This window comes from Papio anubis, chromosome 19 (genome assembly GCF_008728515.1).
Source record: "Papio anubis isolate 15944 chromosome 19, Panubis1.0, whole genome shotgun sequence".
NCBI lineage: Eukaryota > Metazoa > Chordata > Mammalia > Primates > Cercopithecidae > Papio > Papio anubis.
The window spans coordinates 58,797,074-58,869,162 of record NC_044994.1 but is presented as its reverse complement, the minus strand read 5'-3'; the positions used below and the strand labels follow the sequence as shown (position 1 = coordinate 58,869,162).

Below are 72,089 nucleotides of genomic sequence, written 5' to 3'. Positions count from 1 at the left end.
TCTAAAAAACTCAACTTCATTTGTACTCCTTTCAGTATCTTGGGGACAGCATAGAACACAGTAACCATGGTTGATAATATTACAAAATATCTATAAGAGTGATCTTGATCAGATTGTAGATCATAGGATGAGTCAGCTGAGCTACCTGCACTTATAATTCAAGGAGAAACCCCTGAAGGAATCACTCTGATAATGCTGAATGACATTGTGACCTTACAACATATAAAAAGAAAGGGGAAATTGGTGAATCTTAGGTATTTCTCTACGGGTATTAAATCCTTACCGAGCCCAGATTCTATGGGTATTCAATCCTCAAAGAACCCTGTTACTAATTATGGCCTATGACGATGCTGAGATATACCCCCAGGTTCACGTTTGGTGAAGTTTGGGCCCCAACTACTCAGGCAGCCCACAGCACTCAGTCTCATCCCCACTTGTCTCTGGCAAAACTCTGCTTCACCCAGGTTCATACACCTTATCTAGGCAACGTACATCCTGGGACCAACTTATATGAATGGAGGGTAGGAGGAAACTTAAGACTTGATACTCTTGACCCAACTCTGGACAACTCTGCAGAGCCATTTTAGCTACAGAGCACCCTGTGGAGGGTTCCATGGAGTCTGTAATTGGGCTGGGACCCCAGATCTGCGTCTCACTCTTCCTCTCCTGCTTCCTCCTCTTCCTATGGTAGGAATACCAAGGGTTCTCTAAACACATATTGCCTGTCCAACTCGTATTAGAGACTGCTTCCTGAAAACCCATTCTACTACGTGTTTTAAACCTTTGGATTTTCGCTATCCTGAGAATCATCTTTACTGTCATGATGTTACCAGTGGAGGGGCTTGACTATGAGTTGTCCAGGTTCTTGTCATTTTGAACAAAGAATTGGACAAAACTCACAAACACAGCAGCAAAAGAATGAAGCGACAAAAGCATAGATTTATTGAAACGAAAGTACACTCTACAGAGTGGGACCAGGTTCGCGCTAGCAGATCAAGAACACTGGTTACAGAATTTTCTTGTGTTTAAATACCCTCTAGAGGTTTCCCATTGGTTACTTGGCTACACCCTATGTAAATGAAGGAGTGTCCCCCAACTTCACTACCAGTCTGATTGGTTGAGGGAGGCAACCGGTCAGAGACTGAAGCAAAGCTACAAAGTTACACATGAAGACCTGGCCTACAACCAGTCTGATTGGTTGTTAGAGGAAACCAACCAGTCCATTGGTTGCAAAAGGGGACCAACTAGAGGCATTTTCCATTTTTCATCAGTAACACAGTGAAAAGGGAGTGTGGAGAGATAGGATTTTCCTTTTGATTCAGCTCTAGGAAATCAACTCAAATCGACGTTAAGTTCCCTCCCTCCAGACCCTATTCCCCTGCCTCAATAATGTGTATTAAAATTTATCTCACAAAAATATAAGAAGAAACTCATTATTGACAAGGCCAAGAAATACACATAGAGTCCCAAATTCGTGACCATTATGCCTCCTACTGCTAGCGAGAAGACAGTAGGAATCTCTTTGTTTATTGTCTGGTGTGTCCTTTATGTGACTTAAACTATATGTCTTTTATTTCCTTTGAGACCTAATCAAATGTTCAGGAAATGTTGTTAGTATGAACAAAGAAATCAATCCTGTTTCTGGGATCTTTATACTGACAATGTTATTTATCCAACAACGTGTACGATCAAAAATTATTTTAAGCTTTCCTGCTGGAGTTTAAATTTGTCATAATCATTGTGGAAATTATTTCATGGATTTTGCACTCCGAATCACGTAGTTGGTTCTAAAGCATACAATGAAGAATGCAGTCAGAATTCTAGACATTTAATAAGTATCCATGGATATGACAGGGCAAATATCAAAATTTTTTCAGCACAATGGATAGGGATGCGGGCATAATAATTTTCATTCACTTTCCTCAGATGTATGTCACCCTCCCCCTTGCCAAAAATGACATTTTGAAACATTTTTTCAAAGGCGTTTAAAATGTCTCTTTTTAACTCACAGTAGAAGGCATTGTATAACACATTTTTGTTTTGAAAATATATGTAGAGTTATGACTTTTATAGAACACAGATGTACATGTCTATTTCTATCATCTATTAGTCAGCTGCAATTACAGTTCTTTTTAAAACCATATAGTTTAAGGCACACTTCATTGCCTCAAATCTCTTTATGATAGAGGCAAGCATGGAATATCTAAGATGCAAAGTGATATTTAAAAAAACCCAGCTACATTAAACATTTCTGGTAACACAAAGTGAACACAAGACTTAACGTGTGCTGATAATATGTATATGTTATCTGCTGATAACATATATGTGTGTATATATATATACACATACATATGTATGTATAAAACACTTTAGTGTTAATATAGCAAAATATGAATGAAAAATTAAATCAAATGTTAATATATGAATAGCTTCTTTTGAAGCTAATTGATGATTGTGTTATATTTTTTCTTTTATCCGTAATCTTGATGAAAGTAGTTGTTAAGCATTTATTTCTGAAACATATTACAATTGAAATATGTGGCCTTTGTGTTACTTCTTTTATGAATATATTTGATTACAGAAATTATAAGCTTCTAGAATGCAGCAGTAGTTATTAGATAGGCTCACACCTTACACAAAATTGCAGATAGTTGAGTAAAATTATCCAACCAGGGCAATATTATGCTAATATTAATGATTATAATTGCATTTGTAATCATATGAATTTAGGTATCATTCTTTGTAAGGAAATATTTTCAGGAGGCAGTTGTAGTGCTCCACCTTAAAAATCAAACATAAATATGTACGGTTTTAACAACAAATGAAGTGGAATTTAACTTAGTTTACTCTAGAATTTAAGACAAATACTATTTTTCATTGGCAAAATGTAAATATCTAGAGGAAAAACTATAATGATAATAGAATCACAAAGGTCTTTCAACACCAAATGTGCTATTGAATCTAGTGGCAAAGGCAGAAGTCAAGATGAAAAGATTCAACATGATCATAATATTAATATATTGATAAATAAAGTCATGTTAGCTAAATCATTATTTAGGAAAAATAAACTCAGTTGATAAAGTGAAAAAATATAGATAATTAAAAACAAAAATATTTAACTGCTTTAATTTGTCTTTATAGAATAGCCTCTCAAAAAAAAAAGGATATTTGAAGTAGAATATAATAAAAATGCTTTGATTTTTTTAAAGTGTACAATTAATTATATTTCAGAAATAATCCACCACTTTCCTCATTTTTTTTTTACATAGAAGAAGATAACAACCAAGGCACTAAGAGTTTTCATTGGTTCCTGTTTTTGTGGATTTGTGAGTGTTTTTGAGGATTGGTTTCCTGGAATTGTGAGTGCAGGTGACCTGGACAACTGGCCAACTCACCAAAGGATACACAATCCAATCAAGACCATGTGTTATACTTAACATTTATGATCTCCATGAGTTCACTTGGAACAAGAACTTTCATTTGATCACTCTATAAATATAAAATTTTATTTTTCCTAGACCAATGAAACTCATGAAAATCATGAGCCAAATATTTAAATTTGAAAACAAAATAAGGCCAGGTGTGGTGGCTCACACATGTAATCCCAGTACTTTGAGAGGTCAAGGCAGAAGGATTGCTTTATTGTAGGAGTTCACGACCAGCCTGAGAAATATGGTGAGATGCTCTACAAATGATAATAATACAAATACTTAGGCATGGTATGGTGGCAAATATCTGAGTTTCCAGCTACTCTGAAGGTCAAGAGGGGAGGATCACTTGAGCCCAGGAGATCAAGGCTGCAATGAACCATGATCACATGACTGCAGTCCAGCCTGGATGACAGAGTGAGACCCTATCTCAAAGAATAATAAATAAATACACAAATACATACATAAAGAACAATTTAAAAAGGTCACGTATTATAGAAACTTAATTTGTTCTTCAGTTCCCAATTACAGTTAGTCACTTACAAATTTCACTTTGCCAATACTTTTTAAAAATCATCTTATCCTTTAATTGCCTGTAATATCAAGGCATTGGAGCAGGAGCTATTTCTGGTACTTCGGGTCATGTTCTGTGATGTATATTGCTTCAGCGGCTCTTCAGACACTGGCAGGTATTATTGCTGGATTTCTCTTAAGATTTTTAATTCCATCTGTTACCATTATACTTTTTTCTAAGACATGTCCTTATCACAACCATAGTATTCTTCAGTGGATTCTTCACAGAAGTAGAGTATGCTATTAGAAGACATTGAAAAATGCATGGTGCAATATATGACACGTTAGGGCTGTTGTAGCTTTCTCTGTCCTTAGGATACCAAGTGCATACTTAAATTATTGGTTCTTATGTCAATGTAGCATAAGAAACAAAGAGTCACTAACGATGTAAAATTGAACTCCAGTTATTCTAGCAACATGATGGTGAAAGGGAAGAAGAATGTCAAACTGTGTGCATCAGCTTTTAAGAAAGATTTCCCAAGGATGCCATAAAAGTCGTCCACTGTCAGCAATTCCATTGGCCAGAATTTAGATACATGGTGACACGTAACCCCAGACGGGACTTGACATGTAATCTTTATTTATTTTGATGACAATTTCTCTAGATGAAAGTTCTTACATTGTGCAAGAAAGAGAGAATGATATTGGAGAACAATAAGAAGTTTACCCCACCAGTTGCCCAAGTATGCATGCTTCTTTCTGCCTGAACACAGAGCACTCACCTCTGGAGGGTTGACACTAAAGTCCTACCTACTGCATCTTGCTTTATTTCACTCTATTGTTAAGCAATTAGAAATTTCATTCCCAGGGCATGAGTCAAGGAGCCATCCACCCAGTCTCCTAACTATGGAGAACTCATGCTAATTTCTTCAAGTTGAAGACAATCTCCTCTGACCATATATAAATAGAAGCACATTCTCCCAAAATTTTCTTCATCTTGGGCTATTGAGAATCACAACATAGCTATCGCTAAAGACATTTTCTTCCAAACACTGTACTCTTAATATAAGCAAAAGGCATAAAGTCATGTAACCAGTTTTAAGTAATCACCTTCTTTCAGGTTCTCTGGAGTGGTCTAACTCATTTCACACACAGGTGGCTATCTGATATCTATCATACCTTGGTGCCTTAGTTGTTACACCAATATGACATCCTACTATGTATATATTTGTTTACTATTTTAAGACTTAACAAACAAGTCTTTTTCTCATTACATTTTTTGTATCCTTTTTCCTTCCCATGATTCAAGCAGCTAAGCAGATTTTTCACCGTGAAAATGTTTTTAACAGCAGAAAACAAAGCAACTAGAATTCTGTTTTAAAAGCATCATCTTGGCAGTAGTAAGTTCTCTAGAAGAGACAGTAGTGCTCAACAAACATTCTAGCTGCTAACCACCTTTTTTTAGCACGTTTGCAGTTAAGCATGGCCAGATAGCTCATTTCATCCAATGCTCTCTTAGATGAAATGACATGTTATAAAGAAACCAAAACATAAAACACACACACACACACTGCATGACACTCACACACACACACACGCAAACACACACACACAGACACACTACATGACACTCTAGCTCTCTCTTGCTCTCTTGGAAACTGAGGATCTGTTTCCAAATGTTGTCATTTATGAGAATTGGGTTTATTTTTACTGACTCCTTGAGCGACTTTGTGGAAATTGTCCCCTACCTATGCTTGTGGATATTAAGACAAGAAAAGAAAATAATTTTTTAAGCTACTGGAATTTGGAGATTTCCTTACCTTACTGATTAACACTGTTTCTGAAAGATTTTTAGGACTGAGGGGAGAAATTTGGAAAAGACAGATTATGTAAAGATTTGGCTCCTGAGAAAAGGCCCTAAATAGTGCTGCCAACTATATAGGTCTATATACTTCAGACCAAGAATCCTTGTGATAGAAGCTCCAGAGAAATTTGAAGACTATATGCACAGAAGGGATCTATGCCCAGATTGAGATCAGGAAAAAGCTAAAACTCAAGTAATAATTTTACAATATTATTATGATTCCAGGTAAAATGTTGTCTTTTAATTTGGGTCTTCCTACAAGTAGACACCAGGATGGAATTAAACAAACAAGAGATTCACTGAGAAAAGTGCCTATAAAGAATAAAGGGGGAAAGTCAGAGGCAGGCAAGGAAAGCCTTTGGCAGCAAAGCAGTTCTGACTCTTGCAAAATGAGAGTGAGCAGGAAGAATGATTGGCTAGAAAAATCTCAGACTTAAGGACTGTTCCAAGAAAATTTCTGCTAAGCAGATGTAGAATATCTAAGACAAAATTTTCACTAGGAGAGTCCTGCCTCCAGTAGGAGTAGGCCAGTGCCAGTACCTGTGAAATGCTAAGTAGCTGGCTGGTGACTGGGGATGGGAGGTACCCCTAGTATGTATGTGCACCCTGGGACTCTCAGTTCTTTGTGCTTCCTGCAGACATTTCTCTTGAAGGACATCTGAGAGGCTCAGTTCTAGGAAGCCCACAGTCCATCCTTTGTGTCAATGCAGAGTCCATTCTCCATGTATGCTCAGAAAGCATAAACTGCAGGGCTCTTGTGGTGCCTGTTTTCTGAAGGGAATTTGTAAGAAGACTTAGTAAGATGATCTATCTATCTAAGCCTTCTTGCTATAATGTATGTCAAGACCAAAACTGGTACCTTTTTCTTTTTTTTTTTTTTTTTTTTTTTTTTTTGAGAGGGAGTCTTGCTCTGTTGCCCAGGCTGGAGTGCAGTGGCCGGATCTCAGCTCACTGCAACCTCCGCCTCCCGGGTTTTACGCCATTCTCCTACCTCAGCCTCCCCAGTGGCTGGGACCACAGGCGCCTGCCACCACGCCTGGCTAGTTTTTTGTATTTTTAGTAGAGACGAGGTTTCACCATGTTAGCCAGGATGGTCTCGATCTCCTGACCTCGTGATCCACCCGCCTCGGCCTCCCAAAGTGCTGGGATTACAGGCTTGAGCCACCGCGCCCGGCCTACTGGTACCTTTTTCTTCCTTTCACCACTACCCATGCTAAATTTCTCTCAGCTGTTAAAATAGCAAGGCTCGGTGGCTTAAATGTTGGTTTGACCAATCCCTGATTAATGAGGGATCCGGACTCTCGGGAATCATACTCTTCTACAGTCAGAGTTACTATGGCAGATCTAAGTGGATCTCTTGTGTTCACAGCCCATTGGGTAAGAGGATGATGCCTCCTTCAGCTGACCAGTGTCAATTTTACTAGAAGATGTTGACACCTCTTCTCACCTACTGGTCTGTAGACATAAGGAGTCTAAAGTTATCTGATGAAACTCAACCACATAGAGTGCAGAGCTGCAGAGATAGAAAGCCAAATGTCTCCTGATGAGTTGCTGGAAGTTGTAAGTAGCCCATTTTTGCTACCATGCATGTATTTTGAACCCATAAACACTTCCTATTGGAGATACAGTGCCATAATCTCTGATTTAATACTTATCCTGATTTCTAAAAAACGATACCCATGCAGCTTGAGAATTGCCCCCATGCTCACTCCTCATCTGTGCCTTTCATAGACTGCCCTAGCATTCTACAGTGTTAACTGCCTTTGAATGCTTTTGTATGTAAGGCAATGAATAGGTTTCATGGTCATGGTCCCACTCCTATACATCCTTTGCTGTAAAATGGGTCTTCTGAGTGGATGAAATGTAGATCAAACATCTCAGAAAACCTGATAATGTTGCTGGCTGGGGCTCTGTCTGCACTGATGTAAGACACTCATAGTCAGAATAAGTGTTTATATGTGAGAGTTACTGATGGATCTTCAGGATCCAAGAAGTTTATTGTAATTGACTTGCCACCAAATGGCTGATTGGATTAGTCTAGCTATATTTTTTGTTCAAGTATATCAAAATCGGAGGGAAATAAGTATAATAATTTTACAAACTCCAGAGAAACAAGAAAGATTAAAGGTGACCCAGAGGATAAGATTAAAATGATCATATCTCTGATATAATACCAACGTTCCCCAAAGTTCAGCGTTTTTAGTTTAATTCTTACATTTAAACATGTTGCTATGGAAGGTTTTGTGATTGCTCTTAGTTTTTCCATGGAATCATAATGGTGGAGATCGTTCTTACATTACCCTGTTGTTTGACGTTTCTCTATTTGTGAAGTGTTGCATATTAATTAACTTTTCCACTGTAATCTCATTTTGAAGCACAAGATCTTTATTGCTCTGGTTTCTTTCCCTACAACTTCATCCCAATTGTAGGTATAGCCCCCTCTTCTTCAGAGCACCAGTAATGCAAGGCTGTGATGTCTAACGGATTTTTCTGAAGATTTTAAATCAGCATTGCCGCTCTAGTGAAGCCTATTGTCTGATGCTTTTTAGAAACAATTTCACAAGTCTATTTCTTATTCCAGATATATATTTTTACAAAAAGACAAGAAAACTATTTTTCTTCCTAATTGTACAAAAAAATACAAAACTATATCCACTGCTCCCCTTTATGTAGAACAACTAACACCATTTTCCTTCAACTTTTCTGTCAAGTCTAACCCAGGACTTTGCATAGTTTCTGCTTCAAACCAAAATGGCCTCTCATGTTTTCCTCTAAAAATAGGCTTCTACCTCAAGTTTCCATGGTTAGAGTAATAAAGTGTTACCAGAAACACCAAAATGATCTTTTTCTCTTTAATTTTTTTATATGCATGTACCAATGATCAATCTTTCATTTTACCAAAATAGTTTGTTTAAATAGAGATGAGGATATAGAAAAGTTTTGCTCCTCATTTTTTTCATGATAAAATGTTACAGATTTTTACTAAAAGTTTATTTATTTTATTTACTTTATTTATTTGCTAAAACCATACAGGCTTTACTAAAAGTGTATTTATTTCTTGCAAATCTCTGGACTCTAATTTTCCCTTTGTCATTGAGTGATTAAAAGACAGATATAGTATAATTTGAGACATGTAAGAATTTCTGTGAACTATTCTCTGAATTTAAAACTTTCTATGCTTTAAATAGCTTTGACCTATATATAGTATTATATTTTTAGTTAATATACATTATATCTCATATATTATGTGTTATAAATATTTGACCCACATATAACGTAATATTTAGCTAATATATGCATTCTGTGTTATACATAGAAGTTTACTTCAGATCTAACTCATATTGCTCCTGAACAAGCAAAAGCCGTAATGCATATACCTAGTATATTATTCATATATTTTATTCTATCATTTATCACTAAACATATCTACATATTTCATATGTCATTTGTTGTAAAATATGTATATTAAGTAATATAAAACACTATATAATGACATAATATAATGTTTGTAAATATGCCAAGTGTATATTATGACTTTATTCTCTCATGAACATTGTGACTTAAATCTGAGGTAAATATCTTGCCTTCCTTAAAAGAATATAAAATAAATATGACTTTTCTCTCTGTGATTTTCAAGACTTGTGGAAACTGTTTAATGTAAATTTCCTCATCAGTCATAAAACATCTCTGAAACACTTGTCTCTGAAAAAAAATGTACAAATGAAGGAATTTGAAAAGATTCCAAGATTCTGATGCAAAATACTTTCAAATATTAAGCCATTATCAAGATAATATACAAGAAACTTAAAAGACTAGAAAAAAATGGTGTTTCCGACTTTGCTTAAGTCGGAGATTCCTGTGGGGCAGATGAAATGAGTGTTTAGATGAACAACCCTGTCTGGCACAGGGGTAGACATCTTCAATTGTAAGATCATCTACAAAGATGGATATGTTGGTGTGGAAAGCAATTGGTCCACCATGGATGAACTTTGGCAGAAAAATACAGCTTTTTGTGGATGTCCAGGTGCCATTTCCATAATCTGCAACCAACCCCTCCTTATAATTGGGCTATTTTGAGAGTCTGTCCATTACTTTTCTCACTCACATAATGCATTACCAAACATGTTACAATGAAAGAAACTTAAGAAAGAGAATAAAGAAGTTGAAAATATTGAGGAACAGGTGAATGTTTTTGAAGATGAATGAAAAAAAGAGACAAAAGAAAAATCTGTGTCAAACTTCTATCATAAGGAAATTGTATTTCTTCTATCTTATTACCCTTGTTATTATTTAAGAAATAATATAGACAATTTTAGTTTTTTTAAAATAAATTTTTGTTTGAAAAGTGCATGAAATTCTTCAGGATATAGAATACCTATGCTTTGTATTATACCTGTTAACACAGCTCACTAGTTCTAACCACATTCTAAGTCAGTTAAAACTAGGAGGAGTCAGCTGGGCGTGGTGGCTCATGCCTATAATCCCAGCACTTTGAGAGGCTGAGGCAGGCAGATCACGAGGTCAAGATATTGAGACCGTCCTGGCCAGCATGGTGAAACCTCGTCTCTACTAAAAATACAAAAATTAGCTGCACATGGTGGCATGCACCTGTAGTACCAGCTACTTGGGAAGCTGAGGCAGGAGAATCGCTTGAACCTGGGAGGCGGAGGTCAGAAGGCAGATCCCAGAAAGATGAAGATCAGGTTCCTACAAGCTCAACAGTCTGCATAAACTGACTGCAAATGGAGTTTAAATGGTCAGATGAATCATCCCATTTCCTTATTCACTGGAAGTAATTGAGTATAGAAACAACTAAAAACATAAGATATTATAGTTATTTATATTTCTCTCTCACCCAAATGTACTGTAAATAATCTAAAAACTTCAGTTTATGGGATTATTTAAATGGTTTAAAATTTTTTTCCATTTAAATATTGATATGAATGGTATCTAAATACCCTCTTATCTTTAAATATTTCTACATTTTTCGTAAAACTTTTGCAGTTAAGTCTGTAAACAAATAACTTAAATTTTGTATGAGTCCTCCTACTTCTGTGTTTTGCCCTTGCATAATAAAATAAGGTATCAACTTCCAAGGACTCTGATGTAGAATGAATAAGAGGTTGGGAGTAGTGCCTGACAAATAGTGAAGTGTCCATTAAATAGGCATTATGAACATTTGAGGGCATATTCATCTTGACACATCCTTCTCTTCACTGTTGCTGCAGCAGAAGCATAATGATAGAGAGCAATCAATCAAGTTACTTGCATGTCTGACATGATTGTTGGAAGTGTTACTATACAGCATTGAACAAAATGACACACAAGAAGCTGACATGTGAACACTTCCTTTCTGGTGCACCTTAGCGGATGCTCTCTCCGACTGGGCCAAAGGAGGCTGCAATAATCAGGTCGGCGTGGTCCATGCTGCCCTTAGGATAGAGATTATTTAATTTATGAATAATTAAATCATTTATTAATATTCACAAATATCTATAGAGTAATTACAATATACTACCAAGAGGGGTCCTCTGCCTCCTCACATATCTGTGAAGTGACTAACGAATGAATTAGGTGAGCATTGAGCTTTGAGATTAGATTGCATGTGGATAAATGCCAGGGAACAAATAAACCCCAGTAGAAATTCAGTTTAACTTGTGCCCTAAGAGAAGAGTGATGTTAAACAGGCCTGCAAAGACTTTACATACTGTAATGCTCGACATAATTTTCATTGACACAAAAATCAATCAAGAAGTATATTGACTGGTATTATTAATGCAGAAAAATAACAGACTCATATAATTTTTCTCCATTTGCTTTTTGTCTTAGGTATGTTTTGAGCATGTAGTAGGGCTAGCATCAGTGTGAAAGAAAAACAAAGTTTATAATTCTAACATTTGTTCAATGAATATTTGAAAATAAATTATATTTGAGAAAAAAATCTAGATTGAACAGATTTCCCGATAATTTGGGTGGGAAAACTTTGTACCCCTTTTATTCTGAGAGAGTTTACTTGACCTCTTAAATTTTTAAACCTTGGATGTGAAATTATGTCTGGCATCTGATTATAACAGACTCTTCTCAAGAGCATTGTAGATGTTAACATGTTCCAAAATTACAGTGTCTCAAGATCTATCAAATGGCAAGGTTTTCTATGCCCTGTTGTTATTTGATTTAAAGTCATTTTCCTTTGGACATATCCAGCTGAAACCAAGCACTCATTTAAAGATAATGTCTGCAACCACTGCTGCTAAAAGTAGGCCTTGAGTAATTCCTCCAGTTTCTTACAGGGAGAAAATTTGCTATATTCTTCTTGATGGAATGGTTCCATATATTTTTCAATCCAAAATAGCTCTCTGTGGTTTCAAGACAGTGGTCACACGCAGAGGTAAATGGTGGAATGTGTATATATCTAGGTAATTATTAAATGGGTTTTTGGGATTTCTTGGTTGAAAAGTATCTTGCTCATGCAGAGGGAGGATGTGGTAGGTCAAAATGAGCTCAGTGTGATAGGCCCATATTTTTGTTGATGTTCCTTTCCTTTTAATGGATTTTCTGCATTATCGAACCATGCCACTACCTTGCTGCAGCAAGGAGAAGGTCTGGAAGAGCTACTTCAAAGCCAGCCTCATCAAAATGGTGAGCAACTAGGACTTTTATTTGTTGTAGATATTCAATATAATGGGCACTTAGAATACGTTTCATAATTATTTGAATAACCATCACGATGTGTAAGGATAGAATCAGATTACTTCAGAGACTCTTTGCCATGAAAAGGAGTCTGATAGGTTCACCATGAGTGGATTTAACTGTGGAGTACTTAGGAGCTGTCCCTGAATCTGCCTTCACAACCTGTGTTGTGAGATAATTCAAGAGGCTTATGCAAGTGACAACGTAGCCATTTCCAAACGTAACACGGTATATAGGATCCTAGGTACAACCTTAATTGCATTATTTTCATTTGTAAGATTAGGTAATGAAGAAAAATGCAAGGGAGGATGACATTATACGCCTATATAAGTTTTTATATATAGAAAGTTCCTATATTAAAAACAATTATTTGTGCAATTAGATTTAGGGTGATAAACTCTTCTAGACGACATAGTGCTAATGATATTCTCTGATTATTTTCCACAAGAGACCACAGAAGCTAAGTTAAAAGGAAGTTATCTCTATTGCATAGCTGCCCTTTTAAAAAAAAATGTCAATAACTTATTTTAAATACCTTTCCTTTATAATTAATATTATAACTAAAACCTCATGGGTTTTAGAAGCAAAATTTAATTAACTTACTTTAAAGAAAATGAAAAATATTAAGAACAAATACCATTTGCTTCCATGCTATTTGCCTGTAGCTATCATACCCAGCAATAATGAGCTCTCTTTCAGTGCTCCTATCATCTCTCCTTTGACTTTGCCGAATATTTTCACCAAAACCACCAGGGTCCCTTGTCCTGGCACATGCTCCTCATTACCACATCTCCCACTTCTCATATCAAGTGCGTGGTCTTGGTATTACAGTTTTCTTCCTTGAAATTGCAAATAGCAGTTACTGTACTGCAGTATTTACAATGACAAAATCTTGGCATTCAAAAGAACTTTAAATTGCCTCTAATTCATGGCCAGCTAATTGTACAATCTCACCCTGGCCTCAATAATGTTAATGATCAGATCCACAAGTACCAGTTTCCACGTGCTGAGTTCTGTCATAGTTTGCCTAGCTATATGAGTATTTTCACTAATAGCAATTACAGTAATGGGAGAGTCATAGACTAGACATAATCCATCTGGAGATATTTAAACATTTTAATGGGCTAACTACTGAACAGTAATCAGAAGTATAGTGATAAAGTTGCAAAGTGAAACAATTCTCTTTCTTGCAAATTTTCTTAGATTTTCATGCAGAGATACAGAAAATTTAGAAATAGTCCCAAGGAGAAAACTTAAAGTGACTAAAATATTTGAAAAGAAAAAGAAAATCTGAACCCAGAATACATAGCTCAGCAATGGAATGGTTTTCCATGTAACCAGTTCTTTTACATTGCCATCAAGACTAAAAAAAGAAAATATTAACAAGTAACATTTAGCTTATTCTGACTTTAAGCTTCCTGACTCATGCTATAAAATTGTTGAATATTTTAACAAAGACAATTCTGTAGTCTACTTCTCTGAAACACACACACACACAAACACAAACAAAAATGCTCACTCTTACACACCTCCAAAGGTACCTATGACGGTGTCCATTTTATTTATTTTGATTTTTAACAATTTATTTTAGTAAATAGAGATGGAGTCTTGCTATGTTGCCAAGGTTGGTCCGGGACTCCTAGGCTCAAGCAATTCTCCTGCCTCAGCCTCCCAAAGTGCTAGGACTACGCGAGCCACCATGTCCAGCCAGAAGTGTCTAATTAAGTGATTTTAGTTTGCATTTTCCTTTTTAGCATCTTTTAAAAATAATATTGCATGTAAAAGTCAATACTCTAGGCAATTCTAGACTGATAGTGCTCTACTAACTTGATTTTTAAGGTGTATTTATCATACTAATTCCAAGCAGAATTGAAAATAATTGGTTCTGTTGAAAATTGCTTATTCTTTAAAAGAAAGTATAAGTTTTTAAAGCATCATATAACATTTCAGTGTAGTAGCAATTTATTAGTAAGAAGTTTTTTCAAATTTCTTATTTAAAAAGCAAACAAAATAATATAACAGCCTGATTTATAATCTGTATTGAAAAGTTCAGCAACCTTTTAATGTTCCCTGTGACTTTATTAATCTTCAATAAATTAAATTCTTCCACTTATCACATGGTTGAGTAAAATAGTGTTTGATTCTCAGACTAATTATAGAAGACACTGCATAACTATCAAAATGATGGACCCCCATGATCACTGTGAGCATTGTCATCACATTGGTCATTTATTGCCAGACCTCAGTGTACTGGGATATCTATCCTATTTTTGTGTTGACTGTTATTTTTGAGAAGTGCCATTTAAATGAATGGAAAACAAAAATAAATTTAGACAAAGCTCATAGCTTAAATCTGTTTTGTATAGCAATATTATGGCTTAAATAATATACTAACACTTTGACAGTTCAATAACATGCACACATTGCATCTAGACATTATAATCTGCTACAATTGCTACCAGTGGAGGAAAAAAAATTGCATCAGATGCCCCATGACACATCCCTCTTCTACTTCATCAACCAATTTTAGGAGATACACATTTTGGATCCTATTTCTTAAGGTAGAAAAAAAATCTTAATATGGGAAATGATAGAGCAGCAGAGATTTAAATTGGTTTGGACCTGTACTTAAGGCATTTAGGCTATCTTGGCAGCAGATGATGTAATCCTTTAACAAGGAGGATACACAGCTATTGACATGCTAATCAGGAGCTCCAGTGGTTTCAGAGATTGATACTGCTTTGCTAAAGCTATTGTTGATAATAAAATTACCAGAATTGTTGAGTTCTCTGTGCCTATGAAAGAAGGGTCAAAGTTTCAATAAAAGTAAGTGAGCTCATTTCATAAAGCTTTTGTTAATGTCATCCTGTTCCAAATAATAGGGCAGAAATAAATATTAGAGATAGAGCGTTGAGTATTCTGCACACCTGTTGCATTCATATTTCTAACATAAACTGTGTTTTTGTATAGTAAATTGGCCAAATTGTGGTCGCAAAAAGGGGATGCCTCTCCTTTCCAACTAAACGCTAAACATTACCTAAGGAAATCAATCAATTTCAATAAGAGGAATAAAGCTAAGCTAAACAAAATTTATCCAGTCTTATTTAAGATTTTAACATGAAATTGAGGCTTATGTCTGCAAAATCAGTTGGGGTTCACTTCTACCTTAGATCCTGCTACTTTGTTAGAAAAATGTTGGCATTTTTACTACTTCTATAGGTAAGAAAAAAGAATGGAAGGCGAAAAGAGAGAAAGACAGGAACTAAGGACAGGCAGGCTGCAGGAGACATAATTAAAATCACTCTCTAATAAACCATGTTTTTTAAGTGAAGATGTTATATGTAGATTATGAAATTTTAAAATGGAAAATAAATATTATTTTTCTATTCTCAAGTCTTCTCCATGGTGTGGTAGCAAGGAAGAGTGTAATTGTATTACTGCCAGCAAGCATATAAAATTACTAATTGGAGAAAGAAAAAATTAAATTTGGTAGGGAAATGTTTGTTTATTCTCCCATGCTTTGAGATAAATGATTTCTACCAAAGGTAGTCGATGTTCCTAAGTAAGAGGTAATTCTTAGGGATCAATATGGAAAAAAAATGCCGTGAAGAAATTTTGACTTTCTATCATTACCCTAAAAATGTTTATTTTTAAGTAAACTTTCCTCCTAGTTTTAAAAATTCTTATAATTTTAAATTTAATATGTGTGTAACATGTTGAAAACTACACATATGCACACATACACACACACAGACACACACACACAAACACACATATTATGGCCGAATAATGTAAAATGACCATATACTACTCATCAATCTACATTAAAATAAATAATGATCTAAAAATCAGACTACTTTTCAGAACTCTGCAAAGATCATGTAAAACAACATAAAAATAATACATTGGGGAAAAAAAACCACTAAAAATGACAAATACATTTTGCTTCCTTACCAAATAAGCAATCAAAATCCATGGGTTTACTTAGCAACTGTCCTGCTTACAAGGTTCTGCCTCTTGAATTTTGGAGTAAGTCTAATCCTCCCTGAAGTTTCCTTTACTGATCCAGCATTATCCCCAACTTATTTCTGCCTGGTGATAGTATTAATTTGTAGAAGTCCAGTTAATTCTATAAAAAACTACACAGTTATGTGCAATCAGAGAGCTCACATATTCTAGTCCAGGTTACTTTTCACTCTATGGCATAGGCACCTGGCTGTGCAGATCATCTTCACTGAAAGGAATATTAAACAAGGATCCAAGGTAAAAGCACATCCGGTTAAAGAGTTCACAGTATTCCTGGGCCACGGAGAAAAATGTGTTCCTCCTCGTTCCTTTCGTGTGACTTCTGGTGAATCAGCCTCCCTGAACTTTAATTTTTTTATCTGCTTTTTTTTTAAAGTTTGTTCCCTGTCCATTTAAAGTTATTTTGAGTATCAATTGAGATGTACATGAAATGCATAAGGTACAAAGTCTTACACAAATGTAAACTCTTCCTGGCACAATTGCTGTCATCATTACTGACCAACGTAAACTTGTTGCCCTAAGCCCTTAAATATTCATGGTTGAATATGACTAAATCACAATGAAAACAATGAATGATTCACAAGCCAAGCCCAAAAGACAAATTATAAAAACATAACTTATTTCTAGATGGATATTTCTAGACCTTTAAACATTCCTAATAATATGGCCCAAACTCCTATGGTTCTCTGAAATAAAAAATAATAATTTCATTATGTTCTGCATATTATAAAGTGTGATATAAACTTAAGAATTCCAACACTGTGAGGTCAGTTTACAAAACAAAATCTCAGAATCCACATGAGCTTATTTTAAGGAATATAAAAACCAACAAATACTAACGTGCACTGAACAAAGACTTTGGGCCAGGCAGTATTATAAGCATGCTCATTTAAGCCTCATAGTATGCCTATTAGATAGGTAATATTACCATAACTGTTTTGCAAATGAAGAAACTAAGGCATAAAAAGTTCAGATAACCTGGCTAAAGTCCCACAGTTGGCAAAAATGAAGTCAAGAGTCCATGGTGTTAAATTACTACACAGTGTTCTCTATCTAGTGAGATGCTGACCAAATATATCAAATGTTACTGAAAAGCAAGGCAAATGAGAAATTCAGAAATAGAGATTGCATTAAAAGGCTCTATATGATATAACTTATTTAGAATGGCTGAGTACTGAGCCCTACACATTTCAGGTGTTCAATAAATGTCAAATTACACTAAATCTACATGTAGTAGTGGGGCAAAATATGTAGCAAAAACGTAGTTTTCAAGGTTTCTGTATTGTATACTTTATATGTGTAAGTGTCTAAATGACAAAAGTTCCATTTAAATGACTATATTCAGTAGGCAGGGCCATATTATATGCCTGGTCTTTGACAAAACTGTTAAGTATAGAGAGAAAATTCCTACCTTGTCTACTCGATAAACTAATAAAATTTAAAGCTATTTTAATTTAAACACAGCCATATTTATGTTTTGATACCCAAGAGAAATATCTTTTTCATTTCTGGGGATTGGAGTATCTACTGAATTAATGATCCCTCCCTGTATAACAAGTTACTCCAAAATGTAACAGCTTAAAACAGCAAATGTACACACAATAACATGCATCTATTGGCTCCTACTGAAATGTTGAACTTACTTGTACTTGTCTTTTCGTAAATGTGTCTTTTTACAAACACATGTTCTCATTTTTTATTATGACTTTATGATTGAAAATGCTTGGTCACCAAGTGTGAATGTGATCAGGTTTAGAAGATATTGCCAAAGTTTTTCAAAATAGTCATACCAATTTAAGTTATTTTTATTTTAGACATTCTGGCAACTGTGCTGTGGTTTTGAGGTTTTCATTTTTGTTTCCTGTTAATGACCTTTAGCATCATTCATAGAATAGTAATTGGCCAATTGGCTATCCTCCTTTGTGAAGTGACTATTGGGTTCTTTTGCCCATTAGTCTTTTTGTACTGTCTCCTGGGGGACAAAGAGGGTGTTATTGGAGAACTTTATCTAATTTGTTTTATGGGTTTATAGGACATATTTATCTAATTTAGATATGCATACCAGCTTGTGGTTTGCATTTTCACTCCCTTGAGGATTTTGACAAAGAAGTTATTAATTATGATGGAATTCAATTTAACTTTATGATTATTAATTTTTGTCCTGTTGAAAATATCTGTCACTTAGAGTCATAAAGATACTTTCCTGTATTCTTTTTAGAAGTTTTTTGGTTTTTTTTTTTTCTTTTAGCTTTCATATTTCAACTACTTTTTTTCCCTGAGATAAGGGTTGAAACTTTGGGTAAAGATTTTCTTTTTTTATTTTGCATGGATATCCAATCAATTAAAAATATCAGTTGTTATAAATTATTTTTTATCCATTTTACTTTGGAGCCACTTTGCTATAAGTCATGTAGCGTGTTTGTATTTGCTTCTGGACTCCATTCTGTTTTACTAAATTATTAATTCCTACGTACCAATTCTACACAGTATTAGTTACTGTATTTTATAATATCCCTTGATATCTAAATTTTTAATTCTTCCAGCTTTTTTCTTCTTATAAATTGTCTTGGCTATTCTTGGCTCTTTACTTTTCCATATGAATGTAAAAATCAGCTTGTCACATTTCACAAATCTTATAATGGGATTGTTAATTGAGATTGCATCAGATCTATGCAATCTTGGTAAAGCTGACAGCTCGATAATATTGAGTCTCCAAATCTATTAATGTGATCTATCTTTCCATTTTATGAGATCTTTGTTAACTTTTCTCGATAATATTTTGCACTTATCGTGTAATTTTTGTATCTTTTGTTAAATTCATTCTATGTGTTTGACTTATTTTATGATTATGTAAATAATAACATCTATTTTTCTTCATTTTCTCTGTGCTTGCTATTGGCATATATAGAATTTGGCTTGAGCTGTATACTGAAAAACTTTGTTAGCTTTACTTCCTACTTTTAATTTTTTTCTGTAGATTGTTACGGATTTTCTGCATATAGTCATGTCACATGTGATTAATAACAGTTTCTTTTCTTTCTTTGCATATTAAAATAATTACTTTTAAATTTGTTTACCCTGTATTACACAGTAAAATATCTATTACAAGTGTAAATACATGTGGTGATGGAGAATTTTTTTTCCTTTTCCCAAACTTGGAAATATTCTAATATAGTATGATTAAGTATAATTGCTTACCATAGAGATTTTATGCATACCCTTTATCATATTAAGTCCTCTACTGCTAGATTTCTAACAATATTTTAATAATAATGCCTGCTTAATTTTATCAAATTATTTTTCTGTATCTATGCATGATGATATAATGGTTTCATAAAATCAAACGAATTTTTGCTGAAATAAAGTTCTCTTGGTCACAAAGTATTATGCTTATTTTAGTAACTTTCTAAAGCTGATGCAATTTAAACTTACCAAAAAATAGCAGAACAATGAAGGAAAATCACATTTACCCTCTATCCATATTCTGTGATTGTTTACATTTTACTCATTTTCATTATCCATCTATCTACAAGTCTATGTATTAAAAGATAAAAAGATATCTAAAATATCTTTCTATTCACTTATCTATCCTATCTATTGACCTGTCTACATATAATCCATCTCTGTGTCTCTCCATATATACACATATGTGTGTGTGTATATATATAATACACATAATTATTTTCTGAGGTATCCCAATATTTAGATATTTTCTAAATATCTACATAGACAACATAATTTTCTGAGGTATCCCAATATTTAGATATTTTCTTATATAACCACTATGTAATTATCCATATCAGAACATTTTTACATTAATAAAATACTATTATAGAATTTGTCACCCAAATATTTGGAAATAAACAAGAAGTTCCGCCATGGACAAGTTTCTTTTTATCCAGGCTATCACACAACAATGACTAAGACCACACTGTTCAATGCTGTTGTCCTGTAAATTAGACTTGTCATGTGTTCCCATAAATATATCCTCCTGGCCTGGCCCTCCAGCACTCCTGGCCACTCATCTGAAGAGGTATCAGAGCTCACAATTACTAGAATATGCAAAAGTCCTTCCTCTATAGTGGTACAAGATCTTTCCCCATGTTGTTGGTTGGCATGGTGTTCTATTCGACTAGTTAAGCACGTAACTTTTGCTATTAGTGTTATTGTCTTTACTAGCTAATCTGATATCCTGTCCAGTCTCCTGGAAGACAGCACCCGCTAGGACCTCTATATGATTAGCAAGCATAAGAGTAATGAGAAGCTTTCAAGAATGTTCTTTCATCCTGACTGCACACCAAGACCAGCTCCAAAACTCTCCACAGAATATTTGGTATAGATGGTTCAGCGTTGATTAAACCACTACTTATGTTTTTGCTATTAAATTTTGATAAGCTTTTGTGTAACTTAGAAAAAAATTAATACATGCAAAGTCATGTGTGTCCATGGGACTAAATTGGGAATTCCACCCTCAATTAGAGTTCCATCTGAATGTGCTATAAGACTTTTGGTAGATGTCTTTGGCATACCACTGAAAGCAAGTTATTGGAAATATCCAGCCATCAAGTCACATCAAAGTTGTCCTCCCTTGTGAGTTCCACTTCAGTTTACACTAAATGCATTCTATGCACATTCTCACATGGTGTGTAAAAAGTAGCAAATCAAGCTTTGGCATAATGTAGGAGGGCATCAGCAATATACATCCCATCACATTTGGTGTTTATGTTAGCAATAGATTTTGATTTTAGGCACCCAGAATGAGGAAGCTATGATATTCAGTATTCTCAGCCCTATATTCATTGGTCCTATGTATCTCAGGTCGTTTACAAAAATTTAAACATAATAATCAGTTTTAGCACTTAAACCATGAACCACAAGGTAACTGAAGGTAAATGTAGTGGTTTTAAAATTAGAGGGTGTTCTGTTCCTGCTCTTTCCATGGTATCCAGGTACGGATTTTAGGCCAAGCTTCTGGATTGTCTAAAGACTAATTCCCATTAGCTAGAGAAAACAAGTCCAGAGATTTCACTCAGCGATGCCATTTTGCTACCAACCCATCTGAGAGAGAGAGAGCTAAGAGTTTCCTCTCTAAGGCACTCTTCAAAGGCATGGTTGTCTTCCTTCCTGGGATTACTACCCATATATGAGGACCTATATCCATTTTTTACCTGATTTAACCCACAGACTTCCCCAATACTTAGAATTTTCTGACTCAGATGTATTATTCACACTTAGGGACAATGATCACAACATTTATGCTAAGACTTGCCCCACTCTCATCTTCAGGTCGATGTAATAAGATTTAAACATTAAAGGATCACAAACCTGTCCCTGTTTCTTGATAATAAGGCCACGATTATTGTTACTCCTAACATGGTTACACGGGATAAAATTAATATACACCCTATGGTACCATTAGGAGTGTGTGCTGGCAAATTTAATAATATGGCTGTTGTTTCCCATGCATTGATATTTTCTTCTTGGGCAATCATAGTTTAAATGAGCCTGAGACCATCATAAGAGGAACATATAAAATAAAAATTTGGGGATGTGTCCAAATTATTAAAATGTATATTTTCAACCTTTTCCCATTACCTCATTCTCATCTACTCTCAGAAAAATTGCCAGTGGAATTTCCATCTTTATTCTCTTCATAATCAATCTAGGGACATATTTGTGAAAGCCAGGCTTTCAGTTCTGACCCATCTCCTTTTAAGTATAATGAGTATTTAATTTGACCATTCTAAATTTCACTGAGAATACTGCTTTGATGGTAATAAGAAATGTCGTATTCCGACATAATATGCTTTCTTCCTGTTTTCATAAATTGATACCATTCAAAGTCAGCAATTTTACTAGAAGAAATGTATCAACATGGTTCAAATTTATAGAGAAATCACTTTTTCTATTTTTAAACTGTCTTTTCTATGTTTGTTTCTATTAGAGGATAAGTAATGCTTACAGTAGAGTAAGTCTCCATTGCAGTCAGCACCCTATTGCAGCCAGCCCCCTGGAGCTTCTGGTAGAGCTGCAACAAAATCCTCTTGTCAGATGTACATTGGTAAATGTCCCAGGAAATTTTATCTTCAGCGGTTTTCCAGTGGTTTCTTTGCCTGTTGACATTGAGAGAGGTTTTTGAAAATTACGTTAGTGGTTACAGTAGGTGCAAAGAGGGGTGTATGGTCTCTCAAACCACTGGTGCATGGCCTGAGCATTCCTGCTATGTATTTCACATGCATGTCTAGGGATATAACACTTCTACTTTAGAATTTCAGGTCCTCTTTGAATTAGAAACTTGGCTTTAATATGGTGATTAAGAAACATGGATCACTTTAATACTTCAAATTCCCATAGAAATTTTTATAATTCAATGTATCAGGTGGGCTTTTTTTTTTCTAATTGCCCTGTTATCTCATGCTTATTTACCTGGCATTGAGTAAGGACATTGGCTATGGTCTAAAGTTCTAAAAATATGTAGACACTACCCTAAAAATGTAGAGCACTAATTCCCCTTCTAGCACTCAACTCCCTCTGCTAACTGGGCCTCTCTTTCTTTCATCAGTTGCACCTTCTGCATGGCTTATTGCTGCTCATCTGCAAACAGCAAAGTGTTCCCGATCCTGAATTTCTTATCCAATAACCAGACATTGTTTTTAAAACACGAAGCAATGTGGGAAGAAAGATCTTTAAAAGGCTGCATAATTGTCCCTTTCAGCAGTGAAACAACTTTCTTACATAGGCATTACACTGCTCCTGAGCTTCCCTTGGGAATACGCTCTTGAAAATACTACCTCTGCTTAGTGAGTAAACTTTACAGGACTGACGTCTCTCTCTAATCAAATATCTCTTTGACATCACGCAGAGATGATCAGTGTTTCTGACCTCAGAATTTTCTTGACTCAAGAAATTAGCTACCATCCCCCGCAGGAGGAAGCTAGCAATTGTCTTTCACAGGAGCTATTCTGAAAAACTGCATTGAGCATATTTTGAGTGCAAACGGCAAGAACACTCTGCCCGTAGCCTTGACTGATTTCCGTGTGTGACACCAGTCTGTGTGTCTTGGGGTATTTTGTTTGTTTGTTTATTTGGTTTTTGTTTTTGTTTTTGGAATATTTTACTAGCATCATTTGAACAGTTGGCTTATAAGAATCTAGCAGAACTTCCTGAGCTACAGTCTTTTGTAAAATTTCAAATTCTGTTTCAGTTCAGCCTCCATTCACATGCAGGTATCTTTTCGGTCTTTTGGGTAGAGGGATCAACAGAATTCCTATGTAAAGAATGTGATTTTTTCAAACCTGTTAGTCTCTGAGATTCTTGTTTAGTGGCAGGGTCAGTGAGAGAGAACATATTGCTCAGAGTTTGAAGAATGTCCACAGTTGCTCCAGGAATTTCACAGACTGAGATAAAGCCTAGAATTCAAGCTGCATTTATTAGAAGGCTTCTATTTGTCATCCAGGTAACTATAGTCCTCAATGCCTTCTACACTTCTTTCGCTGAAGCATCAGTCACAGTATCATCTAACAAACTGATTGCCAAGCCCAAGTCCTACCTTGCTAAATTATGGCAATCAGTCAGCAAATTCAAATATCCTTGTGAGAGTATGGTAAACACAGTTAGAATCCAAGCCACCAACCTGCAAATTGTTCTTGCTGGACTTCAAAATTACCACTGAAAAGAAGACATTAAGGAAGACAGTAATGGTGCACCACTCCTCCTTGACTTCCTGTATAGCCTTTCACATATCAGATATGGGGAAGTAATTGGAGGAAATACCTTGTTTAATCCTTGATATTAATAATTTACTCTTAACATACATGAAAAGGTAGCTTTTGCCATCAACACTTCTACTTCATGTATTGTTACAATCAGAAAGATGATCTCACATTTGTCCTGCAGCAATTCAGTATTGTTTAAATAAACTTAAAAATTGATGGGTTTGGAGGGTTTGGGCAATTCAAATATTACTATTCATCATGGTTAATTGAAACTGGAAAATAATGGACTTAGTTGGCATTCCCTACAAAACAGATATATGAATTCCTATTCATACACAATGTCTCTCCCAGTTACGCATTCAGGTAAATGGAATGAGTCCACAGAATATTTTCTCTAATCACAGATTCTTATTTGTAACTTAGTCCTCATCTCAGTCCTTACCTTTCATCACAGCACCATCATAATCTCTATACATTTTGGGAATTTCACAGTGGCATTCCACAGTGCTTACTGAGCACAGGCATCTGGCAATCCTAAAAAAGTTTTGCATACGAACTCATCTACTTCACCCAGGTCATGGGTATGGCCCAACATCCCTCACGAGGAATCGAGTAAATACATCTCAAACCTTTCAATGATACTTACTAAGTAAGACTTTATGGCTCTCAATGAAGAGGTAATTCAATCGCCTTGTAAGATATTTTGTGCTCTGAATCATGATAACCATGATTGGATTTAAATATTTGCAATTTAAGCTAATTATAGCCAATGTTGTAAGGCACCTTAAGTAATTGGAGGAGGACTGATAATTTGTTCTGTTCTCCAGTTATTGACAGTGGGTTCTTAACTCCTTAGTGGAAATGCTGACAGTTTTTTAATGTCATTATTTTATTTTTCAACTGTTCTATTAAGATATAATATGCATGCTCTACAAGTTGCTCAGCTAAAGTGTATATGTTTTTAGTATACTCACCAAATTGTGCAGCCATCAGCATACTCTTAAGAACGTTTTAACACTCTAGAAACAAATCTCACCACTATTATTCCCTCCACCTTTCCACAACCCCTATGCTTACCTCACCCAAGCAACCACTAATTTACTTTCTGTCTCTATAGATTTGCTTATTCTAGACATTTCATATACACAGAACCATATGGTATGTAGTGATTGTGACTGGAACTTAGCATTGTGTTTCCAAGGGTAATCTATATTTTTGCATGTATCAGTATTCCATTCCTTTTTATATTATTCTGTTGTATGGATATAGTATATTTATTTATGCATTCACCAATTGATGGCATTTAGATTGTTTCCTTTTTTGGACACTATTAATAATGCTGTTATGAATATTTGTGTACAGATTTTGGTGTAAGCATACCTTTTCAGATCTCTTAGGTAAATGCTTAGAATTGCTGGGTCACATGAGCACTCTATGTTAACATTTTGAGGAACAATCAGACTGCCTTCCAAAGTGACTGCACATTCTAGATCCCTACCAGTAGTGCATGCTGTGTGAGAACTCCAGTTTCTCCACATCCTCATAAATGCCTGTTATCATTTCCATTATCCCTATTCTAGAGTGTGTGACATGGTATCTCATTATGGTTTTGATTTTCATTGGTTAATGGTATTGAGATTCCTTTTATGTGCTTCATTGTCATTTGTGTATCTTATCTGAAGAAATGTATATTTAGATCCATTTCTCACTTGACTGCAAATCACACTTTTTAATTGTGTTTGTGTTTTTATCTTTGAGTTGAGAGCATGATTTGCAAATATTTCCTGTTCTGTGGATTGCCTTTTAGTGTTCTCATGTTGTCTTTCAAATCATAGAAGTTTTCTTTTTTAAAAAAGTTCAATTTATCTAATCTTTTGTTGCATGTGCTTTTGGTATTATATCTAATAAATCTTTTGTCTAGCCCAAAGTTACAAATATTTATTTCAATGTTTTATTTTGAGAATTTTATACTTTTAGCAATTACATTTAAGTCTATACTAAATTTCTGATTGGTGTGAGATATGGTTTCCCTTTCATTCTATGTAGATATCCAGTTGTCCCAGAACCATTTGTTGAAAAGATGTTGTTCTTTACTCTATCAAATGATCGAGCATCCTTGTCCAAAAATCTGTTGACCAATATAGGGGTTTGTTTGGGGTCTCTTAATTCTATTCCATTGATCTTTATGTTTTTCCTTATGACAATACCACACAGTCTTGATTATTGTAACTTTGCTGTAAGTTTTGGAGTTTGGAAGTCCAGTCTTTCCATTTTAATCTTCTTTATAAAAATTGTTTCTATCTTTCTGTCTTCCTTGCAATTCCTCATGAAATTTAGAATTGGTTTGTCAATTTCAGTATAAAAGACAGCTTGTATTTTGTTAGGTATTGCAGCAAATCAGCAGATCAGTTTGAGGAGTATTTCCATCTTAACAACATGTCTTTGAGAGGACTTTCCATTTATTTAGGTCTTCTTTAATTCCTTTCAACTACGTTTTGTAGTTTTCATAATATAAGTTTTATGCTTATTTTGCTAAATTTGTTTGCTAAGTATTTTTGATGCTATTGTAAATACAGTGCTTTGAAAATTTCATTTTTAGATTGCTTAATGTTGATGGCAATACAATTGAATTTTGTGTATTGATCTTGGACACTGCCACCTTGCTTAATGTATTTACTGGATCTAATAGCTTTTTAGGAGATTCCTTAGGATTTTCTATAGAAATAGAGATGGTTTATTTCTTTTTCAGTTCAAATGACTTTTATTTTATTTTCTTCCTTAGTGTCCTTGATTATACTTCCAACACAATATTGAACAAATTTACGGTGACTAAACATCTTTATATTTTTCCTGCTATACAAGCATAGCTTAGAAGTTACTTATTATTAAGTATGATGTTAGCTGTGAGCTTGTCATAGATACCAGTTATTACTTTCAGCACATTGTATTATACCTAGTTTGTTGGGTGTTTTATCATGAAAGGGTGTTTAATTTTGCCAAATGCTTTTTGTGTCTACCAAGATGTTCATTCCAATCCTACGAAGCTATACAACTTCGAATTAGTGATAGTTAATTTTACTCCCTGACTTTTCTTATCTTACTTTTGTGTTTAGTTTCTTTTGTACGACATAAGTATTTCTTTAATGGGGTTGACTTTATTGCTCGCAATCAAATAGCCTTACATGGTACATTCAACAATTGAAGAGATACAAAATGTATTCTAAAATAAAAGTTTATATTGGTACTGTGATCCTAACCATTTTTACCTCATATTATATATGGTGTGTGTATGCATGTGTGTGTTTAAAATTGTTGTTATTTAACACATACCTAGTTGTACATGTTTATTTTTCAGTAACAGTCAGGTCAAATAAAGCAAATTAATAATATGGTATTACTTTGTTTTTTTGGTCTTGGTGATTTTCTTCAGAAATACTCTACCCTACCTTTAAGATTTTATCTTCCTGTAATTTCCCATTCTCTGATCATAATTTTTATGAATCTTAAAACCATTTAGAATTCTGTATTTTTATGTTTTTATAAAGGGCTCTTAGGACATGAAACACATGATACCACTTAGCACAAATTCACTACTCACATATGGCTTTAAAAATTATTTCAAAACCATTATTTTCTGCTAAATATTTTTCAATATATGAATTGTCCAAATGGCACAAGGAGCTGTAGGTACAGAGATTATTAAAACGGGATCGTTACTCTCAAAAGATCTCACAGTCAGCTTGAACCACTGCGAATTTCACCACCGTGATTAGTTGACCTGGATGGTAATATTTTCCTAGCACCTGTTTTAATTTGATAGCTGGCAGTGTGTTAAGTAGTTCCACAATCCAAGTTCACAGAACTAAATGCTGAGGGTCCAGTCATGACTTTGAAGGGCTTGATGAAATGTGCCATTTTAGCTATCCTTCCTAATCTCTTCAACAAAAAGAAGGCTGGGGAAGTGACTGTGGGTGCACAGCCTTGGAGAAACACAGAACTTGCAAGTAGATGCTATCAGTTTCCTCTTTTTTCTTCCAAGAAAAATGTGGGTGGTACTGTAAAAAGCTAATTCATTTAACTAAATTAAGTACTTATAAATACATTTTGAAAAATGTTAGTGAGCCACTGGACTGGTAGAGTGTCTGATGCTGCTGGAACACGAAGATGGAGCAAAGGAGACATGAAAGAGCTGAAGAAGGAAATAGCCCCATTTGATATGGCAAGGGTAACACAGTTTGTGTGCGTGTGTGTTAAGTAAATTCTGCTCAGCATGGTTGAGAATTAAGTTGTCTTGGATCAAATGAAAGCTACACATTGAGAAGGAGATTGCAAGATTAAAATCATGTAATATAGGAGAGTACATGGAGCTGACTCCTGTTAGTTAACTGGGGATATCTTTCTCCTCTCTCTTCTCCCAAACACAAACATAGCACAGTAAGCCCCCAAAAGGGAGAGTGCTTGTGAGACTGCAACTCCCTGTCCCAAACCCAATGGAGTACGAGGTCTATCCTGCACCAAGGAGATAAAGAGGAGTTTACACTGAACATGGAATTGAAGCATTTAGCTGACTATGCCGTGATAAATAAAATGATATCATTTAAAGAGCTGTAAGTAACAGCAAATTTGAGGAAGGAGGCTAGCCTGTCATTAATAATGCTGGCTATTCACTAAGACACTGTGGTGGTGAGTTATTCTACACACAAGATCAGTAGAAGTTAACGCATAAACGCTACTTTTTTCTTTTTATAACACAATGACTTCTTTTTATTTCTAAAAATAAAAATGAAGAGCATAATAATCTAATGTTTGGAGTAAAAAAAAAGTTTTATATATAAACAAGAGCATTTGTCAGTTATTGTATATAAGCTCTGTTCATGTATTGAAATAAGTGGATAAATACTTACATGTACCAAGCAAATAGATCTTGTTTTTAGGTGTTCAGGCTTCTGTATTTTTCAATTGTTTTGGTTCTGCTTGATTTCACGTGAACTTTAAAATGTGAAATCCATTCTAGAATTAGAAAATGTTAAAGAAGTGAAAAAAATACACGATTTCTTTCTCTCAGCAGACTCTTATTCACCCATTTCTGCCTGCGTGTCTCTTTTATTCTGTGACGCTGTTATGAAAGAGAAGGTGATGAGCTGATACTAGGAGGAAGCAGTGTGAAGCATTTGAATAATAAAAAGATTAAAATATAATCATAGGAATCTTGTCATTGGTGATCACGGAATAAAAGGTGTCTTTTTAATTTCCTGTCAAAACATACGTTTGGATGATATGTATTCTTTTCTATATATAAGATAACTGACTGGGCACAGTGGCTCGCTCCTGTAATCCCAGCACCTTGGGAGGCCAAGGTGGGCAGATCACTTGAGGTCAGGAGTTTCATACCAGTCTGGCCAAAATGGTGAAACCCTGTCTCTACTAAAAATACGAAAACTAGCTGGGCGTGGTGGTGGGCACCTGCAATCCCAGCTACTTGAGAGGCTGAGACAGGAGGATTCCTTGAACCCAGGGAGTAGAGGCTGCAGTGAGCCAAGATTGTGCCACTGCACTCCAGCTTGAGCAACAGAGACTGTCTCAAACAAACAAACAAACAAAAAAACAGTGAATTATCTTGTAAATCAACTTGAATTATTATAAATACATTTTATTTGATATATTTACTTAGCATATTTTTATATGTACATTATTTTATGATGACAAAGATTTCTGATATTAGGTCTAATTTTTATCTGAAAATAAGAGAAAATGACTTTATTATATTTGATATACATCTAAATAAAAAATTTTTATCTATGTAGGCATCACAATTTGGCATATCCTACTTCCAGCTACTTCCAATTTTCTGTAATTTTACGTTTCTACTTTTTCTTTTTATGATAGAGTCTCACTCTGTCACCCAGCATGGAGTGCAGTGGTGCAATCTCAGCTCACTGCAACCCACACCTCGTGGGTTCAAGCGATTCTCCTGTCTCAGCACCCGAGTAGCTGGAATTACAGGCGTGTACCACTATGCCCAGGTAAATTTTTTGTATTTTTAGTAGAGATAGGGTTTCACCATGTTGGTCAGGTTGGTCTTGCACTCCTAACCTCAAGTGATCCACCCACCTCAGCTTCCCAAAGTGCCAGGATTACAGATGTGAGCCACCGCACCCTGCCCCTACACAGGTAAATCTTGGTCTTTATCAGAAACATTCTCTAACCCTTTGGAAATCTTTATCGAATGTTTACTGGTTTTCATACATTTTCTTTTTTCTTAGCATGAATAACTTAAACTAATAGGGAAGAAAATAAAAGGAAAGAACAGCGAAGAGGACAGACAGAGACTGGACGTATTGTTCTAAAGTGAGCATACTTAGATAACTTAACTTTGAGTTACTAAGTGTGTAAGGATGTGGGGTGAGTTCAGGGCATGCTTCTCTAAAAGGCAATACCTAAATTACATTTCGTCAGTTATATAATTAATGAAAATTATGAAAGTTCAAAGCCCAGAAACATTTGAATTTAAATCTCTGTATACACAGGTCCAGTGTGGGCCCAGAAATATATCATATGAAGTAATGTAAGAATGGGGTTTCACAGAATTTTATCTAACAGTGGGAGCTGTTAGCTAAGACAGCTGAAAATATTGGGTTCAGAGAGGCAAATGAATCCAAAAATAGCACAAAGGAAGCAAGTTCTGAATCTTAGGGAGGAATGAGAATGAAAAGCAAATTCATTCATAGCCAGAGATAATGTCCAAAAACAGATGATATCAGGGGAAAATAGTTCATGATTTAGTGAAGAAAAGGTGAATTTGAAATTTGAAATCTTAAATCTTGAGTAGAATATTGGCATTTGAGGCACCTGTTTTAAACATTGACAATAGCATGTTGCCTAAATTAATTAAAATTATTTAATGGTATAGAAGTTATTCATATAGACAAAAGGCATAAAATAGGAGCAGAAATAGGGTGATTACAACCACAAAACAATCTCAAGATCTTTCTATGCAGGTATTTTTAATTTATCATGTCAACTCCATATAGATTTGAAGGATTTTTATCTGATAGAGAAAGAAGAAATTGAATGAAACTTATAGTTGTTTTTCATGTCTTACTGCAAAATTGGATTGAATAATTTTAAGGTGGAAACGCTGAAAGGTTACCTTGTTTGAAGTACTTCTCAGAAGTAGAAAATTGACAATCAGAAAATATTTTTTTCAGAGTTAAATCACAAGATTATTATTGAAGCAGCAAAATTATATTTCTTCTTTACCTTGTACATTATACAATACTTCCTCTATAAATCCACCATCTCCATTAGATTCATAGTATGTGTTCAGAAGGCACCCCTTAAAGAAAATCATTTCACCTGAATAAGAGATCATACTCTATTTTCATCTATGGATTAGTGTTACTGTAAATTAGTTCTGGAAGTTAGTAAAAAGCATAACGACCACACACACCAAAAAAAAAAAAAAAAGGAATTTGTGCATAAACATTGAGATGTTAGTTCTACCTAAGAAGAATATAATTTTGAGGGAATTGTTATATATGACATGGAAATTCTGGATGTTGTACTGACTAATGAACTCAATTGACAACATGGGAAGAAAGGTGAGCTTAAGGGAAATGATAAATTTAAATGATTTCTCTAGTTTCCTCATTATCATTAACTGGGGAAAAAACAATCACAAAAACTGCTATATTTTTAATATAAAAAATGTTTCAATGTTCACTCTGGTTTTAGATTCATCACAACTAAGATTTTCACTTAATAGCAATAATTTTTGTATAATTTTAGAGAACTGGGAACTCACTGTTCAAGAGTGAAAATTAAAATTATAGTTGAAATAAAAACACCTTTTACATTCAACAAATATGATCACATAGCAATAGGTGTGGCTTTCCATCTTACACAAGTTAGCATAACTCAATGTCCACAAAATTAAGAGTAAGAGGATTGAAAGTCTAATCCAATGATTTTAATGCTACTTAATGCTAATCTTGCTGTAATATGTTTTCTTTCCCAAAATTGAAGGCACACATGTCTAATGATGAGGATGTCCTTGATGAATTCATTGTTTGATAATAGTCTGTCTTTGTCAAAAACTCAATCCCAGAATTCCATCGCTGTCAGTGTCTATATGATCCATCTGTTGCCTAAATGCTAGCTGACTTTGCCTAAGGGGATACAAACATATGTCACTCTCTCTTCAGAATCTAAGTTTTTACCCACGAATTTCAGTCTTAATTTCTATCTTACTTTGCCTTTTGTTAGTACGCATTTTAAAATGTATCAAAATTTTAAAGGATGTATATGTAAAGTACAAGCACAGTGCATGGCACATGGTCACATCCATTTATTAAGGTCCTTCCACCAACACTTTACAAATATTGGCGAAAGTTAAACATTATTTGTGTGTGTGCATTTTATCAAGAACATTCAGAACATTCATACAAACTTTATATAATTAATTTATTTCTGTGATAAAGTATGTCACTATTACTACTTTTGGTCTGCCATAATCTGTTACCATAGATTGATTAAAAATCCACTGAAAACATAAAGTCTTAAGAAAGTTGGGCCAGATACAGGGATAAGGAAAAATTCTAGTTGCTTCAAGGTTAAGCTGGGAACAAAATTAACATTCGCTGTACTTGACACCCATTGGAAGATCAGTGTTGACATGAGCTGGGGTAAAAGAAAAATTGTCCACTGGGTACTAAGAAGGTAAAATGGAAAGGTGGGAAAAAGTATCACATGACAGGAACTTCTATATCATTGTGTAAAACTTGTTGCCCATTGTTTTTTTTTTGGTTTTTTTTTTTTTAAATCTAGGATTCTATAAATAGAAACCACAATTCAGGTTTCCATAGAAGTTACCCCTAATCCTCTTAGGTAATCTCAATCTCCACTTAAAAAGTGTCTGTCACTGGAAGGCATACTTTCTGTAATGGAAAAACTAATGCTCTTTCATCTCAAAGACAGCCATATATAAATTAACAAATAAAAGTCATTCAAGAAAGTTAAAAAATTCATTTTTTTAAAAAATTTTTATGTCTACAAATGGTCTCGTAAAGTTGTTTTCTTTTTCATAGCTTCTAAAGAAAAAGAAAATGTTTCCTAAAATGACACTTATAAAATTTTGTACAGTGGATTTTATCAGAGGATCCAAAGTTCAAATATTTTCAACCCATAAGAAAACAGTAGTTACAAGAAAGACAAAAACAAAAGTAGTCCTGAGAATAGATCGAGTTGCAAACAAATGTTTTACTTTTTATACAAAAACACCAATGGAACCTTATGAAATTTCTTTTCTGATATACACTGTTAAAATATTTTGAATTTTAAGGACTTGTATCAATTAGTAAGTGCTTAAATATTCTGTCACAGTAGTAGTAATTTTTGCTAAAATTATTTATAACATATAATTTGGTTTACGTACATGACATTTTACATTTAGATATATTTACTCCAGATGATGATTAGATTACAACTATAGTCAGCTGTGATTTACATCAGCAAATTTGAATATTTGCACTGAGTTAAGGGCAACAGCATAAGGGGGAAGGAAAACATAGAACAAGGTGGATTAAGAGTAAACAGAAACCGAATCAGCAAAATAAAATAGAGTGGAAAATTCATGAACTAACTAAAGGAAGCAGGTTAAAACATGGCACGCAAAAAGCAGAGCATAGAGAATTAATGGATTCATGTATTTTTAAAAATGCCATATGCTTAAGAAAGTGCGTGTTCTCTCTAGCTATGTTGCAAGACCTGCAAAGGATGGCCCGCAGTTAAGCTGTCCTCTTAAATTCACTTCACATAGGTTTCTTCATAATTTTCTTCCTTCTGGCTACTGAATATAGTGTCTCATTTTCTGTTTCTCCTCACTTTGCCTTTTTGTAATTAATGAGCATGTTTCTCTATTAATGGATAAAGAAAACAGACATAAAATAGCAGACCTGTAGAGATGAAGAGATGGAGTTGGGAGGCTGGGGAGAGTGCCTAGAGTATCTGAGAGCATGCACAGAGAGAAAACTGCAAAGACTGAAGCATCTCCTCTGCAAGGTAGAAAACCACCCAGGACTAGGAAGGAACCACTGAGAACAGCATTCGTCTAGGACTGGAAGTAGTGCCTATTCCCACCAACCAGACTGGAAGGACCTATAGTTCTTGGGATGTTGGGTAGTGTACACAGAAGGGTCTTGTCTCAGTAGTGGGAAATAATTTTCCCTAGTGAAACTGTTCTGGTATTACCTAATAATTTTAATTAAGGGCCAGACACGGTGGCCCACACCTGTAATCCCAGCACTTTGGGAGGCCAAGGCCTGTGGATCACCTGAGGTCAGGAGTTTGAGACTAGCCTGGCCAATATGGTGAAACCCTGTCTCTACTAAAAATACAAAATTAGATGGGCATGGTGGCACATGCCTGTAATCTCAGCTACTCAGGATGCTGAGGCAGGAGAATAGCTTGAACCTGGGAGGCGGAGGTTGCAGTGAGGTGAGAAGAGGCCATTGCACTCCACTCTGGGCTACAAGAGCAAAAATTCTGTCCAAAAAAAAAGAAAAAATCAGACACAATTTTAATTTTAAAATGCCTAAAGAATCAAATTGGTTCAAGTAGCATAATTACATTTTGGAATAAAACTGATTAGTTATTATACATATAAAACATAACCAGTATCCATCAAAACAAATTTTACATTTTTCATTTACTAGAACCCGGAATGTGGAGAGAAATCACGAGTGAAATCTCTCCAGAACTGACACCGATTTTGGCATGGGCAGAGAAGTGCATTAAAACAGATATTATAACTGTAGTCCATATATTCATAAGCAGAAACATGACAATTAATAAGAAAGACGAAATTGTACTCCCAATGATGAAATTTACAGTGTCTAAGATGAAAAATCCACTGGATGGAATTAGTGGAAGTTTAGGTTTTTAGTAGAACAGATGGGAGAACATGAAGCTATAGCAAGAATAACTATCCCAAATAAAACAGAGAAAAAAAAAACGGAATAAAAATAAATAAATAAACAAAGCATGGTATCAGCAAGTGGAAGTACAATTTCAATTAGCCTAATGTATGTATAAATACGAATGTATGTATAAATAGGGTGGAGGTGAGTCAAAATATTGAAAAGAATTATAAATATGCATCTATCAAAATTAAAACTTTTCTGCCATTTAAAATACATTAAAAAAATAAAAACACAAGTTCCACACTGCAAAAATATTTGATTAAGAATATTTATCCAGAATACGTAAAGATTATTATTGAGAAAATCTCAACAATAAGAAAAAAAAATCCATACCTACCTATGAAAATAGCTAAAATTGAACATACTCTTCATAAGGATGAAGAGGAACTAGAACTCTCATACACTTCAGGTTAAAATTAAAAACTGTTTAACCACTTTGAAAAAAATTTGTTAATTTCTTAAACAGTTAAACATACCTAAATTATGACCCAATCATGCCACGTCTTGGTATTTATCAAGAGACATGCGAGCATGTGACCCTCCAAAAGATCATAGCAGTTTTATTCACCTCTTTCAACAAGTGAATGGATGAACATGTGGTGTAACATGAATAAGTCATGGAATACATGGAATACTAGCAATAAAAAGGAATAAATGTTTTCTACACTAACTTTGTTGATAAATCTCAAAATAATTATGTTGAATGGAAGAAACTGGACAACTAAAGAATGTTTAGTGTATGATCAATTTATATAACAAGAAAATGCAAAATAATCTATAGTGACAAAAATCAGATCAATGATTGGTGTGGGATGTGGAAGGAAGGAATTCCTAAGGGGCATAAGGAAACCTTTGAGTTGACAGATAACACCTGTAATAATTGTGTTGGTGGCTTTGTATATACTATAATCAGCGCAGCCTACTCTATGTTAACTATACCTTAAAAAAGCTGTTTTAAAAGATGGCATAAAATAAATTTAAATTTATGATTAATACAATAAATTTAAGACAGATACTTTCATACATAATTGCCAAATAAACCCAAGACTGAATAAAAAGCACCCCTCATTCTTTACAAGAAACATAAAAAAACTTAAAAATTTTAAAAAGAAGGAAAAGGTATGGGAAGACATAAATAGTATTAAGATAAAAGCTAAATGAAATTAAAAATTAAATTACTTTGCAATGCATAAAAGGCTGTTTAGCAGTGAATATCAATCTGCATAGCTAATCTCTTTCTTCATACCAATAAACAACTCCATAAATCTCTTTGTATCTAGACGTGTCATAGCTTTCCATATCTTTGCTGCCTTGGTAAAAGCTGGAAGCCGGATCCTTTGCCAAGGAAAGAAGGAAAGGATCTTCCTTTTTTCCTTGTTGATAAATTCCAAGACATTTCTTTACATTGTACTCCAGGTACAAAATATCTCACAATTTCTTCATTATTGTATGTCATCTTCCAAAAGAATCTCATTACTACATGTAATTTTAATTGCCTGCTGATTTTCTCCTGACATATTTTTTGACCCCTTCAACTACAACACCTTCAGGGTAGGATCACTTTATTGTAATTTTTGTCTCTCCAAAATCATGAACACTTTCGACTTATAGTTGGCCTTAATAAATATATGATGTCAAAAATTAATTATCACATAAATATCAGTTGTTAAATGTATCTATGGGTAAACATTTCTTCGTATCAGAAATTGAATTGTAAGAATATTTTTAATAATTGTTAATTATTTCTTAGAGGAGTTTACACACCTGTGGGACAGGAATTGCGGCATCATAGAGTCTCACCATCACAGGTAAGAGAGTATTTCCCGAACACCAGTCCTTCCTGCATCCCCTTCGCATATTTGGTCAAACTGGAGTATATGTTTTAAATGCAATCGCTTTTGTGACAATAAAGTTAAAAAATAAACTGAATATAATATTAAATGTCAATATTAAAATAAACATGTAACTATTAAAATAAAATATGCTTATCGAAGTATTACTTAATATAATCTTCCATAACATCGGGAGTAAGTATGCATTCCTTAAGAAGCTCTTATATGGTCTCTACACGTATGTATGTCACTGACCAAAAAAAAAACAAAAAAAAGTTTCAACTGACTTGAGGAGAGAGCCTTAACTGATTATGAAACATTAACTGATTAAAAAGAAGAAAAACACATGACTTTTTTTCAAAGTCTTATACTCATAATTTTTCTAACTTATGCCATATTACATAGGGGATAGCAAGGACAAGAAATAGAAAATGTAGAAAAGGAAACAGATACAAACTGTCATAATACAAGTTTAAAGTATCAAAGAGAAATTGCATGGGACAGGTTTAATAGGCAAGAAAAAATTTATTTAAGAGCATTGCCACAGGAGACAAGACTATTGCAATAGAGAAGAGTAACTAAACTCAACTCTCATGGAAATAATAGATGGGAAGATTTTTAAACCCTGGAGTTGAACAAATGGAAAAGTGCTGGAGGAGTTAATGGGGAGCTAGGTCAGTGTGGTTTGACCATCTGTGTTTACTAGTTGCCACTCATGACATTGGTCTCCTACCCTCCCACAGGGATGGGAAGACAGGGATTGTTTCTTGATTATTACATTTCAAGGGGATGGATTCCAGGTACATGAGAAAGAAAACCCTGCATTGTAAAAATGGCAACAGATTATTTTACATTTTAAAGGAGCAGAGAAATGATTTGTAATAATAAGTTTTATAAAGTAAATGCTCTGAACAAAAGAGAGGTAGGAGCCTAGAGTCAGGAAAAGAAACAAAACAAAACAAAACAAAACAAAAAAAACTGGCTAACATTTAGTCAGGACAAAGGGAATGATCAGGCTATTTTTGTCAAAAGGAATGGGAAAGAAATGAATATTCAACTTTCCTTGCCATTTATTAAATGATTTAAAAATATTATGTGTAAAAAAGTTTTTAGAACTTCTAAATTTATCATCAAACTTAGAAAATGTTTAACGGATCACATCAATGGTGTGGAAAACTAATTTTACTGACCAAGTCTATTGAATTACACTTTATTATGAACATGACAAAAAAATCTGAAACAAGCAATTCATAAAATATCTATTTTGACAAGTGCCATTTCATTTCTATTATTTTTAACACTTGATTATATATTGCTAAATGTGTTTAACTATACTTAATGCAGTTATGAATTCTCACTCTAAATTTTTACAGCTAGTTTTCTGCTGTCAAGTATTTTTGAGGTGGTTAGCTGACAATTTAGGAATGTCTAAGAATAGCTCAGAGCTCAGGTTAATGGACTAAAGTCATTATATTGGCACAAATTCATGTATACTGTATTGTATGTCTTTCATTAGAAAACATTGAGAAACAAAGAATGGTTCTTTTTAGTCTATCACAAAAGAAATATTCTCTTTTCCGTATGGACTTCATTGATTTGGATGGTCTCTTCTGTGTGTACCAATGCTAGATATTGTTTACAAAAACACAAGATTTGAAAACCTAAAACTTAAAAAAAAAGTCTAATCCATACTTGAAGAGCCATTTAAAATTCAAGCAGTGTATTTCAAATTGATCGGTAGCAACACAAAAAGAATGGCAAAAAGGAAATTTTCATAATACTACTCTAATTACCATGTTGGATGCTTAAAATGTAAAGTCAGTGTAATATGTGCAAACAATACCCAAGGTAGTGCACCACCCTCTGCCTTGAGGAAGAGTCCATTATTTTGTTGCTCTCTTACCCTAATAGTGATGAACTTTTTCTAAGCTGTCACATAAAAGATTGGTAAAGTGGCTTAATAAAATCCTGGCCAATGGGCCACTTCAGATTGAATGAAACCTAGCAAAAGAAATACACAGAAAAGAGAAATAAGGTAAGGCTCTTATAATTTAGTTTTTTAATACATTATCTTGGGTTTCTTCCAGTAATTTGGGAAACAATTGGAATCACATGGTTAAGAAAGAATGAAATCAAGAGATCTATAGAATTTGATCTTTAGCTGAAAAGAAAATAGCATTTTATATGCTAACACACTCAGTCATTCACTTGCCCGTTTATGAATTATTTTATCAAAAATGCATAAGTTTCTCTTTTTTTCTGGCACTGCACTGGGTGTGAGGGACCCTTGTCTTCATCCTCTAGAAACTAACATGTCTATTGAGAGAGACAGAGTGTCCATGACTTTGAGGATGACTACTGCAGTGGACATCAGCAACTAGGCAGGGAGCAAGGGGAGGGGCACCTGACTAAGCTGGACAAATTAAAAGACAAATAGAAAAACCTGAAGGGTTATTTAGAAAAACTGGAAATCTACCCTTTTCACTTATGACACTTTAATATATGGAAGGATAAGGCGTCTATGGACAGATCAGGTTTTAGTAATAGTGGCCTAAAAATGAAGTCAATGCAAATCAAAACCACAATGAGATACCATCTCACACCAGTTAGAACGGCAATCATTAAAAAATCAGAAAACAACAGGTGCTGGAGAAGATGTGGAGAAATAGGAACACTTTTACACTGTTGGTGGAACTGTAAACTAGTTCAACCATTGTGGAAAACAGTGTGGCGATTCCTCAAGGATCTAGAATGAGAAATACCATTTGACCCAGCCATCCCATTACTGGGTATATACCCAAAGGATTATAAGTCATGCTGCTATAAAGACACAGGCACACGTATGTTTATTGTGGCACTATTCACAATAGCAACGACTTGGAATCAACCCAAATGTCCATCAGTGACAGACTGGATTAAGAAAATGTGGCACATATACACCATGGAATACTATGCAGCCATAAAAAAGGATGAGTTCGTGTCCTTTGTAGGGACATGGATTCAGCTGGAAACCATCATTCTCAGCAAACTATTGCAAGAACAGAAAACCAAATACCGCATGTTCTTACTCATAGGTGGGAATTGAACAATGAGATCACTTGGACACAGGAAGGGGAATATCACACACCAGATCCTATTGTGGGGAGGGGGTAGGGGGTAGGGATAGCATTAGGAGATAAACCTAATGTAAATGACGAGTTAATGGGTGCAGCACACCAACATGGCACATGTATACATAGGTAACAAACCTGCACATTGTGCACATGTACCCTAGAACTTAAAGTATTAAAAAAAAAAAGCAGAAAGAAAAATTATGATATATTTAGTAAAGTTTTGTTTGTTACATAATGAGTGATCTGCTTTGCATTTTAGTCCTGTGACGTTCTGTTGGGACATTATCTGACTGAAAACGTTGGTGGGAAGTTGAGCAGGAGTTGACTGTAGTGTTACCAGCAGCAAATCTACATGGGTCTGCAGCAATCTCAATTCTTGCCTCCTCAGAAGAAAGAACTCAACTGAAGGGCATGAGGCAGAGTGAGAGACCAAGGCAAGTTTTACAGCAGAAGTTGACTGCACATAACTGAAATCAAGAAAAGTGAAACCTAGAATCAGGCGAGACTACTTACATTGTTTTTAGTTTTTAAGGTGTGGTTTTGTGTGTCAAAGCAATTCCCCTCCTAGTGGGTCTGTCAGTGTTTCTCGCAATGCTTTTTACTTTATGGTCATACTCCAGGTAAGCAGGAAGCTCAGCAAATCTGCCTATGCTTCTTGGCCACTAGATAGCATGACCTGCCTGGTCTTGCTACTGCCCTGCTTTTGCTTAAAAGGTATAATGATTAACTCAGACTCAGCCAAGTTTCCAGGTGACAGATACATAGATCTATTTTAATCTTATAGCATATGTAATAAACAAAAATTACACAAGAAATGCAAACATATGACACTCTATGAACCAGATATCAGCTGAGGATGATATAGTTTCTTACAGTACCAAACATTGACCTGAAAGAAATGGTCATTGTATGAGTAATGGAAACAGTGTCTTGAGACCTGAGTAATTTAATGCACATAAGTTTGGTTAACGGCCTTTATTTCTTATGAAAAGATACCAAAACAAGCTCAATTGCCCTGTTTTTGTTTCTGCTTAAACAAGTTGAAAGTTAATTTAAACACATAAAATAAATTGAAAAGAATATTCTTTATTGAATTTGTTGGATATTTATTTATTGAAATCAAGTTTAGTGACATTTGGACTTAAATTTCTATTTTACTCATACTAATTCTAAATGGAACAGCAATGATCAAGGTTGCTTGGAGTCTGTGACCTTTGAATCCTAATAATAAATGGTAAAATTGAAAAGTCATTTACTGGTATAGGCACTAGAAGGTTTAGAAAGGTCAAGCAAGACAACTATTACCACCATGGATATATGTGTAGATACACATAAAAATAAAATCTAATATTCTTATTGGATCAATTGAAAATATTATTTATTCTGGGTACAATGGTAGGGGGTTTTACAAATGTTCCCTCATTAAATCCCCACAAGCATTCTGTCACTTAGTGATAACTAAGCGAGGAAACTAAAGTCCCAAGAATTTATATGAATTCCCTAGTTGTAACATATCCAGATTATGTTGAGCTGGGATTAAAAGCTAATTTTGTCTGTCCATAGAATCAATGTTTTTTTTTTTTTTTTTTAATCACATAGATTGCATGTAGCACATTCTTTGACAACGCTTTTCCTGCATAAATTGTTAATGTTTTAACACCAGCTCTGTGTATCTAGCCCCACTGAGCTTTCTTACTTTGTATATTGTTGTTTGGAACTTTCCAAAATGCTGTCCATATGGAAAAAGCAAAAAGTAAGCACTTCATTATTTTTATTTTATTGATTTAAAGGTCATTATGAATTCTAGGTATTTTCTCTATAGTTTTTCCTAGTCTCATTTAACTTTCTGGTCATTGTTGACCTTTGAAAAACTTATGAAACTTACTATGATTTGTATCTGATGTCATAGTCTTTGAAGCATGGCTGTATTCTATCTTATACACATATAACTGTTTAAATAGTTTAAACCAAATATTCTCATGTTTAAAATAAGTTGAATCCAATTAAAAACTGGCAAGTTAATTTAAACATAGTTGGAGGCATTACCCTACTCATTTATTAAGTTGATTTTACTGATGCTGAACTGACTTAATTTTGGTGTTGCCTTTTATTAGAACAGTAGCCTATTGATATGGAATATATTGAAGAAAGAAATTTGGATACTGTGCTGCTGGGCAGAAACACTGAAGGTTGTTTTCTCCAAATTTAGATTATTGAGCAGCTTTTTTATTTTCTATTTTTCTATTTGCTCAAAATAATAACTGCATGCAGGGCCAAATGTACAGCAGGATCAACTTCCACAGCTCACTTTCCCGCTTAGGAAAACAGTGCTGTATTTGGAGACTAACAGTCAGCATTGGTTTGAAGGAATCTTGGACAGAGAGTTCAGTATATTTACCACAGTAATATGCCAGCAAATATATTTTGCTGGCAGCCAACAGTTTTGTTATAGAGAACTAGGATTAATGACACATCCTGAAACATTTACCATTAAGGTATTTAATTATATACCAGAAAGAATGAGGCCTCCAAACTAAAGAGTTCTTAAGTTATGAACGCCGAAGGCATTAAAAAGAAATGGCTATTATTTTCTCTTTGACTGGTGTTATTCGACTTTAAAAGGCAACCACAACACTTATGCTCAGAGCCTTTTTGACCGGTGGCTGTTGACTATGATTTAGTAGATTGGACAAATCTAATGGTTCTATTTTTTTTTCCTAGTTGGACTTATGCAATTTATGCATTGATGCAAAATGTCTTTTTAAGTGCTTGAAAAGTTCCCAAGCATTTAGAAAACTGAAGAAAGAAATTCCAGTTTTAGTTTTTTACCTATTTTTACAACTAGTCATAAAGTGGCTTCTGTATAGAATCATACAGAAACATGTAGAATTTTCAGTTACGCAGTTTACTTCTTTTAACTCATTGACTTTAGGAAAAAAAATCACTTTAGCACTCTGTGATTCAGATTTTATATCTTTAAGATAGAAAAATAAAAACAAAATATAATAGATAAAGTCACATTTATAAACGAAGACTCTAGTTACTGATGGTGATCACATATTGATTTTAGCATACCCACTGTAGAAGCAAGCAAACTAATAATTAATAGGTTAAATATAAACCCATAACAATAAAAAGAGTAAGAGTGGGGCTACCAAAAATTAGATTCAACAATTATTTGGTGGGGAAAAGCAGAATTAGAGTGGTAAATGATGGAGACTTTCAAAAGAAACCAAAATCTAGAATGAGCTTGAAGATTTGCCAGTTAATGACACAAAAGTGCACACTTAATGCCCATTTAGTTTGTGGTAAGCACTGTTCTAAGTGTTTACCAAAAATTAACTGATTTCATCATCAAAATATGCGTTAAATCATCTCAAGATGGATCAAAGACTTAAGTCTAAGACCTTATACCATAAAAGTTGTAGAAGATAACATCGCTAAAACACTTCTAGACATTGCCTTGGGCAGAGTTCATGAATAACGACCCAAAATCACATTAAATAAATAAATAAATAAATAAATAAATAAATAAATAGATAGATAATTAAATAAATAAATAGCTAATTAAAATAAAAAGCTTCTGCACAGCAAAAGAAATAATCAGCAGAGTAAACAGACAACCCACCGAGTAGGAGAAAATATTCACAGACTATGCATCTGACCAAGAACTAATATCCAGAATCTACAAGGAACTAAAACAAATCAGGAAGAGAAACACAAATAATCCCATCAAAAAGTGGGCACAGGATACGAACAGACAATTCTCAAAAGTAGATATACAAATGACCAACACAGGAAAAAATGCTCAACATCTCTACCTATCAGGGTAATGCACATGAAATACCACCTTCCTCCTGTAAGTTACAGGTTTTAGATGGATACTGAAAGTTCAGACTTTGACATGTTGTATTTAACTGATGACAACATATAGGTAATTTCAAAATTCAATGAAATCACACAGGATGTGAGTGTAGGTAGAGATTCAAAAAAGGTGTTATGGTCTGAATGTTTCCCTTCCAAAATTCAGGTATTGTCAATATGATAGTAGGGTAGGGTCTTTAAGAGGGGATGGGCCATGAGACTCCCCTTTTATGAAAGGGAGTAGGTGCCTTTGTAAGAAGGATTGACAGAAGGAGCTTGTCCTAGCTGCCCTTCCACCTTCTGCCATGTGAAGATGACATAAGAAGGCCATCACCAGATACCGGTGCCTTCATTTGGAACTTTGCAGCCTCTAGAACTGTGAGAAAACAAATTTCTGTTCTGTATAAATTACCCTGTCTCATTGTTTTGTTGTAGTAGCACAAATTAACCAGACAAAAATTCAAGCACTGATCTCTGAGGTATTCCAATATCAATACCCAATATTTAGATTAGAAAGTGTGGAAAAATCTAGCTAAATATTTTGAGTGAGAGTACATAGTTAGGCAATTCAAATGCCTAGAGGGAATGATATAATTTAAAGTAAAAAGAGAAAGGAAGAGCAGATGAGTATCTGTTTCAAGACTCAGGCAGCAAATATTAGTGTCGTAGGATTGTCAGGTAAGGTAAAGTAATTAATCATACAGAAGGAATGAAAAAGTGTCAATGAAAAATAACTCTTTTGAAGAATTTGCAATTAATGCAAGAAGATAAATTGGAGAGTAGATAGAAATATTAGGTCAAGATACTTGAAGATGGGTGATACACATCTCATTTTGAAGAAAAGAACTAATTAGAAGAGGCTATTCAAAGTAAGGAAGAGCAATGACTTAATTATAAGAGCAAGATTCAGGCCTAGCATAGTGGCTCATGCCTGTAATCCCAGTACTTTGGGAGGCCAAGTCAGGAGGATCATTTGAGTCCAGGAGTTTGAGACCAGCCTGGACCACACAGCAAAATCCAGTCTCTACTAAAAATACAAAAAACTATCAGGGTGTGGTCGTGGGCACCTGTAGTTCCAGCTACTCAGGAGGCTGAGATGTGAAGATTGCATGAGGCTAGGAGGGAGAGTTTAGCCCTAACTTCATCATTATAGCAGAAAACCAGTAAAATTAGTACAAAGTTACAATTTTAAAAAACAGTGAAAACATATTATTTAAACATATGAAAGTCTCTACCTAAAAGAAGTGCTAAAAATAAATGTAATGGTTTCTGAGGGTCAAACCAGGAATGTAATAGGATGGTGCAAGAGACTCTTGATTTCCACTATAAACCCTTCTTCGTTTAATTTTTTTGACCATAAATGTATATTAATTTGATGAATGTTTTTATTAACTAAATCTCTAAATATATATTTTGCACATCTACTACTTGCTTAACTCTGTTTATGATGTTGGGAATAGGATAGAAAACAAAAGAGAGAGATAGTCCTTGATTTATAATTTTATTTTTTAAAACAATCCTGTGCTTAAGGTTTGCATTATTTCTCTCTCTCTTATTTTCTTTCTTTCCTCTATTCTTTTAAAACGTGAATTAGGCCGGACGCGGTGGCTCAAGCCTGTAATCCCAGCACTTTGGGAGGCCGAGACTGGCGGATCACGAGGTCAGGAAATCGAGACCTTCCTGGCTAACACGGTGAAACCCCGTCTCTACTAAAAAATAACAAAAAACTACCCGGGCGAGGTGGCGGGCGCTTGTAGTCCCAGCTACTCCGGAGGCTGAGGCGGGGGAATGGCGTAAACCCGGGAGGAGGAGCTTGCAGTGAGCTGAGATCCGGCCACTGAACTCCAGCCGGGGCGACAGAGCAAGACTCCGTCTCAAAAAATAAAAAAAAAAAAATTAAAAAAAAAGTGAATTAAATTAATTAATGAAACTCAGTGAGATTCAATAACTTGTAGAAAAGCCTATAGATATGTGGTTGACATAGCTTTGGGTTCTTAATAATCCAAGGCAAATCGGTGAATACATTTTACTCAAGAAATATTTTTATCTTTAATAGTCTGATTGTCATAGGGCTATTATTTCAGCACTATATATCAGAGGTTAGATGTATTTTGAAACTAGCGTGGGCCCCAAACTTTCTTAAAATCCATTGTTTTTTGTGTGAAAATGTATTTTCCTAACTTGTAATGTGATGTGGTGATGTGGTGTTAAAAATTTTGCCTGTGAAAAAAGTTGCACGTTCAAGGTAAGAAAAGATTTTTTTTTTTAAAAAAAAACGACATTCATGCCACTTAGAAAGCAAAATGTAAGTGCATTATTGAACTTTTTATGCATTAAACGATCTTTTAAAATATTTTATTCCAAAATATGTTATGTAGTTATAATATTGTTATGGGCTGAGTTGTGTCTGTAAAAACTTAATACGCTGGAGTTCTAACCCCTTATGTGACTGCATTTGGAGATACAGAATTTTTTTTTTTAGTGGTATTTTCTAGTGCAGCCTGAACACACTGATACAAATAGCAAATGCAAGAAAAAAAATCGTAAAATTTTACTTGAAAAAATCAAACAACATAATCTTTATAATATTCTTCATTCATTAAAGTTACAGAGTTGTAAAAGTAATTTCTATATAAATTACATAAGTTATAATTATGAAGAATAAGCAAGAAAGTGATTTATATTCTGTAGTCTTTGACTATTCTCAGAGTATCTTATGATTCTTAAATGGCCTCTGAATTTATTTCAGAAGCATAAGGTCCATTTGTAGATAATGTCAGAGGTCACATTGCTGTCTCTCAGTTACCTTTACCCTAGAAAGATCTGAAGAAGAGACAATGCTTTTACGTGGGGGAAAAAATAGTGACTGATGGTGCCTGTTCATTGTGTCCTTTTATTTAACAATTTAGCTAGAATCACTTGGGCTATCAAAGCCAAAAAAATGTCTTATGAAAATATAATTTTTCTATTCAAAGATTGCATTTGCCGTACTTTATCTGAAAAGAAAATAAAACAAATTTTGTTTGGAAAGAAATTCACATTAAGAATTTTCAATGATTGATGTTTTTATTAATTTGGCAAAAGTAGTAAGTCTAAAAGTAATGAAAAACGGTGAAATATTTTTTATTTCAAAGTCTCTAAAAATTGTAATTTATTAATTAATTTCTTTATGTGAAGTCAGGGAATAAGGAAAAGAAGGAAACAGCCTAACAAAGCAACCTCTATCTACTCTCTCATCACTGGACTAAGTCAGAATATTCTCAAAGTCGAGGTCTTCTACCTCAGGATTTATGTACAATGCAGTAGCTCTGAGGTAAAAGGTCTTGGTTAGAATGAGACTTGAATGTTGCTGGACTGCAATTTTCTGTGAGAATAATAATAGGGGTCAAGCTATAATTCATCTTCTGAATTAGAAAGAGAGATAATAAAACCATCCCACCCTTTGACCAGGAATCAGAGGCCTCACAGAAATTATTCCACATGTATTTTTCTACAGAACAGTGGCTCTCAAAAGGCAACCTCTAGACTGGCAGATTAGTATCACCTGGGATATTTTTAGAATTGCAAATTCTTAGGTACTGATGCAGGACAAGCAAGCTCCAAAATTGGGGCTCAGAACAAGAGGGTTCTTGGCTTCACTCAAGAAAGAATTTGAGTGTGAGCCAATGTTATTAAACAGCAAGTTTCCTTGAAGTGGCAGTGCATATCAGCAGCAGAAGTACTCCTCGCAGAACAGGGTTACTGCATAAGCAATGTGTCCAGAGTAGCAGCCCAGAGATAGTTCTGCACTCATATTTATACCCACTTTCAATTATATGCAATTAAGGGGCAGTTTATGCAGAAATGTCTAGGATGATGGTGGCAACTTTCAGGTTATCAGGTTGTTGGTATGGAAAGGAGCAATAACCTCTGGGTGTTGCCATGGCAATGGTAAACTGACATTGGACCCTAGTCTTTTGTCTTATGGGGAGGTTTTTCCACATCATATCTGTTTTAGCTCCTCCTCAATTTGGTCAGTGTTCAAGCCCCATGTCTGGAGTCTAGTCCTAACTTCTACCTCAGTACCACCTTGATCTACAACTAACAGAAACTTTAGGGGGTGGAGCACAGCCGTCTGTATTTTAATGAGTCCTCCAAGTGATTCTGATATACCTTAAATGTTGAGAATCACTATTATAGAGTAAATAGTATTCCCAATGGTTTAGATGGTTATTAAATCAAAAAGGAAAACCTATTTCCATTGTCTTATCTTTTTTTGAGACTTAGTCAAAAAAATAGAAGCTTATATAGTACTGACTACACTTCTTTATCTTGCAAAAAAAATGCTTAAGAAAATTTAGGAAAATATAAATAATCACTGCATAGGAATTAATGTGTTCTGTGATTCAGATTAAACTATTGTACACTGTTTAGGAGAAAGTTCTGTGTTTTGATTCTTTCTAAACCAAAACAGACTCAAGAACACATTTAAAGATATGCAATGTGATTTCTATTTTATTTTACAAAGAGATGATGATATTGTTCTTTTCAAGAATTCCCCAGACTAATACCAATATTTTGTTATTGTTCTTCTCTCTTATGTTAAAGTAATTACCAACAGCATTTTGAGAAATAGCCCTTAAACAAGTCACTCCACATCTCAGAAGCCTAAACAGGCAACATGTACACAAGGACTCCTTAATTTAATATTGCAACATGGCCTTGACAGTTCTATTTCTGCATCCAAAATAAGATTTTGTACTGTAAGCTAGGATTTGAAAGTCCCACTGTCAACTATGAAAATGACAAAACCAAACAAAAAAACCCTATTTGAACAAAAGTCTCTGTATAACTCTTCCTGCCATTGATCTGACTGCTCTATTTTATTTTTGAAAATTACTCATGATTGCTTATGTTGGAGCCTAGTTGCTGCCAAGAAATATACAGGCACAACAATTAAAGAATGGGAAAGAAATTTACAACAGAGTAAATTTGTCCAGGGTGCAGGTAACTTCCCCAAAGACCAGCTGAAGAGAAATCTCTGAAGGAAATCTCAGAATCAAAAAAGGTAGCAAGCAAAACTTTGAAGAGATTTCCTTGTCTCGAAATCCTGGCCTCAACTAGTCTGCCTACCTCAGCTTCCCAAAGTGATAGGATTAGAGGCTTGAGCCACCACACCCAGCTGAGCTTCTACTTCTTCTTCTTTTTTTTTTTTTTTAAATATGGTTTAAATTCTCTTGCTCCTTATATTACTTGCTTTGAGAAAGAGAAAGTGTTACTTGTTCCTTTATTGCAAATCCTTTGGCAAGGCCAGGATCATTTGAATAGTGTCTATAGAGGTAAAATGTGGGTAGTGTAAACTCATGCTTAGGCAAAGAGTTGCAGAAGTAACAAGAGCTGACCAGCTTTGAGCTGTCTTCTCATCCCTCCCTCCAAACTCCCATAGTTGCTGAATGACAATCTAGAATGCTTCCTCTAATGCAGCTTCTTCCTGAGATTCTAAAGCTGATGTGCCGAGCATATCAGTAGCTTAATGAATTGATACAAAAGAGGAGGATAAATTCCACATAACAGTAAATCTTTGCTGTGACTTTCCACCCTATATTTCACTCAGTCATGTCTCCTTGAATTATTTCAAGGTGATGCAGATCACCCTTTAGTCTTTGGCCCCTCCACAATATGCACTGTGAGAATAGCCAGTAGAACCAAGGAATAGGAGCTAAAGCAAATAAACAAACATGAAATGACAAATAGATTATATATGCCACCCAGTAGCAAACATGTTAGCATAGAAGGACCTAGATTTTAAAACAGGTGTAAAAAACCCACTAAAAGAGGTAAGGAAATATGTTAGCAATATGAAACCCAAACAAGGAATCACCAAGACCAATTAGCAAAAATAATAGGTACAAAAAATAATGGCTAAAATAGAGAACATCATAGATAAGACGTATAATACAATGAATACAGAGTTTAGTTCTCTCAATTCCTACCTAAAGGAACAGTAAACCACCGAATTAATTCAAGCTGGGGAAAAAAAATTTCCAATTGCGTTTTTTGTTTATATTAATCATTTTGTCACCATCTCCCAATTACCCTCTCCAAGACCCCCTCACATCTCTGTTTTTACTTAATATAACCTAGAGTTTTATTTACAAGTTAACGTTAAGATCATTATTTTTGTCTTATGTGCATATTCTCATATGATTGTTTTAAATTTCCGATTCCTATAGAGACATATATAATTTTGATTTTTATTATTTTAGAGCTTTAGGTTTTTTATAACAGATGTTAGAGCAGTTTCAGATCCTCAGCAAAATCTGCTTTTTTAATATATTAAATTATACACTCATGTTTATTTTATAATTTCACTGCTAACATATTCTATGCTTTGAGGAATGATTTCAAGAGTGATTCTAGATGCTGAGAAGGCTATTAAACAACTACGAGTGAAAACAGCCCCAGAGACTTAACCAAAAAAAAGAAGTCTGGAAGGAGAAACACTCGAAGGAACTGTAAGGCAACTATGACAGGAAGAAGCAAGGCTTGCTTAAGAACTAAAGGGAAAAAAAAAAAAGAGAGAGAGACAGAGAAGGAGACCAGGATAGCTGGCATGAGAGAAAGGCGGGAACCCCCTTATACTATACAAAGGCTTATAGGATATTTGAAGTTTTATCTTATTCCTAAAATAGTGGGAGTTGTACATAGTTTTTAACAAGGGAGAAGGTTGAAAGTATTACAGACATCTTTTCTAAGCCAAGAAATATTTGGAAATGTCATTCAGACATGTATTACGTAGGTGAAGAATAAACTCAATAATACTAAATTCAATAACATTAAATATAAATATAATCTTATACCTTTGAAATATATAATGAATCTACTGCCCAGTGTCCCTGGGGCATGTAGGAATCATTGCTACACACTATTACACCATGAAGAACAAACCTTTAAAAATCAAAAACAAATATGCAAACAACAATTTGACAGCAGAAAAATATCCCCATATAAATAACACTTTATTTAAAAGGAAAGTCAAAATAGCAATATCAGCCTCTTCTCATGCTATTCCTTTCCATTGCTAGGAGCTTCTTCAGAAAGAAGCACGTATTCTTTGTCTGTATTTCCTCATTTCTGACTCACTGGCCTCAGGTTGATTGCTCAAATTATTTAAATTAATCTATTTTTGTTACTAACAACCTATTATAGGACAAATTAATTGGTCTCTAAATACTTACAGCCATTGCCCTTCTGCAGTATGAGATATTGATAACCATCCAAAAATCTTCAAAATCCGTTTACCTTTAAATTTTAGAGTATTGCTTTATCTGAGAGTATTTTCTTTGCTTTTTCTGATTATTTTGCTAATTTATTTGATGTATCCTGCTTCTTCTTCAAGCTCAAACATTTTTCCCAGGTTTCAGATCTCTCTTATTTTAACCCTATATTTATTAAAATAAACACTATCTGCTTGTCTGGATTCATTTGACTATAACTCTTTTGGAGATTAAATGACTAGTATTTGGAATATAGCTAAATTGTGATAGATTGACAAAGTAAAAATATTATACATATGATAGAGTGAAAAAGTATGTTCACATTATATAGTTAAAGGTTTATTTCAGAATATAAAAGTAATTCATGTATCAGTAAGATAAACATAGACAACTCAATAAAATTGGTCAAAATACTTGAACAGGCATTTTATGATAACCAGAGAACCAAAACACATATGAAAATATGCTCAATTTTATTAGTCATTGGGGGAAATGCAATTGAAACCCCACTGAAGAATGGAAAGGACAGATAAAATGAAGTATTGGTGAAGAGACAGAGCAACTGAAACTCTCATATACCGCCATTGGGAGTGTAAATTTGCATATTCTTTTTGGAAAACTGGTAGGCAGTATCTTCTAAAGAAGAAAGTATGCAAATTTGTGATTGGGGTTCATATATATTTAAAATGCGTTCAAAATATATTCACAGTACACAAATATTTACCAAAGGAAGCTATAAGAATGTTTAGCACAACAATATATGCAATTTCTTTTTTTTTTTTTTGAGACAGAGTCTCGCTTAGTCGCCCAGGCTGGAGTGCAGTGGCGCGATCTCGGCTCACTGCAAGCTCCGCCTCCCAGGTTCCCGCCATTCTCCTGCCTCAGCCTCCCGAGTAGCTGGGACTACAGGCGCCCGCCGCCTTGCCCGCCTAATTTTTTTTTTGCATTTTTAGTAGAGACGGGGTTTCACTGTGTTAGCCAGGATGGTCTCGATCTCCTGACCTCGTGATCCGCCCGCCTCGGCCTCCCAAAGTGCTGGGATTACAGGCGTGAGCCACCACGCCCAGCCAATATATGCAATTTCTAAAACACAGTAAAATTCAGGTGTCCAGGAACAGCAAAATGAATAAACAGATTATGATTTATTTATATAGTGAAATAAAAAGAAAACCAACAACAATGATCAATCTAGAATTACTGACAAAAATGTAAGAATTCCACAAACATGATATCAATATGAAGAGTCCAGACACATTCTCAGCAACCTGGAGATTGGAGACTATTATTCTAAATGAAGTAACTCAGGAATGGAAAAACAAATATCGTATGTTCTCACTCATAATGGGAGGCAAAGGCATAAGAATGGCAGAGTGGACCTTGGGGACTCAGGGGGAAAGCGTGGGAAGGGGGTGAGTGATAAAAGACTACAAATTGAATGCAGTGGACACTGCTTAGGTGATAGGGGTACCAAAATCTCACAAATCACCACCAACGAACTTACTCATGTAACCAAACACCACCTGTTCCCCAATAACCCTATGGAAATAAAAAATAATAATTTTGAAGAGGCCAGACACATGAATTGATATGATATATGATGGTATTTGTATGATAGCATTCAAAACAAGCATAATTAATCTATTATATTAAAGGACTGTTTTACCCCTTTGGACAGAAGTTTAGCTATTAATGAAGCCCCAATTCTAACTGCTTTTCCAACTCTGTTACCACATTTTGGACTTACAATTGAATAAATACATCCCGGATTATCAAAAAATCTTTTCTATCTTGACTCGCCTATTTCAGATGACATAATTCCATTGGCATTAAAGCAAAAGACAGATAATTTTGCTCATTTTCTTAGCACCTTCATCCATGCCATTGCCAAATAGAAAGTATTTGAATAAAATAGCTCTTTAATTATTTCCAAAACTATTGTCTTCCCTCAGTCCTATTTATTTTATACATTAATACCAGATTGCACTTCCTAAAATGCTACCTTGATTATATAAATCCATACTCATAAACAGGAAATGGATCACAACTTTATTCAGTCTCTAGACTTTATTCTTCACTTTAATATCCAGAGCTCATCACAGTAGTGTTTGAATTTGCCTTATGAGTGTGTCTTACTTTTAGTAATATAGTTTTCCATAATTGTTATTTTTATTTATTCTGTTAGAATAGTATTTCTCAAACTTTATCCTCTATCACAGGGACCTGGCGAGCTTGTAATAAAGCATATTGTTAGGTTCCACCATAAAAATTTCTGATTAAATAGGTCTATAGAGATATTATGAAATTTTCATCTCTAGCAATTTCATAAGTGATGCTCTTGCTGTCTGTGTGCTACACTTTGAGAACTACTATATTAGCATCAGTCTCAAAGGCATAGGTCAGGTCTTACTAGCAATTGTTTTTCCTAAATTTATAACATAAATTTGCCTAAATTTGAATGCAAATTTTAGATAAGCACATATATACATTCCATGCAAAATAGCTTGAATTATAAAATATTTTGTCCCTTATAAGCACAATCATAATTATATTGAGATGAGATTGCAAAAGCTTTGGAATTTGTGAAATAAAATTAAAATAAAAACTTATTAAAATAATATATTACTTCCATTAAGATCACATTCAATTCTATTTTGTTTATAAGATTTTTGATGAAATAGTACACCCATTTTAAGATTACCTAGAATGGAGTAGAGTTATAAGCAGTTACATGAAAAAAGGATCTTTATGAAAGTAGATGTGTACTTACAAAAGCAGACTTTTACTCTATTTATTAGAGTCTAAGAAGAATAAATATCCAGAAACAAAATATTTCTCATGCATAATAAAATATTTTGTGCAAATAACAGGAAATCAAATTAGTATTGAGGATTCAAAAATCAAGATTGAGTAATATTGCACCTTAAAATAAATATATATTTTGTGAGTGTTTTATTTTCAGTACTGTGTTAAATTACACTTCGTAGTCTACTTATGTAATGAACATTCATATGTTTGCATCATCAATTTCAAAACAAAACACAAATAACTTTAACAGGTTATAAAGAGAGTGGCAGTAACAGAAATAAAATCAAATAACAATGATATATAATAAAAACAAGTGAAGATCGTGGAAGGAGCTTTCCAAATGTAAATATGAAAAGCTTAATAATTCAGCAGTGAATCTAAATTACTTTTTAAAAATTGTGTGCCAAAAGTCCATGAACATCAATTCTAATGGCAATATAAAGCCAAAAAAAAAAAAAAAAAAAAATCTTTTAGAACTGTGTGTTTAGAAGGAAAGGCAGAAAGGCGGTTTTGAAGAGAAATAGGACAGATCAACTTCAAAAGCCAATATAGGCTCTCAGGCAGTGGCTCATTCCTGTAGTACTTTGGGAGACTGAGTCAGGAGAATTGCTTGAGGCCAGGTGTTCAAGACCAGCCTGTGCAATCTAGCAAGACCCCATTTCTACAAAAAATTTATAAACAGCTGGGCATAGTGGTCTCAGCTACTGCAGAGGCTTGTGCTCAGGAATTCAAGGCTGCAGTAAGGTATGATCATACTACTTCACATACAACCTGAGTGACAGATTGAGACAGGCTCTAAAAAATAAATAAATAAATAAACAAATAAGTGCTTTGTTTAAAAAGCCAATATATATAGGAAACTTACTCAAAAACTATGTCCCATATTTTTATTATTCATGAACTTTTCCTGGGCTCCTACTCTATGTCAAGTATCACACCAGAAAAGGGAAAGATAACATTGAGCAAAATCCACACGCTTTTATCTCATAGTGATAGTGTCCCATTTTAATTGAAGAATTGACATGGAGATCTAAAGAAGGAGTTAGAATCAATGCACTAATTTTTCCAGTACTTACTTTGTCAGTAAATTCGAATTTCATTAATGAGCTAAATAAGCTGGAAACCTTGGTTTTCTTATATAGGTCTCAATTACCCCATTATGCCAATTTTTTTTTTTTTTTTTTTTTTGAGACAGAGTCTGGCGCTGTCGCCCAGGCTGGAGTGCAGTGGCCGGATCTCAGCTCACTGCAAGCTCCGCCTCCCGGGTTTACGCCATTCTCCTGCCTCAGCCTCCCGAGTAGCTGGGACCACAGACGCCCACCACCTCGCCCGGCTAGTTTTTTTGTTTTTTTTAGTAGAGATGGGGTTTCACCATGTTAGCCAGAATGGTCTTGATCTCCTGACCTCGTGATCCGCCCACCTCGGCCTCCCAAAGTGCTGGTATTACAGGCCTGAGCCACCGCGCGCGGCTGAGTATTACTTTTAAAATGAAAGTCTGACCCTCTCGATAACCTCTGTTGAATAGTTCCAAGTGCAAGTCTTACCCTTTTGATGGCTTCCTATTGTTTTTAGAAAATGCTCTAAAATGTCTTAAGACTTGCCCGGTCTCCACTGTGTCTGCCACGCCAGGCATTTCCTGTGCTTCTGTTGCCTCATTCTCTTAGATATAGCCAAAGGAACCTGCTCTTTAGATTTCAGAACACTTTGCTTTCCACAATATCATAATTCTTACTTCTGTTCATATTTTGTATAGAAATAAGTATTTGAAAGACGATTTTCCACACCTCTGGGCTTTAAGTTATTTTAAACGGCTGCCTGCAAAAATGAAGCTATTCAATTTTTTCTCATTTAATTTTTTAAAAAACTCTTTTATTTTGTTGTTTCTTATTTCTACGTATTATGGATACATAATAGTTGTACATTATTATGGGGTATGTGTGGTATTTTGATACAAGAATAAATATGTAATGATCAAGGTAATTGGGATACTCATCACCCCGGAAGCATTTACCATTTCTTTGTGATAAGAACATTTCAATTCCACTCTTTGAGTTACTTTGAAATGTACAATAAAAAAATTGTTAATGGCCATCCCCATTGTGCTTCTGAACATTAGATTTTATTCCTTCTATCTAACCATATTTTTGTACCCAGTTACCTTCCCCTTTTTGTCCCCTTCTCCCCACTACTGTTCCCAGGCTCTTGTAGCTATCATTCTACACTCTATCTCCATGAGTTCAACATTTTTTTTTCCTGTCCCAAATAAATGAACATGCAATATGTGTCTTTCTGTGTCTGGCTTATTTCACCTAACATAATATCCTCTAGCTCTATTTATGTTGTTGCAAATGACAAGAATTCATTCTTTTTAAATGGCTGAATAATATTTCATTGTGTATAGGTACCACATTTTCTTTACCCATCTTGGCTATTGTGGTTAGTGCTGCAATAAATATGGGAGTCAAGATACCTTTTCAATATACAAATTTCCTTTTTTTTTTTTTTGGATATATACACAGCAATGGGATTGCTGGATTATATGATAGTTCAATTTTTACTTTTTTGAGGTATCTTCATACTGTTCTCTATAGTGGCTGTACTAATTTACATCCCCACCAACAGTCATTGATGATTCCCCAAATAATCCAACTAAAACACAGGCCAGATATCCGAATAGACATTTGTCAAAAGACGACATACACACAGCCAATGAGTATATTAAAAAATGCTCAACATCACTAATCATCAGAGAAATGCAAATCAAAACTACAGTGAGATATCATCTCACCCCAGGTAAAATGGCTTTTGTCAAAAAGACATGCAATAATCGATGCTGGCAAGCATGTGAAGACTTTATTTTTTAACAGTTTTAAACTTACAGAAAATTGAGGAATTAGTACAGTTTCCATATACCCCACACAGTTTTCCCGTTATTAACATCCTACATAAATATAATACATATATTACCATTAATGAAACAAAATTGATATATTAACTGAGATATATAGTTGTTTCTTATCTCGTCACTTTTCACCTGCTATTTTTTTCTGTTCTAGAATTTCATCTAGGATCCAAATTGCCATTAGTTACCATGTCTCCTTAGGCCCCTGATGGCCATAGACATTGCTCAGACTTCTCTGGAAGGAAAAATTCTAGGCTCATTTTTTCTGTTTCTTGCCCTGGTGATAGAACCAGCAATTTTTCCAAGGAACCCTGGATCCTTTTAGTGGAGCATGGTATTTGAAACCAAGATCTCGGTCCTAGGTGTGCTTGTTGCTACTGGGGTTTTTGTTTTTGTTAGTGATAACAGTTTTGAGGAGTACTGAGCATATATTATGTAGGACACCCACTATTGAGATTTGTCTTATGTTTTTCTCAAATTAACACTGCATTTAGGAGGAAAACCAAAGAGGTAAAGCTCTATTTTCATTCCATCAAATCAAGGGTACATACTGTCAGCATGACTTATTACTGTTGATGTTGGCTTTGATCACCAGGCTGAGATAGTGTTTACTATGTTTCTTTACTCTAAAGTGACTCCTAACACCCCCTTTTCATTACTGTATTCTTTGGAAGGAAATCACTATGCATAGCACACATCTGAGAAGTTGGAAATTTACTTTTCCTACTTGAATACAGACTACAGAAATTATTTGGAATTCTGCATGGGAGATGTTTCTTTCCTTTATTAATGAATTTATTCAGACATTTATCTATATCGTATAAACTTATGGATATTTAACTTATACTTTGGGTTATAATCCAGTTATATTTGATTTATTTTGTTGCTGAAGTTTTTCCAGCTTTAAACACTGAAAAAAATATTCCAGTTGGTTACTCTGAACATTTTGACATACCACCATCAGTGTGTTTAGCACTTTCTTACTCTCACATTATAAATCAATATCTAGGATCCTACGTGTGCTTGTTGCTACTGGGGTGCCATTTCTTTTTAGGCTTGCTCGGTTGACAGAGCACAGAAATATATGTGTGTATACTAACTCATGTATATACACACATCTATAAATATATGTACAATACTCTGTGTCTGACTCATTCTAGACTTCATCCTTTGTCCATCTGTCAGTTCCCACTCCAACTGTAAGAAAGTTATTTTCCATTATCTTGCATCCATTTACATAATTATTTAATGTTATTTGCATGTATAGTGGTTTCAAAATGTTTAAGCCACACCGTGTAGAAAATATCTTTATCACCTAGAGTACAGCGCTTATGTGAGGTTCCTTTTGCATCTCATCTTCCTGACTGACTCATTTCTGAATTTACTTAGGTCAAAGCCATTGCTCCCTACCTCCTTCAATAAGGTTGTTTCATAGTAAATTTTCTGTTGCTGTTTGCATAATTTCCTGGAATCTTCTAACCTTCTAAGTGATTTTGAAAATTTGCACAGATTAAAATTTAATCTTTAGCTGTAAAGTTTTAAGGGTTTGACAAGAATGCCATGTGTAGATCTTCACAGTCTTTACTGCCTAAAACACCCCTGTGCTTCACATATTCACCCTCTTCCTCTCTCTCTCTCTCAAACTCTCTGTAGGCAATGATTATTTTTATTGTCTCAATAGTTTTGCCTTTTTAAAAGTCATATAATTGGAATAAAAAAATAAGTAGCCTTTTCAGATTGACTTCTTTCAAATAGGAATACAAATGTAAGGTTCTTCCAATTCTTTTTGTGGCTTTATAGCTTATTTCTGTTTATGCTGGAACAATATTTAATTGTATATATGTAATATAGAAACACTATTTTTCTATAATACAATATTTAATTGTATGTATGTATTATAGAAAAAATATATTTTACAATAGAATAGGGCACATATAATACATATCCTATTAAAGGATCTTTTTTGGTTTCTTCCCATTTTTAGCTGTTATGAATAAAGCTACTATTAACATTCACCTGAAGGTTTTTCTGTGGACATAAGTTTCCAAATCTGTTGGTAAATTACTTTGGAGCACAATTGATTGATTTTTGGTAAGACTATGTTCATCTTTGACTCCAAAGTGACTGTACCATTTTTCATTTCCATCAATGTTGCTCCATATGGTTGCCAGCATTTGGTGTTGTCAGCATTTTTTGAATGAGCCATTCCAATAGGCGTGTATTGGCACCTCATTATTGCTTCAGTTGCAAATTTCCTGATGACATACAATGTTGAATATGTTTTCATATGCTTACTTATTACATTGGCCATGCCTTTCAGGTCTAGGACAAGGTTCTACAGAAGACAATACACGGTCTGAATTCACATGCCGTATATGGTGTTCTTTTATTTTTCTTTTTGCAGCCAGGACTCAAGGGTCCAGGAATCAACATGTGGAAATAGGTGTGGTGCCACTCACTATCTCCCCTGATGACCCAGTAACAAAATGTTTGCTCCCTGTTCTCAATATTTTATGATCTGCTGGCCTGGAGGTGTCATTTCTGGAGAGAGCAATGTTTCTACCAGAAGATACGACAATGATTTTATTGATCTGGAAATGAAGACTGCCATATGTTCACTTTGGGTTCCTCATGCCTTTGAATCCACAAGCAAAGAAGGGTGTTACTGTGCTAGCCGGGGTGATTGATCCTGATCATCAACAGGAAATTGGACCACTGCTTTACAGTGGTAGTACGGAAGAGTGTGTTTACACAACAGGAGATCAATTAGGATGTGTCTTAGTATTACTAAGCAGGCGACTGAAGCCAATTCAGATAGGACTACTAGTGGCCCAGACCCTTTAGGAATGAAGGCTTGGAGGCCATCAGATAAAGACCCATAACCAGCTGCAGTGCTTGCTGAAGATTAAGGAATACGCAATGGAAGAAGAAGCTTCAAATATAAGTTATCAGCTCATGACCTATTACAGACATGAGGACTGTTATTTTCATAAGTATTTCCTCATTTTTTACGAATATGTATGTGGGTGTATATGTGTGTATATATTTTTCTTTCCTCTCTCACTTCATTATCACATAACATGAACTATATAGACTTCATATTATGCTGTGTAAATTTTGTCAATTTTACACGATGTGTCTTAGTCCATTAGTGTTGCTATGAAGGGATACCTGAGACCGGATTTTTTTTTTTTTTTTTTTTTTGAGACTGAGTCTTGCTCTGTCGCCCAGGCTGGAGTGCAGTGGCGCGATCTCGGCTCACTGCAAGCTCCGCCTCCCGGGTTCCCGCCATTCTCCTGCCTCAGCCTCCAGAGTAGCTGGGACTACAGGCGCCCGCCACCTCGCCCGGCTAATTTTTTGTATTTTTTAGTAGAGACGGGGTTTCACCGGGTTAGCCAGGTGATCTCTTGACCTCGTGATCCGCCCGTCTCGGCCTCCCAAAGTGCTGGGATTACAGGCTTGAGCCACCGCGCCAGGCCGAGACTGGATAATTTTTAAAGAAAAAAAATAAACAGTTTATTTGGCTCATGGTTCTGCAGGCTGCATAAGAAGCATGTCACCAGCATTTGCTTCTGCTAAGGGTTCCAGTCTGTTTCTACTCATGGTGGAAGGCAAAGCGGAGCCAGCATTCAGAGATCAGCTGACAAAAGAGTAAGTGAGGGCCAGCGAGATGCCAGACTCTTTTTAACAATCATTTATTGCAGGAACTAAAAGTGACAACTCACTCATTCCCATGAGAATGGCACAAGACATTTGTGAGGGATCCACACTCACAACCCAAATATCTCCCACCAGGCCCTACCTCCAACATTGAGGATAAAATTTGCAACATGATTTTTGAGGGTCAAATAGCAAAGCTATAGCATTATAGTATTTCACTTACAGGATAGCAAGAGGAGTAAATGTCACATAAGGGCTTTACTTATTCTGGGAAAGGGACTAGTGCATTTTCAGTTGTATGTGGGACAATTTTATTATGTTTGCTGGAATTGTAGTTATGTGACTGCATTTATTTAAAGATTAAGTATGTTTTAGGGAAATGCATATGGATGCCAACTTGACAACATGTGCACTTATGATGGTTAAATTTATGTGTTTGTCATCTGTATTATGTCACTGAGTGCTTAGATACTTAATTAAATATTATTTGTGCATGTATCTATGAGGTTGTCTCTAAAACATGTTAGTGTTTGAATTCATAGAGTGAGTAAAGCAACTCATTCTCCCAAATGTGGGTGGACATCATCCAATCCATCAAGGGTCAGAATAGAACAACGTTGCAGAAAATGACGAATCTCTAACTCTGCGTGCTTGAACTGGGACATCAGTCTTCTGTCCTTGCAATGGTGCTATTGGTTTTCAGGTTTTCAGACTTACGCTAGTATTTATCGTATCAGTTTTCCTAGTTCCAAGGTCTTTAGACTTGGACTGGAACTATACTGTCAGCTTCTTGAGTCTCTAGTTTACAGGGAGCAGTTCTTGGGACTTCTCAGCCGGCATAATCACACAAAATAATTCCCTGTTTGGATGGATGGATGGATGGATAGATAGATAGATAGATAGATAGATAGATAGATAGATAGATAGATAATAGAGACATACAGATCTATCTCCTATTGGTTATGTTTCTCTGAAGAATCTTAATTAATATATCTTCACTTTTCTGATGGGTATAAAAGAAATTGTTGATTTTCAAATTGCTCAGCTTCTTTCTTGCTGTAAGTATGAGGTATAATGATTTCCAAGGTCTTTCCATATCCGAGATGAAAGCAAAGTCTTGCTCACCACATTCAGTAACAAATATATAGTTTCCTGGTCATTATAGGAAATTCATAAATACTTATTGAATGACTGAATAAATAAATTAATGTATTAGAGGAGATAGGATTAAGAAAATGCTAAAAGCTAGGTAGTGAGATATACAAAACATATTCAAGGAAATAAAAATATGTATAGTGATAAAATAACAAGGAGCTAGAAATAGGAGGATGGGAAAAATCTATTTCAAAATGATGACTACGTCATGGAGACATTGTCAGAGCTACAACTTAAAGTACTTGGCAGGGTAAGTTAAGGGGTTAAGACTTCATTTTATGAGTTGTGGAGACTCTTCAAAGGCCTGGGGACTCAACATGATCTGAAATATTATTTGTTAAACATAGATTTAGTGGGTTTTATCTGGAGAAATGATGATCAGAAAATCATTTGGGAGATTATAAACAGAATAGAAGATGATGACAGTGTAAGTTAGGGTATCATGAGTATCAAGAGAAGTATAATAATTCATGTGATATTCAAGAAACAGAACTAATAAAACTAAGAGATGGAAGAAAACAGGGAAAGAAAGGTAACCTAAAATATTAATAATAACTTCTCAGCTCCTTAGACATTGGATTAGAAGCTTAGAGATCATTGAAACTAGAAATATAAGAAGAAGTTCAAGTTGAGTTTTGGGGTGGTAGATATACATTCAGTTTTATACATCTTACTCTTTTAGTATTATTTTGGATGTAAATGTATAAAGCTCAAAAAACATATTTGGGCATAAGATTGAGGTTTGAAGTCATCATCAGATATTAATTGAAGAAATGGAATAACGTAAGAAAGAGCCTTGTCAAATGTTACATTTAAGACATTGAAAAAAAAAAAAAGAAATGATCCATGAAAATAGAGCTTATGAGCTCTTCTATTTAACAAAAGGAGAGTAAAGGGGAAAACCAGGTGAGGACATAAAGAATCAAAATAACACAGAAAATGAGAAAAGGAAATAGGTCAGGAAAAGAATTACCTGTAGAAAATGCTGCTTACTAAGAGACCTGTTAAAGTTAATTTGGATTCAACAGCAAGGAAAGTACTTAACAGTTTTGCAAGGCTAATTTTAGTGTAAAAGCAAGTGTGCAGTGAATTGTCAATTATTTGTACGGTGATAAATGAAGCTAGTAACTATAAGAAACAATATACTAAGGAGGGAGACTCATAAAGCAGAAAAGTAGACTTGGGTATGCTTAATGTGGATAAGAATGTCAATTAGAGATTGAAATATAATTTAAGCTTTTAAATGACTTCTGATTAATACCTTCTTTAATGACTTCTGATTAGATATATATTGTAATCATACTTTAGCAGTAGTTGATTCATTTAGTCACTTTGTCATCCTTAAAATGCTATTTTCACTTGGGCTTAAGAAAGCATACATTGTTTTTTAATCTTCTTTTGCCTCTTAGTCCTTGCTGCTGATTTTCCCTAAGATTTCTGAATTTTTAATGTTAAGGTATATGAAGGACCAATTCTTCAATCTCCTTTTCCCTACTCATTCTCATTGCTGTGTTGATTTCATCCAATGTTGTGTCTTTAACTTCTATTTATATATAATTATTTCTTTAAACTTTTCATTTAGACATTCTCTCTAAAATCTAAAATCACATATAAAACTAACCACTTAGCTTCTCCACTTCTATGTTTTAATAGTCACCTTAATTATACTATAGCAAATACTTTGTGAGATTTTATGCCAAATCTCTTCTTATGGTCTCAGCAAATGACAACTACATCCATTCAGTTTTTCATGCAAGACCTTGAAGTTATGATTGTTCTTTTCTTTTTCTCCCCATATAATAATAGCAAATACATGAGAATCTTGTTGGCTCTTCGTCCTGAAAACTATGTGTTCAGAATCTGACCACTTCTCATAATCACTAACATTATCATCAACATCATACTACATCTGGGTTAGTGAAGTAGACCAAAAAATATAAACAAAGATTTTCATGGAACCATTTTTGTAGTATTAATGTCCATCACAATTGAAGAAATAGTTAACTTGTGGAATATTCATAAATTGAAGAGATCATGGCAATGCAAATTCCACCAGACACTATATGGAAGAAGGTCATAAAAATGGTGAGTAAAATAAAATAAAAAATACAATATAATTTTACTTTAAAGTTCAAAAAGTGTAAAATTTAAAATAAATATTGCGAGACCTGGCTGCTCTGCCCCGCGGCTTGTGCGCGCTTGTGGACCGCGCGGGCCTTCGGGAGATCGATGCAGGCCTGGGGCAGTCTCCTTTCTGGACTGAGAAGAGAAGAATGGAGAAGAGCCCCTTCCCATTAGTGCCTTTGCATTGGTTTGGCTTTGGCTACACAGCACTGGTTGTTTCTGGTGGGATCGTTGGCTAAGTAAAAACAGGCAGGGTGCCGTCCCTGGCTGCAGGGCTACTTTTCGGCAGCCTAGCTGGCCTGGGTTCTTATCAGATGTCTCAGGATCCAAGGAACGTTTGGGTTTTCCTAGCTGCTACATCTGTTACTTTTGTTGGTGCTATGGGATTGAGATCCTACTACTATGGAAAAATCATGCCTGTAGGTTTAATTGCAGGTGCCAGTTTGCTGATGGCCGCCAAAATTGGAGTTCCTATGTTGATGACATCTGATTAGCAGAAGTCATGTTCCAGCTTGGACTCATGAAGGATTAAAAATCTGCATCTTCCACTATTTTCAATGTAGTAAGAGAAATAAGTGCAGCATTTTTGCATTTGACATTTTACCTAAAAAAAAAAAGACACCAAACTTGGCGGAGGGGTGGAAAATCAGTTGTTACCATTATAACCCTACAGAGATTATAATGAGGATGTAACATGAGCTTATTGAGACCCTCATAGAGATCGATTCTTGTATATTGATGTTGTCTCTTCTTTCTGTATCTATAGGTAAATCTCAAGGGTAAAATGTTAGGTGTTGACATTGAGAGCCCTGAAACCCCATTCCCTGCTCAGAGGAACAGTGTGAAAAAATAGAGTATTTGTTCTTTTGCTCATCTTAGACCACAGACTGACTTTGAAATTATGTTAAGTGAAATATCATTGAAAATGAAGTTTACTATAAATAAAAAGATAAAAAAATAAAAAATTAAATATTGCTCAGGAGCGCATAACTATGTAGTGAAAATATCCAGTTAGGACTTCTACTTCCAGTCATAGCATAGTGACTGCTACTGGCCTCAACTTTCTACCACAAAGAACTATGTATAAAATTGGACATATGGGGAGAATGCTTTAAGGAAATTCTGAGAGACAGAAAACTCATGAAAGAAGAGGAGGCGCTATATCACTTCCATTTTTTTTTTTTCCTGGGAACAATTTTATGACTGCAGTGTGGACAGCTGGAGCCAAAGAAGACATATATATTTTTTAAGGATCTGAGAATAAAGGTACTGAAGTGGCTTGAATCATAGGGTCAAGTCAGCACAGAAGAGATAGTTAAACATTGTGGGGATCCAGAAGTCTATGTCCAATTTCCCTATGTGTCTTTGTACCCAGACTTGACTGTATATATGTAGAATTTATCAGAAATTATCTGTCATGGTGATAAAAGGAAAACAGTAATGCTAGGAGTATATCAGTGCTCAGAAACATTGTTCCAGCTCAGCCAGGCTGGAGATATGTCATTAATACCAAACTCACAAAGCTGATTGGCAAGAAAAGCTATACCTTGAGAATAACGAGCAAACCCTAGAGGAAGGTCTGGTCAATAGTCATAGAAACTAAGTAATGTAGTTTGGATAAGTGTCCCCACCCAAATCTCATGTTTAATTGTAATCCCCAATGTTGGAGGTGGGGCCTTGATGAAAGGTGATTGGATCATGTGAGTGGATTTCTCGTGAATGGTTGAACAATATCCCATTGCTGCTGTTCTCATGATAGTTAGTTCTCATTACCTCTGGCTGTTTAAAAGTGAGTGGCACCTCCCCCGAACCTTGTTCCTTCTTTCGCCATGTTATATGCCTGTTCCCCCTTTTCCATCGACCATGATTGAAAGCTTCCTGAAGCCTCTTCAAATGCAGACACTTCTATGCTTCTTATACAGCTGCAGAACCGTGAGTCAATTAAACTTTTTTTCTTTAAAATCACCCAGTCTCAGCTATTTCTTTATAGCAATACAAGAATGACCTAATAAACTAGGTAAATAAAAGCCAAATCTATAAAGATTTTGGAAGTTTAATAATACAAAGTTAAAAGAATTCTGAGCTTTCCACAAATCAAACATAATAAACCATCAAATGAAAGGTAATCAAAATCTATATTCACAGCCAGTAATCGGACTACCCACCAAAAACAAAAATTAAAACTCTTTGGAGGAAATAAGGGAATCTAGAGCTCATATATTATCCAAAACATTTTAAATACAATTCAAAAATCACTAGCCATTAAAAAATAGGAAAGTACAACCAAAAATAAAAATGGTAGTCAATATCATCCAATTGCAAGATGGCACAGATGTTAAATTTTGTATAAAAAGATGTTTAAAAATGAATATAAATATTTTCAAGGACTTCCAGGAAAATATGGTCCTTATGAGTGAAGAGATAAATAAACTAACTCGAGAAACTAAAAATCAAAACTAAAATGTAACCAAATAGAAATTTTACAACTAAAACTAGAATAACATAAGTAAAAATTTCCCTAAAAGTGTTTTAACAACAGATAAAAGATAGTAGAATATGGTATAAGTGAATTTGAAGATAAAACAATAGAAATAATTCAACCTGAAGGACAGAAAGTAGATGTATTGTATTAATCAGGGTTCTCTAAAGGGACACAAGTAATAGGATATACAGATATAAAGATGTATATAGATATAGATATATGGGATATCTATATATAGATATATGGGATATCTATATTTATCTATATATAGATATATAGATATAGTCGGGGTTCTCTAAAGGGATACAACTAATAGGATATCAATATATCTATATCTATATATCTATAGATATCTTTTTAGATATATATATTATATAAATAAAGTATAATATAAATAAAATAGTATTAACTCACGATCACAAGATTTCACAATAGGCTCTCTGCAAGTTGAGGAATATGGTAGCAAGTACGAGTCCCAAAGCTGAAGAACTTGGAGTCTGATGTTTGAGGGCAGGAAGCATCCAGCACAGGAGGAAGATATAGTCTTGGAGGCTAAGCCAGTTTAACCTTTTCACGTTTTTCTGCTTGCTGTATATTCTAGCTACTCTGGCAGCTGATTAGATGGTGCCCACCCAGATTAAGGGTAAATCTGCTTTTCCCAGACCACTGACTCAAACATTAATCTCCTTTGGCAACACCTTCGCAGACATGCCCAGGATCAATACTTTGCATCCTTCAACCCAATCAAGTTGACAGTATTAACCATCACATGTATTGACAAAAAGGTAACAGATACTCAAGGTCATGTGGAACGATACAATAGTTTAAAAATTACATATAACTGGATTTTCAAAATGAAAAGGGAGAATGAGACAAAAAATATTTTAATAAATGGTTGATTTCCAGTTTTTATTTTTGATTCCCAACTTTGATTATCACTATAGTTTTTTAGAAGGTAGGAAAGTTAATACTGACTTCAGCATAAGAAGTGTAATTCTGAGGGCTCAACTTAGGATTCTAACCATTATACACTATTAGGGTAAGACTCTTCTGTTCATTCTACACTATATGCCATGAATTATGAATACTGGTTAGAACAGACACTGTCAGCATGAAGTGCATGCTGGCTACTGTCTCTAATCCTTTTGGGTTGTTGTTTCTCTGGCCTTGGATTGTTTGCTCATACATATACACTTATAATTACTCTGCTGAATAGTCCAGGAGGACCTTCCGGGTAAGTCCAGAATGCCCACATTGTGCAGCTCCCTCCTACCTGTACTCTATCCTATGAACTCTCGTTGCTTGGTCTTTCTAAATTGCTTCCATCTCTTTAAGTCTGCAGTCTTCCAGTCTTCGCTTTTGTTCTCTCTCTCTGCACTGCACCCTGGAAACTCTATCAAGGCTGTAAAATAATGCAGTTATAGAACTTCTATCATTTTGGGGTTTTCCTCCCATCTTAAGGGATCAATATCACATGTTTTTTGATGGTCAGTATCTTGAAAATGATTACTTCAAATATTTTACCCAGTTCTTTTGGTAGTGTTAGGCAGACTGAGAAATTCAGTCTTTGTTACTCTATATTGACCAAGAGCAGGAATCTAGGAAACTTTTATATTTTAAAAATGAGTATTATTGGATACAGATAAACCATTAGAAAATTAAAGCCTGTTAACCCACTGATAAATATGGAATATTAAAAATAAGTATTTATTTAATCCTAAGTAGTAATAAAATAGAGGAGGCACAAGTAAAAAAAAAATTCACAGAAAATAAATCCAAAATTATCAATAATTACATCAAATGTTAATTGACTATATGATCCAATTAAATGTCACAAATTATTAAATTAGATTTAAAAAGAAGGTCCAGTTATATGTCATGTTTATGTTTAAAGATCTACTTTGAATAGAAATTTGTGAGCATGCTAAAATTATAGACAATTTTTTTTAACTAAACAGAAGTACTTTTTTGGAAAGTTAAAACAATATTAAACAATTTGATCAAAATGACATTAACAAATATTACATTTAATAATTAAAGAAAACACTAATTAAAGTACACAGAAAACTTTCATAAAGATAATCTGTGAGCTGGGCTATCAAATGATACTCAATGAATGTCAAAATTCTGAAATTTGACAGAGTATGTTTAGAAAATGGAAAAGTTCCTTGAAAAAAGATAAAGAGAAGCATTTCATGATTTAAAAAAACATTAACCCAAAGAAATCTGCAGGGCTATACTGCTTAATTGATGGATTTTATTAAACTTGAAGATATTAAAAATACTACTAGTCATGCATAAACTCAGAAAACCTAAAAGATTCATATAGCTATATTAGGAACTCAATATTTATTTTTATTGAATAAATATATTTAATAACATAAATAATTATATATATACTTATGTAATGAAACTTAGCAATGTGTACTTCTCTCTGTCTCTCGCTCTCTGACTCTCTTTGTCTCTCTCTCACACACATGCTCACACAAACTGAATAAATTTTGACTTTGACCAACAATTGGTCACTAGTTCTACAGACCTATTCCAATGCTTCTGAGTTTGTAGAGTCATCAAATAGGCCATTGTGCTGTAAAAAAACACTAGTTGTTCTTTATAATCTGTAATGATTATTTTGCGTGCTTGCAGAGTTTCACTTTTACTCCACAATCCTGAATACTCAAGCAGAAAAGAAGAATATATTAGATTATACACATGCCATGATAAAAGATACATTCTATATTCACTATGGATTTGAGATTACAATTAGTTCTCAATAGGCATTAAATAATAATGTGATGCAATACAACCCCAATTATACACACAGCAAGATAATGAGGACTACTCTCTGGGGAGAATAATCCATTCATTAATATTGTGCATTATTTGCTGATTCAGAAAAAGAATGTTGCTTTTTAAACACCTTCTGAAGAATTTGCCTTTTCTTTCATTACTAAATGCAACTGTATTTCACAAACTAAAGAATTAATTGATAAAATAACACACAATTAAATTAATTGGTATCTCAGAATCACATTAGACAATGTAGATGTAGATACAAATTAAGGTTGATATATGAGTATTCATGTTCATGTATTTATTCATTATTTGAATTTTATTGAGCAAATATTTAATATCTACTAAATTCTCTGCACTGAACTAGGATAAAGTATGCAACATAAGGTATGGTTTATGATCTATGAATATTAAGTATAAAACGTCACCTGTTTCAATAAGAAGATTTTCCATTTAAACTTGTGTGTGCATTGGCAAAATGTAATTTATGATAATATACACAGTGAAACTCACAGGATGTAAGTTCTTGTTTGGTTTCATTAATTATTGTGTATTTTTCTATACAAAGAATCAGATGTTAATACATTCCTTACAAAATCTACCTTTGTGACCAAGGCATTTTGCTGCCTTTTCTAAAGTGAGACCTTCCTTTTTTAACTTTCAAAAGTAGAATTTTCCTTCCTTTTTTTAACATAAATGTTAAAATTTAACATTTTTAACAGCAGCACAGCAATCTAAGCAATTATGTGAATCTCTACAGATGGACCCCTGATGAATCACACATCCTGGTATCCACGTTCATGCATAGCCCCTCTTGCATTTATGCCCATTCTTTCACTATTTTGACCAACATGAGAGAAGGTGATATTAAATTTCTTCCAAGGCTTGGAAACAAGACACCTTGTAGCTTCCATCAGGATCTCTTCAAACACCTGCTCTGAAGAACACCAGAAATCTGGTGTAAGAAATCTGACTACCCTGTGACAATCATTGGCCCAGATAGAAGCCAGAGGAAGAGAAAGAGATGCTTAGCAAACTCTAAGCTTTTGTAAGCATCCACTTGTGGTAGAAGGTGTGTGAGTAAAGTAGTTATGCTGGACTTCTAGCATGATTCAACCTTCATCTGACTCCAGTTCCAGCTGCCATCTGTTGGAAACAACATCAGAAATACAAGGCAAGAATTGCACTGCTGAACCCAATTAAACTTCAGAATCTTCACAATACATTATTGTTGAAGTAATAATTTTTAGATTACTTTTATGCAGCAATATATTACCAACATGTTAGTTGATATGGTTTGGCTCTGTGTCCCCACCCAAATCTCACCTTGTATTGTAACAATCCCCACATGTCAAGGGCAGAACCAGGTAGAGATAATTAAATCATGGGGCAGTTTCCACCATGCTGTTCTTGTGATAGAGTTCTCATGAGATCTGATGATTTTATAAGTGGCTTCCCCCTTCAGTCTGCACTCATCCTCTCTCCTGCCCACCCTGTGAAGAGGTGCCTTCTGCCATGATTGTAGTTTCCTGAGGCCTCCCCTGCCATATGGAACTGTGAGCCAATTAAACCTCTTTTCTTTATAAACTAACCAGTTTCAGGCAGTTTTTTACAGCAGCATGAGAATGAACTAATATAGTAAATTGGTACTACAGAGAGTGGGGTGCTGGGTAAAAAGATACCTGAAAATGTGGAAATGACTTTGGAACTGGGTAATAGGCAGTGATTGGAATAGTTTGGAGGGCTTAGAAGAAGGTGGGAAAATGTGGGAAAGTTTGAAACTTCCTAGAGACTTGTTCAATGGCTTTGATCAAAATGCTGATAATGTTATAAACAATAATGTCCAGGCTGAGGTGGTCTCAGATGGAGATGAGGAACTTGTTGGGAAGTAGAGCCAAGGTGACTCTTATTATGCTTTAGCAAAGAGACTGGCAGCGTTCTGTCCCGGACCGAGAGATATGTGGAACTTTGAACTTGAGAGAGATAATGTAGGGTATCTGGTAGAAGAAATTTCTAAGCAGCAAAGCATTGAAGCGGTAGCAGAGCACAAAAGTTTGGAAAATTTGCAACCTGATGATGCAATAGAAAATAAAACCCCATTTTCTGGGGAGAAATTCTGCAGAAATTTGCATAAGTAGCCAGGAGCCAAATGTTAATCATCAAGACAGTGGGGAAAATGTCTCCAGTTCATGTGAGAGACCTTCACAGCAGCCATTCCCATCGCAGGCCCAGAGGCCGAGGAAGAAAAATGGTTTTGTGGTTGGGGCCCAAGGCCCTCCTTCTATGCGCAGTCTAGGAATTTGGTGCCCTGTGTCCTGGATGTTCCAACTATGGCTTAAAGGGGCCAAGATACAGCTCAGGCTGTGGCTTTAGAGGGTGTAAGCCCTAAGCCTTGGCAGCTTCCACATGGTGTTGAGCCTGAAGGCGCACAGAAGTCAAAAATTGAGGCTGGGAACCTCTGTATTGGAGAGCCCACACAGAGTCCCCATTGGAGTACTGCCTAGTGGAGCTGAGAGAAGAGGGTCACTGTCTTCCAGATCCCAGAATGGTAGATTCACTGACAGCTTGTACTATGTGCCTGGAAAAGCCACAGTCAGTCAATGCCAGTCCATGAAAGCAGCTAGCAGTGGGGTTGTACCCTACAAAGCCATAGGGGCAGAGCTGCCCAAGGCCATGGGAGCCCACCTGTTGCAACAGTGTGACTAGGATGTGAGACATGGAGTCAAAGGAGATCATTTGGATCTTTAAAGTTTAATGATTGCCCCACTGCATTTTGGACTTTCGTGGGGCCTGTAGCCCTTTTGTTTCGGCCAATTTCTCCTGTTTGAAATGGGCGTGTTAGCAAATGCCTGTACCCCCACTGTATCTAGGAAGTAACTAACTTGCTG

At 34.8% G+C, this 72,089-nt stretch overlaps 1 protein-coding gene across 1 annotated transcript; it reads left to right on the top strand.

The window, feature by feature from the left end:
- Positions 1-60,463: 60,463 nt before the first annotated feature.
- Positions 60,464-64,543, top strand: LOC101002574 (transmembrane protein 14B-like). The gene is given in 1 exon segment (XM_009192887.4): positions 60,464-64,543. A coding segment is annotated over 1 exon segment (345 nt). The 5' UTR covers positions 60,464-64,075; the 3' UTR covers positions 64,421-64,543.
- The last annotated feature ends 7,546 nt before the right edge of the window (positions 64,544-72,089 follow it).